Source organism: Mustelus asterias, unplaced genomic scaffold (assembly GCF_964213995.1).
Source record: "Mustelus asterias unplaced genomic scaffold, sMusAst1.hap1.1 HAP1_SCAFFOLD_481, whole genome shotgun sequence".
Classification (NCBI taxonomy): Eukaryota; Metazoa; Chordata; class Chondrichthyes; order Carcharhiniformes; family Triakidae; genus Mustelus; species Mustelus asterias.
In genome coordinates, this window is record NW_027590433.1 from 1 (window position 1) to 61,945 (window position 61,945).

The 61,945-nt window shown below is 45.0% G+C and overlaps 1 gene segment (V, D, J or C); it reads left to right on the forward strand.

Moving 5' to 3' along the window:
* Positions 1 to 1,008: 1,008 nt before the first annotated feature.
* Positions 1,009 to 27,199, forward strand: LOC144486835 (T cell receptor delta constant-like; the record flags this gene model as incomplete). The annotated part of the segment is given in 5 exon segments: positions 1,009 to 1,181; positions 22,441 to 22,752; positions 25,473 to 25,535; positions 25,978 to 26,088; positions 26,668 to 27,199. Coding segments are annotated over 4 exon segments (658 nt in total), but the record flags the coding sequence as incomplete, so codon positions are not given.
* Positions 27,200 to 61,945: the final 34,746 nt, after the last annotated feature.

Consider the following 61,945-nt stretch of genomic DNA (forward strand, 5'->3'; position numbering starts at 1 on the left):
CCACACAGACAATGACCCGAGGCCAGAATTGAACCTGGGTCCCTGCCGCTGTGAGGCAGCATTGGCAACCACTCTGCCACCGTGCCACCCCCTAGGGCGGCACGGTAGCACAGTGGTTAGCACTGCTGCTTCACAGCTCCAGGGACCCGGGTTCGATTCCCGGCTTGGGTCACTGTCTGTGTGGAGTTTGCACATTCTCCTCGTGTCTGCGTGGGTTTCCTCCGGGTGCTCCGGTTTCCTCCCACAGTCCAAAGATGTGTGGGTTAGGTTGATTGGCTGTGCTAAAAATTGCCCTTAGTGTCCTGAGATGTGTAGGTTAGAGGGATTAGTGGGTAAATGTGTAGGGATATGGGGGTAGGGCCTGGGTGGGATTGTGGTCGGTGCAGACTCGATGGGCCGAATGGCCTCTTTCTGTACTGTAGGGTTTCTATGATTCTATGATTCTAATTAAATTAAACAAATTGCCACAACAGACAGGTATTCATCCGATTGACAAGTTTTCCCGGGTAAACAGTGGCTCAACAAACAATTCATTTTATTTCTACACTGCAGATTCCAGCTCAGCTGTGTCACCAAGTTCCCTTCTACAAACCTCTGCTGCCGGTGACCGGTTATTTGAAGCTGCGAATATTCAGGTCTCTGTCAGTACACAGTACACGTACCCTCAGACCCCAGGACAGGCTCAGAAATACCTGCTTCAGACACACATTTCTGGAGAGGAGAATAAATCAAACAGTGTCGCGGGGAGGATTTCTGCTTCTATCGATTCTTCCGTCAAAATCAGCCGGTTAAAGATCTCCAAACTTTAACTGAGCGACTCCGCTGTTTATTACTGTGAACTGAGTTGGCGCACCGGGGATATACGGTGGAGCCACAGTAGCTGAATCTCCCTTAACGCCCGTACAATAACCTCCCAGCCTCACAGGAGTGCACCAACCTCTCTCAATAGCACCCCTCTCAGCCCACTCCCAGCCGCTGACCCCCATCCCCACCGTGATGTTGACCGAGTTTATCATATTACTGGTCTGACCCAACCCTAATCAAATCAGTCGGACACACGACAGAGAGAAAGGGTGGTGAACGGGACCGCAATAGATCTTCTTATTGGATCAAACCCTGTGCAACATATGAAAAGGCTAAGCTCATCTTTGGCAACGGGACCAGGCTGATTGTGGAACCCAGTAAGTAACTAATCCTGGATAATGATCTCTCAACATGTTATTTTATCCCCTGTGACTTAATTGAGACATACAATTATTTTAATGATCACTGTTGTTTTATGGATGAGCAGGGATCTTTGGGAATTGGAAGCGTAGCTTGACTGGGCACTTAGATTTTCCGAAGTATTTCCTTTAAACATTTAACTGGCCTCTATCATGACAACACAAGTGCGCTGCCAACAGGGAGATATGTCAATGATCTGGCTGTATGTAGTGCAATTAAGTGACACCTCGATAAATAGCTGGAAGAGACTCACCCAGATAGAGTCATAGGGTCATAGAAGGAGACAGCACTGGAAAAAGCCCTTCAGCGTAATGAGTGGCATAGATAGAGAAGACAGGAATATACTTTTCCCGTTACTTGAGAGAGCAGAGAGCAGCCAGGGACATAGATTTAAGGTAGGGGCAGGAGATTTAGCGGGGATGTGAAGAAAACGTTTTGACCCAAAGGGTGATGGGCGTCTGGGACTCACTGCCTGAAATGGTGATGGAGGCCGAGACCCTCTCAACATTTAAGAAGTATTTAGATATACATTTGTGATGTCATATCATACACGGCAATGGGCCAAGTGCTGGAAAATGGGATTAGAATAGTTATTTGGTTTGTCTTTGACCGGCGGAGACATGATAGGCCCAAGGGCGTTTTCTGTGCAGTGGACTTCTCTGACTTTATGAATCTTTGCCTCAGACTATGAATAAAGAATATTTCAAATATCACTTCAGTGTGCAAATGAATCCATTATTGTGTATGAATTCTAGTGGTAGGGAACCTGTCTGAAATGCAAAGTCATGTTTGTGTTACCTATTTCAATGGAACCCAGAATTAGGACTGCAATCATCTATGCAGCCTTCTGGCATCAAAATCACAGTTCTGAGTTACACTTATAAAGGTGGGGTGAGTTGGGATTGGGGGGAGGGGGTGGGTTGGGGCTCAATGGTGTAGATTTCCTTTAGTTCCAATTCTGAACGAAATCCCAAAAGCAGCATTTTTGTATGGATTTGAAAATTCCGTTCGAAAGTGAGCCAGGGAATTCTCTGCACGTGTTACCTCGCTTGGATGTGTACATTGAGAACTCCCAGCCAGTCACGCTCTGACTTATTTTCCTGGGAAATTAAGAGATGGATGACTTGGAAGATTGTAAAGGTTTCTGACTAACTTTTGATCCAAACAAACTGCAGGAAATAGTATTCTGTAGCGAGACCTGCTTAACTGCCCTGAGCAATGACTAAAGCCCTTTTTGAATTTTGGCATGCATGCTCCATGTCTTTAGGTTCTGACATGGAGAGTAATCGCAGTGTACGCTCGTGCTTCTTACAGACCATTAATATGCGGTGGTGGAACCAAATTGAGCGTGGAGCCAAGTGAGTAGAATCTATTGGCATCAATTACGGGTGGCACGGTGGCACAGTGGTTAGCACTGCTGCCTCACAGCTCCAGCAATCCAGGTTCGAATCCAGGCTTGGGTTACTGTCTGTGTGGAGGTTGCACGTTCTCCCCGTGTCTGCGTGGGTTTCCGCCAGATTCTCTGGTTCCTCTCACAGTCCAAAGATGTGCGGGCTATGTTTATTGGTCATGCTGAATTGCCCATTAGTGTCAGGGAATGTGTAGGTTAGAGGGATTAGTGGGGTAAATTTGTGGGAATAGGTCCTGGGGTGGGATTGTTGTCGGTGCAGACTCGATGGGCCGAATGGCCTCCTTCTACACTGTAGGGATTCTATGATCTATGAATTTGAGAAGATTCATTTTGCACTCAGAAGTTTTTGGCCTCATTGCAAAAGTGGGGAGAAAATTTGCCATTGTGACAAACGAACCTGATGAATTATACAATGATGAAGGAATGTGTCCTTTTCCACTTGCACATAAAGAAGTTCCTCACACAACTAAGTATCTCACACGTACCAACTATTGATACCACAATACTTCAAAGAATAGTGATCCAACTTTTTTTTTAAAAAGAAAACAATATTTCCTAATGCCAGACTGATTCCGGGATAGCAGGATTATTAGCTTTGTTTCTCTCTCTACACGTGCTGCCAGACGTACACAGTTTATCCAGAATTGTCTCTTTCTAATTTGCTATTTAATCGGTCGCACCTGTTTTGAGGGCAGATCGGTCATAAAATTATGCTAAGAGCATGTACTCCCCAGGGTTTTGAAATAGCTGAAGTCTCTGTGGCCTGCCCCAGTGGAAGCTTTCTGCTTGGGCAATAGTCACTGTGTGTATATTGCTGATAATGAAAAACTGATATTCGGCAGCGGCACCCGACTGCAGGTTGTGCCAAGTAAGTGCGAGTCCACCTTCATTTCCTCCCATTAGATACAGATTTCTGCTGAATGGTGTCGGGTGAAAGGCCGGTAAAGAGCCAAGGCAGTGCTTGGAATGAAGGAGAAGCCATTGCACCAATCAATTAAGCTATTAGGCACCGAGTATCGAGGTCAGCTCACTGTTCATTAAGCCGTGTCATCAACACCAGTTGAAACATTAGGCATCAGTGATGTGACATCGAACTGAAATTGGGTTACTAATAGGATAGAAAATGCCCATTTAGCAGGTTGAGTCAAATGCCCACTGATTTGAGTAATTATCTACATATATTTCATTTTCAAGCTTGTCTTTGTTAAAACTAATAATCTTGCTAAAACTATACAAGGTACGATTTAGACCACATCTGGAACACTGTCCCCTTACATTAGGAAACCTATACTGGCATTGGAGGCAGTTCAGGGAAGGCCACTACTTTGATCCCAGGTATGGATATGTTTTTTCGGAGAGTTTGAGTATGTTGGGCCTCTACTTAGTGGAGTTTAGAAGCATGCGATGTGACCTTATTGAGACTTATTGGATTCTCAGGGGACATGACAAGGTTAGATGCTGAGACGTTATTACCTCTTGGAGGACCAGAGGTCATAATCCCAAAGTATGGGGTTGCCCATTTATATGATGAAGATTTTCTTCTTTCAAGCCAGCAGTGAATCTGTGGAATCATTTACCGCAGAGAGCTGTACAGGTTGAATGTTCAGATTTTTAACCCACAGGGCAATCGAGGGTTACGAGGATACAACGGGAAAGAGGTATTCAGAATTATCACATCAGCTAATTCATGATCTCATTGAATGACCGATGGGCCAAATGGCATCCTTCTGCCCCGTCGTCCTATGGTCTCCGGTCTTTGTTAAACTGCTGACACGAATGCATGCTTGAAATAAGGCTTCAAAGTGAAATGTTGGTCAACGATTATCAACAACAGGTTGATGTTTTGAACCAGGTGTTATAGTTCAAATTAAAGGGTCACTCCTTTAAAGACAGATATGAGGAGACTTTTTTCTCTCTTAAAGAGTAGTGAGTCTCGTCATCTCTCTTCTTCAAACATCAAGGGGAACAGGGCCTTTGATTATTTTAAACACAGCTAGATAGATTCTTGATTAACAATGGATAAACGGTGATCGGGAGTAGGCAGGAATGTGGGGATGAGGTTACAATCAGATCAGTCATGATCTTACTGAATAGCGGTTAGGCTGGAGTGGCCAGTGCCTTACTCCGACTCCCACTTTGCATGTTCGTATGTGTTGATGTCAAACTTTTTTCCCAGGATTTGTGTCTCCTGGGTGTTCAGGGAGAAGTACCGGTGAAGATGGAAATTGTGAAACACAGTCAATTCATTATCCAAATATTGTTCCCTGATATAGTCAAAAAAACAGTGGGAGCTAAGTGTGAGGGAGAGGGAGGGAACGGTTATATTTGGTTCAGGAGAGAAGCTAATTAAAAGAAGTGACATGATACAAACTGAATGTGAGCTAGCCCTGTGTTCATATGGCTGGGTCGATATTTTGTTGTAGCTGTTACTACCGAACTGAGAAGCTTGTCTTTGGCAAAGGGACCAAACTCACTGTGGAGCCCAGTAAGTCCTCAACTATCTTCCATCATGATCTGCTTACATTAGGATGACAATCAATATTTACAGTTCCAAACATATCACCAAGTCGTGTTTTAAAAAAAAATCAGTACACGCTTAAAGGGAGGAGATGCAATATAATGGCCATTCATAACTTGGGGAGGTCTTGTGGTGCAATGGGCTAGAATCCCTACCTCTGAGCTAGAAACGCCGGGTCCGAGTCCCTACCCTTGGACTTGATGAACAAGAAAGGTGAGAAAGCAACGCTGCCAAAGATTGGGAGTGAGAGGGAGACTCCTGCTCAGCCACGCTTGATGTGTAGTATGGCTCTCTCAAGCTCTAAACCCTTCGCAAAAGCCGAGCGACGTGTTGCAGCAATAGCTATCACTGAAGGCAGAAGAATTCTGCCTAAATGCACCACTCGGTGCGGAGAGGCAACTTGGCTTTAAATTTGGCCTTGGATGTGCTTAGCTTTGTAGAATGTTATCAGATGTATTGTTCATCTCTTGGCGATAGATAATTTTTAAGGTTTACCATTCGCAGTTGTTGAGGCTCCCACTGACATCAGTGAATATGCCAGTGTCCTTGCTGTGTATACTGGATGGAATCTGAATGAGCTGATGCACTGGTAGCTTTCTGCTGGTAACTAGTCACGGTGCTCATTACTATGACGGTACTTATAAACTCGTCTTTGGCTACGGGAAACAACTGAATGTTGTGCCAAATAAGTGCCAGGTGATTTCTCTTTACCCTTCGATGGATATTTCTGCAGAATCCATGTCTGGCGAATGGTGACAAAGAGGGAAAGTAACGCTTAAAATTAAAAACAAGCTGTTAGATGGATTTATGTATCATTAGATAATTAATTAGAACGATAGAGATCCAGAGGATATAATCAGTAAATTCGTAGATGATACACAAATTGGTGGTGTGGTAAATAGCGAGGAGGAAAGCCTTACATGACAGGTCGATATTGAAGGACTGGTCAAATGGGCAGAGCAGTGGAAAATTGAAATTTAACTCTAAAAAGTGTAAGCTGATGTATTTTGGGAGGACTAACAGGGCCAGGGAATATACAGAAGTTAATTGAAACTGCATGGAAGGAAAGTTAAACTGCTAGCTATGTCTTGTACTTTTTGAAATAGAGTACAGCAAATAAAGCAAAAGGGTTAAATGGGGATGGATTTCAGGGAGAGGAATAGTTCTATTTTTGCTTTGGAGATCACCTGGCATTACAATTTGAATCCCAATCTATGGTCAAATCACCAGGTCAAGCAGGTCAAAAACAACCTCTTGCAATACTGTCAGCACGGGAGTTACGGATTTGTGTAGCATCTTCCATGATTGGCCAGAACATTGAATACAGGAGTTGGGACGTTTTGTTGAAGTTGTACAAGACATTGGTAAGGCCACATTTGGAATACTGTGTACAATTCTGGTCACCCGATTATAGAAAGTATATTATTAAACTAGAAAGAGTGCAGAAAAGATTTACTAGGATGCGACCGGGACTTGATGGTTTGAGGCTGGATAGACTGGGACTTTTTTATCTGGAGTGTAGAAGATTGAGGTGTGATCTTTAGCGGTTAATAAAATAATGAGGGGTATAGATCAGCTCGATAGTCAGTTTCTTTCCCCAAAGGTAGGGACGTCTAAAACTAGAGGGCATAGGTTTATGGTGAGAGGGGCGAGATACAAATGTGTCCAGAGCGGCAATTATTTCACGCAGAGGGTGGTGAATGTCTGGAACAAGCTGCCAGAGGTAGTAGTAGAGGCGGGTACAATTTTGTCTTTTAGAAAGCATTTAGACAGTTATATTGGTAAGATGGGTACAGAGGAATATGGGCCAAATGCAGGCAATTGGGATTAGCTTAGGGGTTTAAAAAAAGGCTTCATAGACAAGTTAGGCCGAAGGGCCTGTTTCCATGCTGTAAACCTCTATGAATCTCTGACTCTATGATTGTATCATCCCCAAATCTGAAAGGCCGATCCTTGGTACTTGAACAAAACTCACTGTGGAACCTCGCATGCATCCTCACAAAGTGCAATGGTCTCACCCAGCATTTACAGAAAATCTGAACCATATTTGCTGAGATTGTAAAGTGGATAGAAATATATGACATATGGAGCTAACAGGCAAGGAGTGGGAATTAAATGTAAATTGGTGGATGGGGCGAACATATTTATTTCAGGATATAACCTGCCCTGGCTATTGAAGTCAGCAGAATCTGAAATTGAACTCAAAACTCAAACTCAGGATAAATAAAATATAAATGAATCTTATATTTCTGCTCAGGTGTTTGTACTTTTTGCCGCATTATGTACACATGTACTAGCACCAGAACTTTGAATCTTATCTTTGGCAGAGGAAACAAATTCACTGCGCAATCCAATAAGTGGTTTTAAATTTTCAGTTTGGACCTGGTTAGAGTATGAGTAACTGAAGTTACCTAGTTTTTTTGTTGCGTAGGAAATGGGCATTGCTGGCTAGGCCAGCACTTACATAGCCTGTCCCTCAATGTGGAAGGCAGTGGTGAGCTGCCTTCTTGAACCTGCTGCACTCGTCCATGTGTTGTGTGTATCATTCCATTCCTGCCTACAAAACATTTCCATTCTGTACAGAGATTGTGGGGAGTGTGGTGGCCAATGGCTACTTGAAGTTAGCAAGTGCATTAAGTTTCTGACCATTCTTTCCCTCAAAGTTCCTTTTTGCACGATGCAAGTAAATAATTTATTGACCTATTACGTTCAAATGGTTGGGAAGTGAGGGGGGAGACATTTATATTTTTCGCTGGATATAACCTGCCCTGGCTATTGAAGTCAGCAAAATCTGAAATTGAATTCAAACTCAAACTTAGGAGACATATAATATAAATAAATCATTCTTCTGCTCATGTGGTTGGGTTTAGTTTTTTGTCCCATTGTGTACAGATGTGCTGGCACCAGAACTTTGTACCTTGTCTTTGGCAGAGGCAACAAATTCACTTTGCGACCCAATAAGACATTTGAAAACGTCAGTTTGGATCTGGTTGGAACATAAGTAATTGACCTTTCCTTAAAGGTTCTCAAGGGCTCACCCTCATGTGAACTTTGTATATTCCCCTGCCTCCGAATTAATGAGTATGCTTCATCATTACTAAAGGACATCTGCAACTTCACTCCAATGGAAGGTCTATGTCTGTGCCCTTTATACTATACATTATGACTATACTGTGAAGCTGCGGCACCCAGTTGACAGTTGTGCCAAGTGAGTACGATTGGAAGTTACTCTCATTCTGTTTCATGTCGATTATTTTTTCGCTATATTGTGTCTGACAAATAGCAACCAGGGCAACGATACAAAGTATTACATGAAATACAAGTGAAGGCATTCTGTCCGTAAAATGAACTTCAGAAAGATAGAACATGGAACATTACATCGCAGTACAGGCCCTTCGGCCTTCGATGTTGCGCCGACCAGTGAAACCAATCTAAAGCCCATCTATCCTCCACTATTCCAAAATCATCCATATGTTTATCCAATGACCATTTAAATGCCCTTAATGTTGGCGAGTCCACTACTGCTGCAGGCAGGGCATTCCATGCCCTCACTAATCTCTGAGTGAAGAACCTACCTCTGACATCTGTCCTAAATCTATCACCCCTCAATTTAAAGCTATGTGCCCTCGTGCTAGCTATCACCATCCGAGGAAAAAGGCTCTCACTATCCACCCTATCTAATCCTCTGATCATTTTGTATGCCTCTATTAAGTCACCTCTTAACCTTCTTCTCTCTAACGAATACAACCTCAAGTCCCTCAGCCTTTCCTCATAAGACCTTCCCACCATACCAGGCAACATCCTAGTAAATCTCCTCTGCACCCTTTCCAATGCTTCCACATCCCTCCTACAATGCGGCGACCAGAACTGTACGCAATACTCCAAGTGCGGACGCACCAGAGTTTTGTACAGCTGCAACATGACCTCCTGGCTACGAAACTCAATCCCTCTACCAATAAAAGCGAACACTCTGTACACCTCCTTAACAACCCTATCAACCTGGGTGCCAACTTTCAGGGATCTATGCACATGCACACCGAGATTTCTCTGCTCATCCACACTACCAAGTATTTACCATTAGCCCAGTACTCTGTATTCCTGTTACTCCTTCCAAAGTGAATCACCTCACACTTTTCCGCATTGACCTCCATTTGCCACCTCTCAGCCCAGCACTGCAGCTTATCTATGTCCCTCTGTAACCTGCAACAACCTTCTGCACTGTCCACAACTCCACTGACTTTAGTGTCATCCGCAAATTTACTAACCCATCCTTCTTCGCCCTCATCCAGGTCATTTATAAAAATGACAAACAGCAGTGGCCCCAAAACAGATCCTTGCGGTACACCACTAGTAACTGAACTCCAGGATAAACATTTCCCATCAACGACCACCCTCTGTCTTCTTACAACTCGCCAATTCCTGATCCAAACTGCTAAATCACCCTCAATCCCATGCCTCCGTATCTTCTGCAATAGCTTACCGTGGGGAAACTTATCAAACGCTTTACTGAAATCCATATACACCACATCAATTGCTTAACCCTCATCCACCTCTTTGGTCACCTTCTCAAAGAACTCAGCAAGGTTTGTGAGGCACGACCTACCCTTCATAAAACCGTGTTGACTATCCCTAATCAAATTATTCCTTTCTAGATTATTATAAATCCTATCTCTTATAATCCTTTCCAAAACTTTGCCCACAACAGAAGTAAGGCTCACTGGTCTATAATTACCAGGGTTGCCTCTACTCCCCTTCTTGTTGTGGTGTATATGGATTTCAGCAAAGCGTTTGATAAGGTTCCCCGTAGTAAGCTTTTGCAGAAAATACGGACACATGGGATTGAGGGTGATTGAGTGGTTTGGATCAGGAATTGGCTAGCTGTAAGAAAACAGAGGGTGGTGGTTGATGGGAAATATTCATCCTGGAGTTCAGTTACTAGTGGTGTACCGCAAGGATCTGTTTTGGGGCCACTGCTGTTTGTCATTTTTATTAATGACTTGGATGAGGGCGTGGAAGGATGGATTAGTAAATTTGCGGATGACACTAAAGTCGGTGGAGTTGTAGACAGTGCGGAGGGAAGTGACAGGTGACAGAGGGATATAGATAAGCTGCAGAGCTGGGCTGAGAGGTGGCAAATGGAGTTTAATGCGGAAAGGTGTGAGGTGATTCACTTTGGAAGGAGTAACAGGAATACAGAGTACTGGGCTAATGGTAAGATACTTGGTAGTGTGGATGAACAGAGGGATCTGGGTGTCCATGTGCATAGATCCCTGAAAGTTGGCACCCAGGTTGATAGGGTTGTTAAGAAGGCGTATGGTGTGTTAGCTTTTATTGGTAGAGGGATTGAGTTTCTGAGCCAGGAGCTCATGCTGCAACTGTACAAATCTCTGGTGCGGCCGCATTTGGAGTATTGCGTACAGTTCTGGTCGCCATATTATAGGAAAGATGTGGAAGTGTTGGAAAGGGTGCAGAGGAGATTTACCAGGATGTTGCCTGGTATGGTGGGAAAATCGTATGAGGAAAGGCTGAGGGGCTTGAGGTTGTTTTCGTTAGAGAGAAGAAGGTTAAGAGGTGACTTAATAGAGGCATGCAAGATGATCAGAGGATTAGATAGGGTGGATAGTGAGAGCCTTTTTCTTCGGATGGTGTTGGCTAGCACGAGGGGACATAGCTTTAAATTGAGGGGTGAGAGATATAGGACAGATGTTAGAGGTAGGTTCTTTACTCAGAGAGTAGTAAGGGCGTGGAATGCCCTGCCTGCAGCAGTGGTGGACTCGTCAACTTTGAGAGCGTTCAAGTGGTTAGTGGATAAACATATGGATGGTATTGGAATAGTGTAGATTAGAGGGGCTTTAGATTGGTACCACTGGTCGGCGCAACATCGAGGGCCGAAGGGCCTGTACTGCACTGTAATGTTCTATGTTCTATATTCTTGAACAAGGGGACAACATTTGCTATCCTCCAGTCTTCTGGCACTATTCCTGTAGTCAATGACGACATAAAGGTCAAAGCCAAAGGCTCTGCAATCTCCTCCCTAGCCTCCCAGAGAATCCTGGGATAAATCCTATCCGGCCCAGGGGACTTATCTATTTTCACACTGCCCAGAATTGCTAACGCCTCCTCCTTATTAACCTCAATCCCGTCTAGTCCAATAGCCTGTATCTCAGTATTCTCCTCGACAACATTGTCTTTTTCCTGCGTGAATACTGACGAAAAATATTCATTTAGCGCCTCTCCTATCTCTTCAGGCTCCACGCACAACTTCCCATTACTGTCCTTGACTGGCCCTAATCTTACCCTTGTCATTCCCTAGTCATTACCCTCGATAGATGGATAGCGAGCTCAGATCTCAATGCTTAGTTAGACATGCCGCAGGTGGCAGACCAATCTCTGGGCCTCAGCAATGTGACAGACATGGATGTGCGACTCACTGGGTGACCTTGCATCCTGGTGAAGTTATGTAACTGGAGGGAAGCGATGTCCTGCTCGTATAACCGCAAAATTATTAACTCCGAAACTCAGCGAATATGTGAGGGACCTGGGTTCGAATCCCGTCATGGCAGATAGTGGAATTTGAATTCAATAATCTGGAATTAAGAATCTACTGGTGACCAGGAAAACCATTGTCGATTGTCGGAAAAACCCATCTGGTTCATTAATTTCCTCTCGGGAAGGAAACATAGGAACATTGAAAATGGGAGCAGGAAGGGGCGTTTGGCCTTTCAAGCATGATCTGCCATTTATTATGATCATGGTTGATCATCCACTCAATAGCCTAATCCTGCTTTCTCCCCATTAACCTTTGATCCCATTCGCTTCAAGTGCTATATCCAGCCGCTTCTTGAATACATTCAATCTTTTGGCAACAACTACTTCCTGTGGTAATAAATTTCACAGGCTCACCACTCTTTGGGTTAAGAAATGTCTCCTCACCTCCGTCCTAAATGGTCTACCCGGAATCCTCAGACCCCTGGTTCTGGACTCCCGCACCATCGGGAATATCCTCTCTTCATCTACTATGCCTTGTCCTGTTCGAATTTTATAAGTCTCTATGAGATCCATTGTCATCCCTTTAAGTAAGTCTCCCTAATCTATGAAGGCCAAATCACGCCTCATATCTTCATAGTCTCCTTGATTAAGATTCAGCACAGTAGTCTCCGAGTCAACTACTTCACTCTCCACCTTGATAAAAAATTCTCTCATGTTTTGTTCACTCATCCCCAAGGGGTCTTGCACAGCTCGATTGGCAATTATTACCTTCTCACGACACAGGACCCAGTCTAAGGTGACCTGCTCCCTCGTTGGTTCCTTCACATATTGGTCAGGGAAACTATCCCGTATCCGGTCCAGGAAATCCTTCTCTACAGCATTGTGGCTAATTTGATTTACTCAATCAACGTGCGGATTAAAATCACCCTTGATCACATGTATTTCTAATTTCGTGTTTAATGCCATTTCCAACATCACCACTGCAGTTTCGCGGTCTGTATATGACACCCACTGATGTTTTCTGCCCCTTGGTATCTCTCAACTCTACCCATATAGACTCCACATTATCAGAGCTAATATCGGTTCTCACCAGTTTGTTAATTTCCTCTTTAACCAGCAGTGCCGCTCCACCACCTTTTCCTTTATGCCTGTCCTTCCTAAATACTGAATACCCTGGGACATTCAGTTCCCATTCTTGGGAACCCTGCAGCCGTGTCTCCATAATTCCAATTATAGCATGCCCATTTATATCTATCTGCAAGATTAGTTCATTCACTCTATTGCCAATGCTCCGCGCATTAAGGCACAGAGCCTTTCAGCTTGTCTTTTTAACATTAATTGTCTCGTTTTTGAATTTTGTCCTTGGTTTCTCTGTATATCATTTTTCGTATTCCCTTTTCCACCTCTTGATTTTATCCTTGTTCCCTCCTTCTCTGACTCCTTACATAATTTCCCAAGCACCTGGCATATTAGTTTCATTGGGTGACCTTGCAGTATTGTGAGGTGGTGAAACTGGGGGTAGACGATAGCCTAGTGGCGTTATCGCTAGATTATTAATCCAGGAAATCAACTAGTGTTCTGGGGACCCTGCATTCAAATCCCTCCACGGCAGATGGTGGAATTTGAATTCAATAATCTGGAATTAAGAATCTACTGTTGACGATGCAAACCACTGTTGGAAAAACCCATCTCGTTGAGTAATGTCCTTTAGAGAAAGAAATCTGCCATTCTTATTAGATCTGGCCAACATGTGCAATTTGATTGACACTCAAGGGCAATTGGGAATGGATAATAAACTCTGGCCAGCCAACGGTGCCCATGTCCCACGAATGGACAAAAAATATCTCTCTTTTGGAAAATGAGCCCGAGTAACTGTTGATTCAAGTAAACATAAACGCATCTTTCAGACTCAACATGTCTGTTTACCTCTTCGAAATATAACAGGATTATGACAATAAGAACAGATAATGCTGGGAAAAACCACAGCAGATCAGGCAGCATCTGTAAGGAGAGAAAGCTTAGCTAACAAATTAAAGACTATCCGTTGAATTGTATTTCTTTTCTGCCAGGTTTTGAGGCGTCACTGGCAAAGCCATGTTGCAAATTTCTGTTAAGCCATTTCAGAGATTGGCAGAGCAGGCGCAAAGGGCTGAATAGCCTTCCCTTGTTCCTATGTTAACTCGCAAAGTTTCAGAGTCAAAATATATTTGTTGTTATATTTGACCAGTGGCTACCTTGGCTCAGAAATTCTTCACTTTGATAGAATCTGAGAGCATCCAAGGAGGCTCTTCGGCCCATTTAGCCTGTGATGGTGGGGAAGGGGCAGATATGCAATGTCTGTTACCTGCAGCGAATCAGTGACTGTTCCAGCTTTTTCTTTGCCGTGAATTGTCTGAAATCTGAAACAGCTATCTCAATAGAAGGTTTCTGTCTGAGCAATTGTTACTGTGCTACGCAAAGCTAACGTTCGGCAGCGGCACCCAGGTGACAGTTGTACCAAGTGAGTGTGAAGTCAGTGTGTTTCTATTCTTTCACTCCACATCTCCTCTGTGATCTAGTTTTCTGTTGTTAGTAGGCTAGTCAAGTTGGACAGAGTGCCAATATAATATGTGGCATGCAGGCGAAGAGATTGCACAGTTTTGAGTCAGTTTTGATCCAGCTCAGCTTACCCAGTCATTAGAGGTACATGGGACAGGAGTTGGGACTGCACGCCTCAGTAATATGGTATTGAACTGAGAAGCAGATTTGTGTACTGTTAGTGGGATAGGAAGATTCCATCCAGAGAGTTGATCGAAAAGAAAGAGGGGAGACGAATAAGTACCATTGTTCTGTTTAAACCTTTGTAATTGTGAATGACACAGGCTTTTCATTTTCTTGTTGAAAAATAAATTCTCCTCATATCAGTCCCATATTCTTTGACTATGAACCCCGGTTCTGGACCCTGCTGCCATCCTGCATTTACCGTGTCTAATCCTGCATTATGGGCTTTAATGAGATCTCCTGCTCCTGCCTCCCTTCTTCTGAACCCCAGACAATAAAATCCTAGCCGACTCAATCTCCCCTCATATGTCAGTCCTGCCACTCCATTATCTGTCCGGTGAACCTTTGGTGCACTCCCTCTTTAGCCAGAACATCCTTTCTTGGATATTGTTTTGCATTTTTTTCTGGACGAAATAATGAACCAGCTGTGGAAGCAAATCGAATCTCAAAAACCTTAGCATGAAAAGCAATCCTTACATTGCTATTCATGTGGGTTATGTCGATTTTGTACCATCTGGAATCACTGTGCAAACTATGCAACCAGAAAGCTTATCTTTGGCAGTGGAACCAAACTCACTGTAGAACCCAGTAAGTGAAACTATTCTCTGCATTTTGTGTCTGGTTATAGTTTACGAAAGTAATGTCCGATTCTCATACACCTGTAAAGAATCTTTATCCTGTAATTGCTGCTGTTGAGTTGATTAGGAGGAGCAGGAGGCGAGAGGGTGGAGTGAAAAATTAAAACGTCCTCTGACAACTCTGTGTTAGAATTTACAAACAGCAAATTATTAGACTCCTGCAACGATGGAGGAGACCATTAAGCCCATCGCTCTTGCTTTGGGGACAGTAAAATCATCGTCATTGAATTTTACAGAACAGGAAGAGGTCCTGCGGCCCATTGTGCCTGCTCCAGCCATTATAACCATATATATTCCAATCGCATTTTTCAGCACTTGGTTGTAGCCTTGAATGCTACAGCATAAATGATCTTTGGACTTGCATGCCAAGGTCCCTCTGGTCCTCTGCACTTTCTCGCGTCCTGCAGTTCATGGCGTATTCCCTTGCCTTCTTACCCCTCGCAAAATGCATCACCTCACACTTTTCAGGTTTAAATTCCGTTTGGCACTGCTCTACCTGTCTGACCAGCTCGCCCATATCGTCCTGTAATCTTTGCAAGTCAGTGACACTTAACCTCACACGAAAAACATGTGTGCATCCTTGGCTTGACTTTGTGTGAAATTTGTATACAGCGCTCCCGAAATAATGCAAATTAAATGTCTTTCTTCTGTCCTCTGTGAGGTAAATATGACTCAGCTGCTGCAATGCGAAGTTTCTGTCTTGGAAATTCTTCCTGCATATTTACTAATCACAGTGAGACACCCACATTCAGCAGTGAAATATGTGACCAGTAAGGATAAGCTTACTTAATGTCATTATCTGCTGTGTGACAGACAGGGAGCCAGCATCATGTGGGAAGGTAATTGAGGACATTGCACTGATATAATGAATTTGCGCAGCTGAATATCCACCTCAGCTCGTCCTAAATTGCAGTGTCCAGTCTTTTTTTAGCTCCAGTCCTTAGTAATGTCATATTGAACTAAAAATATCATAATTTTACTTTTACTTCTTGGATGTGGGCATTAAATCAAATCAAATCAAATCAAATCCGAATTGCCCTCTGGGCAATTTCAGGTTCCATGACATCGCTTCTTGGATCCAAACCACTGGACGACATATTTCCTTCTCCAAAGGACATTGTTGATCTAAATGGGCATTTACAACCTATGGCAGGAGTCCTGTTTTCATTCGCAAACTTGGCAATAATAAATTCACTTCCCTCGTCCAAGTCATTATGTATATTGTAAATAATTGTGGCCCGAGCATTGATCGCTGAGGCACTCCACTTGTAACAGATTGTCATCCTGAAAATGCTCCTCTTATCCCAACTCTCTGTATCCTATCGATTGGCCAATCCTCTGTCCATGCGAATATATTACCCCAAAAAGCATGAACTCTGAATTAGCCCTTTGTCCGAGATCTTATTCAAAGCTTTCTCCTGCAAAGATAAAATGCCAACCATTGAACGGCAATGCTTTTTTACGGCAATCGTCGATAGTTCCCGTAGTTTTTACTAGAGGCTACACTTAGATCAATTTATTTGAAATTACTCCGAGTGCTGGGGTGGGAATTGAACCCATTTCTTCAGAGAAATTAGCCCGGGGCTCTGCGCTGCTAATCCAATGACATTGCCATTTCACTTCAACCATCCCACAATGTTGCATGAAGAATGTTTAGTGATAGTTTCAATCAAAAGTTTGTTACAGAGTCAGATATCACTGTGATTAATTTCGTCTTGTGAGCTTTATGAAAGAATTAATATTCAGCGCTATCACCCATGGACTTCATGGACATATATAATATAGAGAAAGATAGAAAATAGGAGCACGAGTAGGCCATTCGACACTTAGACCCTGCTCTGCCATTCGACACGACCGTGGCTGACCCTGTAACTCAATACCATACTAGCCCTCTCCTCATAATTCTTGACACCTTGAGAGTATAGAAATATATATCCTTTTAAAATATATTCACTGATTTCGCATCCACAAACTTCTGTGGTAGAGAATTACAGTTTTACCAGCCTCTGAGTCAAGACAAAATGTCCTCATCTCAGAATTAAATGTCCAACCCTGAACACTGAAACTTTGCTCCCTTTTTCTGGACCCCACCCCGCCAAAGGAAACAACATCCCTGCATCCAGTCTGCTCATCCCTGCTAAAATTCTGTATATTTCAAGGACATCGCCTCTCATGTTCTAAACTCCAAGTGAATACAGATGCAGTCGCCTCTCCTGAAACGACAATCCTGCCATCCTAATAATCAGTCTGGTGTACTTTTTCTGCACTCTTTCTCTTGCAAGTGTATTTTTTCTTCGAAAGGAGACCAAAACTGCACACAATATTAGATTTCATCAAAAAAGGATTGGATTTAGGAAATGTCTTAATGGAGGAAAGTGAGGTATTAAGTTGAAAAATGTTTCCTGATTTCGCTCCTGAAAGTCTTAAACATTAAACATCGTCTAAAATCCAATTTGCTTGAATCTTGAACTCCCCAACCAGCAGCAAATGTTCCTGTTTATCAACCCTCTCCGTTTGGGAATGATTAAGTCACTCCTTAACTAAATTCCAGCGTTTTAGAGTTAAACATCATCTACACTGTTAATCGGGTACTCTGAACATACATACAGCTTACAGAGTAAAATTTCTTCTCCTCCTGCTCTGTTCAAGGAATTCTTAAATGCTGATTTTTAATTTTATGAAAACCAGAACAAAAATGTTGCCGGTTCTGATTGCGGACTCTTCTTTATTTCAATCCTGATCTCAGATCTTTACATTCAAACATGAATATTAAGCTCTGAATATATTTTTCGGTCTCTCAGTGTTTATGCATTCTGTCTTCTATACCTGTCTGAAGAATTTGAATAAAGACATTCGTTGATCAATGCTTAGTCGTAGCATATGGACAATTATAAACAACATGGTTCATTGATTTTTAATTCTAAGGTGCGTTAACTTACATTTCCCTGCACTGAAAACATCCATTAGTTTTATCCATTCACAAAATATTAATATTTCTTTGCAATTTGATGTTTCCAGCTACGCTGCTTACAATGCTGTTTATTGTGTCATTTGCATATTCAGCATTCTATCACATTTTATCACATTGTCTTAATAAACACGACTACACTGCATATCATTCTGTATAGATATATATGTGCGTGCGTATTTGTGCGTGCGCGCGTGCGTGTGTGTGTGTGTGTTTATGTGTGAGTGTGTTTGTACGTCTGTATGTCCATACCTGTCTGTGTGAGTGTCTGCGGCGTGTGTATGTATTCAAATCTCGAATCAACATAGGAGCAGGTATAGGCCATTTGGCCCATCAATACTGATCGAACATTCAAACTGATCATGGCACATTCACACACGTTCACAGACGTGCACACACGCACCCACCCATACAAAAGCACACACAGAAACACTCACACAGATGCACACAAACACACACACAAGCTACACGCACACTCACAGAATTTTGTGACACAGAAACGTAGCATTTGCCTTCCTCATTGTTTGCTGTACATGAATGCTAGCTTTTAGTGAACAGGTCTCTCTGGAAGTCAACTCTTTTCAACCACGCACCATGTAGGACATATTCTGTATTTCTGTTCTTTTTCCCCCCAACCAGAGTGGATAACTTCATACTTAGTTACTTTTTATTCCATCTGCTATGTCTTTGCGCATTCACTCAGCCTGTCCAAATGTCCTTGAAGCCCCCATTGCATCCTCCTCTCCATTATGTCTGTGCCATCAGCAAGGTTTTACCTATTTTATTTGGTCCCCACATCAAGTTTCTGGGTGTGTTCCAGTCACTGTGTTTGTTTCTGGGCATGTCTGTCTCTCAATACCTCCGTCTGATTGTCTCTCGATCTGTGCGTGTGTGTGTTTGTATGTGTGTGTGTGGGTGTGTGTACGCCTGTGTGCCTGTACGTCCATGCTTGCCTGTGTGTGTCTGCGGCGTGCAAAAGTATTTCAGTCTCAAAGGAACACAAGAGCAGGAGTAGGCCATTTGGCCCAAAAATAATGCTCCAACTTTCAAACAGATCATGGTACACGCACACACACACACACACACACACACGCTCTCGCGCTCCTATTTGATTCCACAAATATGTAGCATTTGCCTTCCACATGTCTTGCTGTGCCGACATGCTAATTTTTACTGACCCATGAACAAGGACATCCAGCTCTCTCTGGCAACAACCCTGTCCAATCTCGCACTGTTTAGGAAATACTCTGCTTTTCTGATGTCTTTTCTTTCTGCCAGAATGGATAACTTCACACATATTCAGTTTTATTTCATCTACCATGTTCTTGCCCATTTACTCAGCCTGTCCCAATTCCCTTCAAGTCCTCCTTGTATCCTCCTCACCATTAGTTGTGCTCATCAGCAAGACTGGAAATATTTTATTTGGTCCCCAAATCCAGTCTCTCTGTGTTTGTGTGTGGTGCTGGGTGTGTGTGTCTCTCAATGTCTCAGTGTGTGTCTGTGTGTGGGGGGGGGGGGGGGGGGGGGGGGGGGGGGGGGAGGGAGGGGGAGGGGGGCGGGGCGGGGGTATACATGCTTCCAGATGCATGTGTGTGTCATAGTGTCATAGAATCATAGAGGTTTACAACTTGGAAACAGGCCCTTTGGCCCAACTTTTTCATGGCGCCTTTTTCATAAACCCTAAGCCAGCCCCAAATGCCTGCATTTGGCCCATATCCCTCTAAACCCATCGTACCCATGTAACTGTCCAAATGCCTTTTAAAAGACAAAATTGTACCTGCCTCTACTACTACCTCTGGCAGCTTGTTCCACACTCACCACCCTCTGTGTGAAAGAAATGCCCCTGTGGACACTTTTGTATCTCTCCCTCTCACCTTAAACCTATGCCCTCTAGTTGCAGACTCCCCTACCTTTGACTATCTGACTGATCTATGCCCCTCATTATTTTATAGACCTCTATGAGATCACCTCTCAGCCCCCTCAGAGAAAAAAGTCCCAGTCTATCCAGCTTCTCCTTATAACTCAAACCATCAAGTCCCAGTAGCATCCTGGAAAATCTTTTCTGCACTCTTTCTAGTTTAATCATATCATTTCTATAATAGGGTGATCAGAACTGTACACAGTATTCAAAGTGTGGCCTTAACAATGTCTTGTACAACTTCAACAAGACGTCCCAACTCCGATATTCAATGTTCTGACCAATGAAACCAAGCATGCTGAATGCCGTCTTCACCAATCTGTCCACCTGTGACGCCACTTTCAAGGAGCAATGAACGTGCACCCCTAGATCTCTTTGTTCTGTATGTCTCCCCAACGCCCTACCATTAACTGAGTGAGTCCTGCCCTGGTTCAATCTACCAAAATGCCTCACCTCGCATTTGTCTAAATTAAACTCTGTCTGCCACTCGTCAGCCCACTGGCTCAATTGATCAAGATCCCGTTGCAATCCGAAATAACCTTCCGCACTGTCCACTATGCCACATATCTTGGTGTCACCTGCAAACTTACCAACCATGCCTCCTATATTTTCATCCAAATCATTAATATAGATGACAAATAACATTGGACCCAACACTGATCCCTGAGGCACTCCGCTGGTCACAGGCCTCCAGTTTGAAAAACAACGTCTACAACCACCCTCTGGCTTCTGTGATCAAGCCAATTTTGTATCCATTTGGCTTCCTCACGCTGGATCCTGTGAGATTTAACCTTACAATCAACCTACCATGAGGAAACTTGTCAAAGGCCTTGCCAACTTCCATGTAGACAACATCAACTGCCTTCTTGGCTATCCCTTCAAAAACTCAAACTCACAAGGCCATGCTGACTGTCCCGAATCAGTCCTTGCATTTCTAAATGCCTGTAGATCCTGTCTCTCAAAATACGTTCCAACAACTTACCCACCACAGATGTGAGACTCACTGGCCTGCAGTTCCCAGGCTTTTCCCTGCAGCCCTTTTTAAACAAAGGCACAACATTTGCCACCCTCCAATCTTCAGGCATCTCACCTATGACTAACAATGATTTAAATATCTCTGCTCGGGAACCCGCAAATTCCTCCCTAGCCTCCCACAATATCCTGGGATACACTTCATCAGTTCTCGGGGATTTATCTACCTCAATGCGCTTTAAGACTTCCAGCACCTCTTTCTCTGTTATATGTACACTCCTTAAGACATCACTATTTATTTCCCCAAGTTCCCTAACAACCATGCTTTTCTCAACAGTAAAGACTGATGAGAAATATTCATTTAGGATCTCACCTGATAAATGTGAGGTGATTCATTTTGGTAGGACTAATTTAAATGTGGATTACGGGGTCAAAGGTACGGTTCTGAAGACTGTGGAGGAACAGAGAGATCTTGGGGTCCATATCCACAGATCTCTAAAGGTTGCCACTCAAGTGGATAGAGCTGTGAAGAAGGCCTATAGTGTGTGGAGTTTAAGAGCCGTGGGGTTATGCTGCAACTGTACAGGACCTTGGTGAGACCACATTTGGAATATTGTGTGCAGTTCTGGTCACCTCACTATAAGAAGGATGTGGAAGCGCTGGAAAGAGTGCAGAGGAGATTTACCAGGATGCTACCTGGTTTGGAGGGTAGGTCTTATGAGGAAAGGTTGAGGGCGCTCGGGCTCTTCTCTCTGGAGCGGAGGAGGCTGAGGGGAGACTTAATAGAGGTTTATAAAATGATGAAGGGGATAGATAGAGTGAACGTTCAAAGACTATTTCCTCGGGTGGATGGAGCTATTACAAGGGGGCATAACTATAGGGTTCGTGGTGGGAGATATAGGAAGGATATCAGAGGTAGATTCTTTACGCAGAGAGTGGTTGGGGTGTGGAATGGACTGCCTGCAGTGATCGTGGAGTCAGACACTTGAGGAACATTTAAGCGGTTATTGGATAGGCACATGGAGCACACCAGGATGATAGGGAGTGGGATAGCTTGATCTTGGTTTCAGATAAAGCTCGGCACAACATCGCGGGCCGAAGGGCCTGTTCTGTGCTGTACTGTTCTATGTTTCTATTTTCACCCGTGTGTGTGTGTATGTATATGTGTGCGCGCGCGTGTGTGTGTATGTGTGTGTGTGTTTGTGTGCATATGTGTCTATGCATGTCCGTCTATCTGCTTATATGCCTGGGCATGTGTGCGTGTGCATGTGAGTGTGTGAATGTGTGTGTGTGTGTGTGTGTGTGTGTGAGAGAGAGAGAGAGAGAGAGAGGGAGAGAGAAAGAGAGGCGTCACTCCTCAGCCTTCTCTGTGCCAAGCGAAAAAGCCCTAATTATCCAGTCTCAGCATTCGGTAAATTAATGGAGAAAATCACATAGGGTTAAGACATAGAAAAAATGCGGGTCTAATCGAATGGCTCAGCAGGTTGGAGGAGGTCACTCTGTTGGATTCTGATTATTTCCTTTTATTTATTAAATTTTCAGAGGCGAAAGGCCCGGTAGAACCAAAATTGAGCGTCTTTTACCCGCCAGTGCCACGGGGAGCCACCGGCACCGACACAGCTGCAGTATGCTTGGCCTCGGACTTCTCGCCCAACGCAATCCAGCTCTCCCTGTACACGGGATCCGGCCAGGAGGCCAATGTGACAAGATCCAGTGTCCTATTGGAGAGCGGGAATTACAGGAGCTCGGGTTTTCTCTCTTTCCCCCAATCCGAGGAATCGCCAAACATCACGTGCAAGGCATTTCACGATAATCGAAATTACTCAGTAAACATCCCGCCCACAGCTGAAATTGGTAAGTTTATTTTATTTTCGTTCACGTGATGTGGGTGTCCTTGGCTTGGCCAACATTTATTGCCCGTCCTAAATTGCCCTTCAGCAGAGGACATTTAAGAGTCACTTGCCGGCCAGACCATGTAAGGACGGCAGATTTCGTTCGCTAAAGGAAGTTAGTGAACCAGATGAGTTTTAATGATAATCGACAATGGTTTCAGGGTCATCATGAAACTTTTAATTCCAATTTTTAAAAAAATGTTCAAATTTCGCAGCTGCCATCCCCAGGTCAGCATTCTGGGTCGTTGGATTACCAGTCCAGTGACAATGCCACTGCGCCACTGCGTCCTCTCAGAATGTTTTATGACAGGAAGAACTTGCTCTAAATATTATCCATCCTCTTAACGACCTAAGGACTCTCGGTGTCATCGTCACTCAAAGTGTAGTCTTTTTGAAAGGTTAGCTGACTAATGATTGACGGTCAATTATCCTAGTCTGGGGACTTCACTGCAGGAGTTCCTCAGTGTGTCAGGCCTAACCAGCTTCAGTTGCTTCATCAATCACCTTCAATCCATTATAAGGTCAGAAGTTGGGATGTTCGCTGATGACTGAACAATTTTCAGCACCATTCGTGACACCTCAGATCTTGAAGTAGTGCATTACAAATGCAGCAATAGCTGGACAATACCTAGGCTTTGACTGACAAGCTACAAGTAACATTTGCGCCACACATGTTCCAGGCAATGACCAACTCCAACAGGAAAGAAGCTAACAACCGGCTCTTGACATTTAATGGCATTACCATGACTGAAACAAAGAACAAAGAAAATTACAGCACAGGAACAGGCCCTTCGGCCCTCCAAGCCTGCACCGACTATGCTGCCCGACTTAACTAAAACCCCTTTCCCTTCCGGGGACCATATCGCTCTATTCCCATCTTATTCATGTATTTGTCCAGATGTCCCTTAAAACTCACTATCGTATCTCCTTCCACTACCTCCCCCGGCAACGAGTTCCAGACACCCACCACCTTCTGTGTAAAAACTCTGCCTCGTACGTCTCCTTTAAACCTTGCCCCTCGCACCTTAAACCTATGCCCCCGAGTAATTGACTCTTCCACCCTGGGAAAAAGCTTCTAACTATCCACTCTGTCCATGCCTCTCATAATCCTGTAGACTTCTATCAGGTCAACCCCCACTATCAACATCCTGAGGGTTAACGTTGCTCAGAAACTGGACTGGACTATCCATATAAGTGCTGTAGCTGCAAGAGAATGTCGGAGGTTGGGAATCCTGTGGTGAGTAACGTATCTCCTCATCCCCCAAATCCTCTGCCCCATCCACAAGACATAATCATGACTGTGGTAGTGTATTCGCCACTTGCCTCGATGAATGCAGCTCCAACAACACTCAGACATTTGACACGACCCAGGACAAAGCAGCTCCGCTTGATTAACAGTGTGTTTATGAGTGTCACAAGTCGGCTTACATTAAAACTTCAATGAATTTATTGTGACAATCCCATAGTCGCCACACTCTGTGCCTGTTCGGGTTACACTGAGGGAGAATTTAGCATGGCCAATGCATCTAATCAGCACGTCTTTCGGACTGTGGGAGGAAACCGGAGCGCCCGGATCAAACCCACGCTGACACGAGGAAAACGTGCAGACTCTGCACAGACAGTCACCCAAGCTGGGAATCGAACACAGGTCCCTGACACTGTGGGCGGGGGGGAGTGGCGGGGGGGGGGGGGGGCGGAGGGGAGTGGCGGGGCGTTGGGGGGGGGGTGGCGGTGCAGCAGTACTAACCACTGTGCCACTGTGCGGCTCAAGCATTAAGTACTCTATTCACAAACATCCACTTCTTCCACCACCGAAGCACAATGGCAGCAGTGTGTGCCATCCACAAGATACACAGCAGTAACTCTCCAAGTCTCCTTCCGCTGAATCTTCCAAACTCACGACCGTTATCATCTCGGAGGACAAGGGCAGCAGATACCTGGGAACACCATCATCTGGACGTTACCCTCCATGTCACTCAGCATCCTGACTTGGAAATGTTTCGGCAGTTCCTTCACTGTCGCAGAGTCAAAATGGTGGAACTTCTTCCCTAACAGCACTGTGTGTGTACGTACCCCTGACAGACTGCAGAGGTTCAAGCAGGAGACTCACAACCATCTTCTGAAGGGGGCAATTAGGGATTGGCAATAAATGCTGACCTGCCAGTGATGTCCACATTCCGTAAATGAATAAAAATAATAAGAGCTAACTATTATAATTCAGGGCAGTGTGCAGGACCCGTAACTGCTGGTACATCACCGAATTTAGGAACGTATTAAATACTAACCAGGGTACTGGAGAATCCCGTTCCTCTGGAGAAATGCCCTGATATCATTTAATCCACTGCAGAGCTGAAATCAGGCCTCGGTTTCACGACGTTTTCGGAAGACAGTGAAATACTGCACTGATGGAACGGCTCTGGATCCTGGGTTTTAATCCCTGATGGGGAATCTACCCTGCACTCTTTGAACTCAGAATTGGGACGAACTAAATGGCAGAGCTACCAATGTTTCTCCGTTGTGAATAATCAAGTGAACAAGTCCAATCGTGCTGTTTGATTCTTACTTTCTTCGTGGCTTTTGGTTATGACAACAACATTATTCAAAGTGATATTGAGAACAAACATGGTTACAGTAATGTCACTTGCTCACTTAATAAGTCAAATGTCATTTTTGCCCTTCCAGATAAACCTAAATGCCCTACAGGTCGAAGTGATTCCTTGACAGAATCAAGTGACACGGAAAACGGTATGTGCTTTATTCAACATTTATCAAAGTAAAATACTTGCAAATAGACGGATTGATAAGTGGACAAATAGGCACGGATACAGACCCGGAGATTGAATGATAAACATATAGTGAGATGGGGAAAAAGATAGATTGTCACACAGAGTGAGGGAGAGAGATATATCAATCGAGTGGGATAGCGAGAGAGGAGGAGAGGCGGGGAGAGAGAGAGAAACTCAGAGTGAAAGAGAGATGAAGATAGATAAACAGGCAAGCAGACGGTCGGACGGACGGACTGACAGAGATGGACAGACGGACGGACGGACAGGGATGGACAGACGGACGAAAGTCAAGCTGTTAGATAATGGAAAAAATATCACATTAGAGGTATACAGTTGTTTTTCAATACCAAATCATATATCCATTAAACCAGATCTATCATTTGTTTCTCTTATTTTGGCAGATCGACTGAGGGTGAACTTTTTGTCTTTGACGGTGATGGGGCTAAGAATTTTGTTTTTCAAGAGCATTGTCTTCAATGTCATGATGACGGCCAGGGTGTGGCTATTTTGAGGTAAGGTCGGTCACCTGAATGCGTGCCAAGAAAGACAAACTGTGATGAACAATGACCATTGACGGGATCTCGCGAGGCCACTGTTCAGGCAGACGCTGAAACTAACCCGTGGAGTGAGCATTAACTTGGATGCATTTAGACAAACGAACTCTTACTCCAGTGCCCCATCTCATCGCTTTTCATCCCTCCCTTGCCACCGCACCACCGCCCCCCCCCCCCCGCCCCCGCCGCCCCCCCCCCCCCCCCGCCCCCCCCCGCCCCCGCCCGCCAACCCCCGCTCCCAATCGCAGCCTTGACTTCTTAAACCTCTCCAGATTTTTGTTTAATTATGGGTGTCACTGACTAGCCTAACTTTTTCCGCCCATCCCTTGGTCTTGAGCTGCGTGGCTCTTTCGGAGAGTCGGTGCAGACTCTATGGGCCAAATCGCATCCTTCTGCACTGTCGGGGTTCTTGTGCAATTGCAGTGGCTTCTGAGAATATTATTGGAGAATGTTAATGGAGACCCTAAAGATACAAGGTGTTCTTTGCTTGCTGACTCTTTGATGTGCTACTACTGTTGTTCCTTCCATTCCAAACAGAACTGCATTGGACGATGAAATGGATTCAGGTGTGAACTCATTGACTGGGGCATCAAAATCCAGAGGCTTCCTGATCAGAAGTTCCGCTTCAAGCAATTCAATCTCGCTTGTTTTAAATGGCGACTTAACTTTAAAAGACCCTCATTTCGGTAACTTTTTTCCACTGTTATTTTGATTTGAAACTCGCGGTTCTGCGTGAATTCTACTGCTTATGCTACATAAACATTTCAATTATGCATTTCAGCAACAGCGTGGAGCTAACATTTATATGGTTTCTGCCTGCATTAGTGTCGGAGACATTTTTGAAAACAGCATTTTCAATTTTAGGACGTATAGAACTTCGATTTTTATATTCTTTGCTTAGAATAGTAGAATCCTATTCCAGAGAAAGCAGCCAATCAGCCCATAGTGACAATGGCAGCCCTTTTACAGGGCAATCTAGGTAATGGCACGTCACATGTTCCTTTTGGTTGTTTTACTCTGGTAGTTATTTTAAACATTGCATTTTAATGCATGCAATTTAAGAGCGTAAGATACATTAAACCAGCAAGGATCTGACTGGATTTTCATCAAACTTTTAGATTGTTGCCAAGGTGATATTCTTTCTCCTGTACTTAATCTTGGACTCCAGATTTTCCTCCCAGTGCCACGGAGGCACCAAACCCCAGCCTGTACATCTGGACCCTTAGAGATAATCGAGCAACCACTTGCCACCGTGCAGAGCTTTATCATGACACGGCATTTCACAAGTAAGATGAACAAGAGTTTTTGAACATCTCGCCATGAGCTTAGCCTAAAATCAGGTTATTGCTCTCAAGTTATTTTACAGATGGGACATTCGTACACATTTAAGATCATCCGGTTAGTCAGGGGAAGCGAGAGTTATGGGGCTAAGGTGGTAAAGTGGAGTTGAGGATAATATCAAACCAACCATGATTTCATTGAAAGGCGAAGCAGCTCCTGTGGGCCGAATGGTCTACTTCTACTCCTCCGTCTTATGCTCTTCTGGTTCGTTAATCACACCTTTGTGCATATCTGTCACCTTGTTATTTTTTCATATGCATCGCTTATAATATTGAATAAATTTGCAGTCTTTAATGAAGGGTGTCTTCTGCTTCTTTGTTAAAGCGATGGCAAGACATGCATTTGGTTTGGTTGACAGAGAGCTCTTGTAGTCGCGCAGCACAAATGGAGGCCACTGAGCCCATCATGAGGATACCAACTCCCCATGGCAGATCCCGCCAATTGGAGCCAATTTATTTTTTAAAGTCTCTCATAGCAGGAAAGGCTTGGCTCTTAGTGAGCAATTAATGGAGGGGTCACCTGTGGTTGTCCCCCTCCAAAACAAGTATATTGCTTTGGATAGTGTGGAGGAGGATGACTCTCCAGGAGTAAGCCACAGTGACCAGGTCACTGGCACAGAATCAGGTTCTGTGGCCCGGAAAGGAAAGAGAGGAATTCGGAGAGCAATAGTGGTGGGGGATGCGTCGGTTCGAGGCATGGACAGGCGATTCTGTGGGTGCGAACGGGACTCCAGGATGGTAGTCTGCCTACCTGGTGTTGGGGTACTGGATGTCTCCGAGCGGATAGGAGGCATATTAAAAGGGGAAGATAAAGAAACGGATGTCGTTGTACACATTGGTGCAAATGACGTAGATAGGAAGAGCAGGGGGATCGTACGAGAGCAATTCAGGGAGTTGGGAAATAGGCGAAAAGGTAGGGCCTCCAGGGTGGCAATAGCTGGGCTGCTCCCAATGTCTCGTGCCAGTGAGGCTAGGAATAGGGAGTTAATACAATTGAACGCTTGGCTAAAGGACTGGTCCAGGAGGGAGGGCTTCATTTTCCTGGATCATTGGGAAGTTTTCAAGAGAGGATGGCACCTGTACAAGAAGGATGGGTCACAATTAAATTGGAAGGGCACGAATATCCTGGCTGGGAGTTTTGCTCGTGCAGTTCGGGTGGGTTTAAACTAATATGGCAGGGGGGTGGGGACCAAAAAATTAGGTCTACAAGTGTAGAGGCTGGGGACGAGCTTGGGGCCAGGACAAGGCTGGCAAAGAAGAAGAGCACTCTGGGGGAGGATGAATTCACTGGGCCTGGAGGTCTGGAGTGCATCTACTTCAAAGCAAGGAGCGTAGCAGGTAAGACAGACGAACTTAGGGCCTTAATGCTTACGAAGAATTTGGATGTAGTTGCGGTGACAGAGACTTGGTTGAAAGAGAGACAGGACTGGCAGCTGAATATTCCGGGGTACAAGTGTTTTAGGCGAGACAGAGGAGGGGCCAAAAGAGGTGGGGGAGTAGCAGTATTAGTTAGAGAACATATTACAGCGGTGCAGAGGGAGGACAATTCAGAGGGGTCGTGTAACGAGTCACTGTCGGTGGAGCTCAGAAACAGGAAGGGCGCAGTCACTATGTTGGGGATATACTACAGGCCCCCCAACAGCCCAAGGGAAGTGGAAGAACGGATATGTCAGAGGATACTGGATAGGTGCAGGAAAAAATAGGGTTGTTGCAGTGGGAGACTTCAATTTCCCTGGTATAGAATGGAAATCGCTTAGAGCTGGGACTCTGAATGGGGAGGAATTTGTAAAATGCGTACTGGAAGGTTCTTTGGAACAATATGTAGATAGCCCGACTAGAGAGGGGGCTATACTGGACCTAGTACTGGGGAATGAGCCCGGTCAGGTCTTCAAAGTTTCAGTAGGGGAACATGTGGCAAATAGTGACCACAATTCTGTTAGCTTTAGGATAGCGATGGAAAAGGATGAGTGGTGTCCCAAGGGTAAGGTGTTGAATTGGGGGAAGGCTAACTTTAGTGGGATTAGGCAGAAATTGGCAGTTGTTGATTGGGAGAGGCTGTTTGAGGGTAAATCCACAACTGGCATGTGGGAGTCTTTTAAGGAACAGTTGTTAGGGCTGCAGGACAGGCATGTGCCTGTAAAAAAGAAGGATAGGAAGGGTAGGATTCGAGAACCATGGATAAACAGGGAAATTGAGGGACTGGTCAAAAAGAAAAGGGAGGCGTACGTTAGGTCCAGGCAGTTAAAAACGGAGGGAGCTCTGGAGGAATACAAAGAAAGTCGGAAAGAACTCAAAAGAGGAATTAGAAGGGCAAAAAGGGGTCACAAAATTTTCTTGGCAGACAGGATTAAGGAGAATCCCAAGGCATTTTATTCATACGTTAGGAACAAACGGGGTGTCAGGGAAAAAATCAGACCTCTCAGGGACAAAAGTGGGGAATTATGCTCAGAGCCCAAGGAAGTAGGGGAGATCCTAAATGAATACTTTGCGTTGGTATTCACAAAGGAGAGGGATGTGTTGACTGGGAGTGTCTCGGAGGGGAGTGTTGAACCATTGGAGAAAATCTCCATTACAAGGGAGGAAGTGTTAGGTTTGTTAGAGAATATAAAGACTGACAAGTCCCCAGGGCCTGATGGAATCTATCCAAGGCTGCTCAGGGAGACGAGAGATGAAATCGCTGGGCCTCTGACGCAAATCTTTATCTCATCACTGGACACAGGTGAGGTCCCAGAGGATTGGAGGATAGCTAATGTGGTCCCGTTATTTAAGAAGGGTAGGAAAGATAACCCGGGTAATTATAGGTCGGTGAGCTTGACGTCCATGGTAGGGAAGTTGTTGGAGAGAATTCTTAGAGATAGGATGTATGCACATTTAGAAAGGAATAAACTCATTAACGATAGTCAGCATGGTTTTGTGAGAGGGAGGTCATGCCTCACTAACCTGGTGGAGTTTTTTGAAGAAGTGACTAGAATGGTTGACGAGGGAAGGGCCGTGGATGTCGTCTCTATGGACTTTAGTAAAGCGTTTGACAAAGTCCCTCATGGTAGGCTGGTGCAAAAGGTTGGATCTCATGGGATAAAGGGGGAGGTGGCTAGATGGGTGAGGAACTGGCTTGGTCACAGAAGACAGAGGGTGGGAGTGGAAGGGTCTTTTACCGGCTGGAGGCCTGTGACGAGTGGTGTTCCGCAGGGCTCTGTATTGGGACCTCTGCTGTTTGTGATTTACATAAACGATCTGGAAGAAGATGTAACTGGGGTGATCAGTAAGTTTGCGGACGACACGAAATTGGCTGGAACTGGCGATAGTGAGGAACATTGTCAGAGACTACAGATGGATATAGATCGGCTGGAAATTTGGGCAAAGAAATGGCAGATGGAGTTCAAACCAGATCAATGCGAAGTGATGCATTTTGGTAGAGCTAATGTAGGGGGGAGCAATGCGATAAATGGCAGAACCATAAAGGGTGTAGATACGCAGAGGGACCTGGGTGTGCAATTCCACAGATCCTTGAAGGTGACGTCACAGGTGGAGAAGGTGGTGAAAAGGGCATATGGCATGCTAGCCTTTATAGGACGGGGTATAGAGTATAAAGGTTGGGATCTGATGTTGCAGATGCATAGAACGTTGGTTCGGCCGCATTTGGAATACTGCATCCAGTTCTGGTCGCCACACTACCAGAAGGACTTGGAGGCTTTAGAGAGAGTGCAGAGGAGGTTTACCAGGATGTTGCCTGGTTTGGAGGGGCTTAGTTATGAGGAGAGATTGAGTAAACTGGGGTTGTTCTCACTGGAAAGACGGAGGATGAGGGGAGACCTAATAGAGGTGTATAAAATTATGAAAGACATAGATAGGGTGAACGGTGGGAAGCTTTTTCCCAGGCCGGTGGTGACGTTCACGAGGGGTCATAGGTTCAAGGTGAGAGGCGGGGGGGAGGTTTAACATGGATATCAGAAGGACATATTTTACACAGAGGGTGGTGGGGGCCTGGAATGCGCTGCCAGGCAAGGTGGTGGAGGTGGGCACACTGGGAACGTTGAAGACTTATCTCGATAGCCACATGAACGGAGTGGGTATGGAGGGATACAAAAGAATGGTCTAGTTTGGACCAGGGAGCGGTGCGGGCTTGGAGGGCCGAAGGGCCTCTTCCTGTACTGTATTGTTCTTTGTTCTTTGTTGAAAAAAGCTTCTGACTACCCACTCTGTCAATGGCCCTCATAATCTTGCACATTTTTATCAGGTCACCCCTCAACCTCCGTCGTTCCAGTGAGAACAGCGCAAGTTTCTCCAACCTCCCCTCATAACTAATGCCCTCCATACCAGGCACCATCCCGGTAAATCTTTTATGTACCCTCTCCAAAGCCTCCACATCTTTCTGGTAGTGTAGCGACCAGAATTGAACACTATATTCCAAGTGCGGCCTAACTAAGGTTCTATAAGCTGCAACATGACTTGCCAATTTTTAAATTCAATGCCCCGGCTGATGAAGGCAAGCATGCCGTATGCCTTCTTGACTACCTTTTCCACCTGGGTTGCCACTTTCAATGACCTTTACACCTGATCCCTCTGCTATCAATACTCTTCAGGGTTCTGCCCTTTACTGTATATTTCCTATCTGCATTATACCTTCCAAAATGCATTACCTCACATTTGTCCGGATTGAGCTCCATCTGCCATCTCTCCGCCCAAGCCTGTAACCGAACTATATCCTGCTGCATCCTCAGATGGTCCTCATCGCTATCTGCAGGTCTACCAATCCGCAAATCTACCAACCTTTGTTTCGTCTGCAAACTTACTAATCAATCCAGTTACATTTTCTTCCAAATCATTTATATATATTACAAACAGCAAAATCCCAGCACTGATCCCTGAGGAACGCCACTTGTCACAGCCCTCCATTCAGAAACGCTTTTATTTTGGTGGTCTAACCATTATAATGCCGTCCCCCCACTCACATCCTCCCCCACCCCCACCCGCCCCACCCCCCTCCCCAACCCGCCGAAAAATATAACAACGAAAAACAATGCAAGTTAAGGTAATTCCTGATCGGAATAACGAATTGAAGAGCTAACTGGTCACCTGGAAGCGAGAAGAACCCAAAAATGTTCCCAATACCCAAAGCGAAACGCTGCTCCTGTGCCTGGTTTGACTACATTGGCTGCAGCAGTGATTAGGGCCATTTGGAATGGGCTATAAACGTTAGCCAGGCCAGCGACTCCCACACACAATGTATTTGTTGCTTCACCCAGCGGTACGTGCATTTCCGGCAGGGCCAGAATGTATTTCCCATCCCGAATCACCATTGAACCGCGTGGCTTGCATTGACCATGGTGTTGTACTTGAAGTCTCATGCAGTGAACCAGATGGGTTTTAACAACAATTGACTCATGGTTCGATTGTTGAATTCCAGGTTGCTTTTATTGAATTCAGATTTCTCCAACTGCCATGGCAGGAATGCAATCCTCATGTGTGTCCAAAGCTTTAGCCCTGGCTTTCTGGATTCATCGTCATGCCGTTACAACACCCCTGAAGGGGGAGGGAGGAACAATTGATCATGATGGGTTTTGTGCCCGTGTTCACCATAGAATATAATAATAGAATCGTAAAAACCATACACTGCAGAAAGTGGCCGTTCGCCCATCGAGTCTGCACTGATTCTCCGAAAGAGAAATCAACCCAGACCCTCCCCTCTGCCCACGGTCAATCCACCTAACCTGCACATCTGTGGGCACAAAGGTGCATTTTGCCATGGCCAATCTACCCAATCTGCACATCCTTGGACTGAGGGAGACCAGAGCACCCGGATGAAACCCACGCAGACACGGCGAGAACGTGCAAACTCAACACAGGCAGCCACCCAAGGCTGGAATCGAACCCGTACCTCTGGCACTGCAGAGCTAACCACTGTGCCGAGGACTCTGGATGACTTGCCCAGAGACCGCTCCCCCGAGCAACAAACCCATAAAACTTTCGTGTGACTTCTCAACCTGTACTTGATATTTTAAGAGGAATGATCCAGCTCTCTAACAGGAATGGCACAAATTACACTTCTCAGTCTCGAAGTCCATGCTCTGAATTTCCTATCAGGTGTTGATTTTCTTTTGCTTCTCGGCAGTAGGGGGGTTAATCGACTTTGGCTTGCTTATTTTGATAGAAACTGTTGAGATAAAATGATACATGCGTTCACTGCTGATTGGGGGAACCAGGGTCTGGTTGACAAGGCGACCAACGGCAGCAGGAAGTGGGCCGAGTGTGCGGTTTCAGTCAAGAGGTCGCTGAGCCTCTCAGTTTACTCAAAGACCAGAACGTGTGGTTTAATCACCCGGGACTGGAAACTCCAGCAGCGAGGTGGCAGTTAGGCAGTGCGGGGGGAGGGGTGAGAGGCCAGATGTTGCCAACTGTCGACAAGCATGAATCTTTTCAGAGACTTTCCCAGCGACTGAAGCTGCAGTAGATTTCTGCAGACGACAGTTCCAAAGGCATACAGGCATCTGAGAGAAGAAACAATTATTTTCTTCGCCCTCTTTCCTATCTGTCCCGCAAAGGTTAAACATTCCGTCAGCTTCCACCCTCACACCGCTGGCCCCATTACCCCTCCGAACCCCCACCTCCCCACAACAACCGCCCCCCCCCCCCGCCCAAAAAAGATCATATGTGTTTCAAAAAATCATCACTCAATCTTCTGCACTCCAATGGACTCTGTCCGATCTTTCCTCGTATAACCCCATTCCAACTCCCCAATTCAGTCGAGCTTCCCCGCCTTAAGAAAGAAAATCTGCGGTCTTTACGCCGTCTGGCTTTCATGAGACTCCTGACACGCAGTATTGTTTATTCATTCATGGAACATGGGCGTTTATTGCCCATCTCCAGTTGCCCTTGGAGGGCAGGTGACAGTCAACCACATTGATGTGGCTCTAGACTCACGTGTTGGCCAAACCAGGTAAGCACGGCAGATTTCCTTCCCCAAAGGACATAGTGACCCAACTGTTTTTTCTGACAATTGGCAATGATTTTACTGTCATCAGTAGATTCGAAATTTCAGATAATTTTATTGGATTGTGTTTCAAACACGGGACCCCAGAACATTAGCTGAGGTTTTGGATTGATACTCCAGCGATAATATCACTCGCCATTCCCTCCCCTGGTTGACTGTGAACTATCATCTGAGATGGCCATTAGCAAACTGTACTGTTCAAGGGCAATTAGCAAGAGCAACACAAAACCAGAAAATACTGGAAAAGCTCTGCAGCTCTGACATCATCTGTGAAGAGAGAATAGTGTTAGCGTTTCGAGTCCGGATGGCCCTGACGAATCGTCATCGAGACTCGAAACTTCGGCTCTATTCTCTCTCCGCAGATGCTGTCACACCCACTGAGATATTCCAGAATGTTTTGTTTTTGTTTTGGATTATAGAATCCGCAGTAATTTGCGTTTCGGACTCGCAACAATTTTTGGCCTTGCGAATAATACTCATCGCCCAATGAATGAAAATTATTGAGAAAGAATCCAAGAATTAACAAGTATCTGTTTAACCGATTCTTCAGGCAGCAACTATTAGTGAATCAAATGAAAGTGTTGCACTCCAGTCAATCATGTCACTCATCCGGTTCATACATTAAAGAACGAGGCAATTCGGCCTAACGAGCGCATGCTTGCTATCTCAATGAGCTAAAAAAAAACCCACTGCATTTGCCGTTGGCACATGTCCCTCGACATGTTATACTTTGGATTTTGTAATCATTCTCTTTTGAAAATCACCACGGAAAATGTTTACTCTGGTCTTTGAGACAATGAATCCCAAACCCTAACAATTGGCAATGTAAACCCGACTTGCTCATCTTCGATTCCAGGAACAGTTCTTGCTACGTCTCTTACACGTGCACCTTACCAAGCCACCGCGAAATTTTAATATGTATACAGTAACATACAGGCTACTGAGAAGTAGGAGTTGGTCACTTCCGGCCTGCTCTGCAGTAAATAAGATTATGGCTGATCTTATTATAAGCTTCTGCCAACACTGATCACCTTTCACCCTCCTTGTTTACTAAGAATCTAGCTCCTTCTGCCTTTAAAAATATTGAAAGACTGCTTCCACTGCCTTCTGAGGAAGGGACTTCCAGCGACACATGACCCTCTGAGACGAAAACCTCCCCACTCTTCCTCTCCTAAACGTGCGACCCCTTATTTTTAAAGAGTGCCCTTGGGGCTTCACTGGAGCATTGCAGCAGGCTAAGGAGGGACTCGTAGGCAGGAAGAGTGAAGATGAAAACAGGCTGCGCGTTGGAATTCTCGAAATGAGCCACACATTTCTTTTCAGCGAAGAAACCAGCGTGAACGTAAGAGGCCAAAGTGCAGCATTTCAGACAAAAACAGGAAACGCTGCTTGCATCATGCCAGCCAGTAACTGTGCAAGTGAGAAACCGAGTTAAGGTTTCAGATTGATGTCTTTGCCTGAGGGCTGGAAGATGTAAGAGATGACGAGTTATTTTTATTCTTCCGCCCTATGTGGTTGCTGCAGCCTCTCGCCTCTTGTCTCACTAAACATTTCAGAAGATAGCTAAATGTCGGCCACATTTCTCTAGGTCTTGTCTCACACATAGTCCAGGTTGTAGGCAGATTTCCTTTCTGAAAGAACATAAAAACTAGAAGCAGGAATAGGCCATCTGGCCCTCCGAGCCTGATCCGCCATTCAATAAGATCATGGCTGATTTTTTCATGGGCTCAGCTCCGCTTACCCGCCCGCTCACCATAACCCTGAATTCCTTTACTGCTCAAAAATCTATCTTTACCTTAAAAACGCTTAACGATGTAGCCTCAACTGCTTCACTGGGCAGGAATTTATACACATTCACCCATTTAGGTGAAGAGGTTCCTCCTCAACACAGTCCAAAATCTCCTCATCTTTATTTTGAGGTCTTGTCCCTTAGTTCTAATTTCATTTGCCATGGAAACAACCTCCTTGCTTCTATCTTATCTATTCCTTTCATAATTGTATGCGTTTCTATAAGAACCCCCATTTTCTTCCAAACTCCAATGGGCATTGGTACAACATTGGTGCGCAGAATGTGCTTCTGCAACAACGGATGGCAGTTTTCTTAAGTTCTCTATTATTCAGCCGAATTTTCAATTCTACATTTTTATTAATTAATTTTAAATTCCACCTGTTACCGTTGGTGGGATTTGAACTCGTGTTTCCAGAGCACCAGACAATACTTCCACGAGCCACAGCCATTACCGCGATAAAATCACAAGGGCAGCAGATACCTGAGGACACCATCAAAAGGAAATTCAGCCTCCAAGTCACTCACCATCCCGACTTGGAAATATATCGGCAGTTCCTTCAGTACTGCTGGGTCATAATCCTGGAATTGTCAGAATTTTATATCTTTCAATGAGATCTCCCATTCTTAAGAACATAAGAACATAAGAAATAGGAGCAGGAGTAGGCCATCTAGCCCCTCGAGCCTGCCCCGCCATTCAATAAGATCATGGCTGATCTGACGTGGATCAATACCACTTACCCGCCTGATCCCCATAACCCTTAATTCCCTTACCGATCAGGAATCCATCCATCCGCGCTTTAAACATATTCAGTGAGGTAGCCTCCACCACCTCAGTGGGCAGAGAATTCCAGAGATTCACCACCCTCTGGGAGAAGAAGTTCCTCCTCAACTCTGTCTTAAACCGACCCCCTTTATTTTGAGGCTGTGTCCTCTAGTTTTAACTTCCTTACTAAGTGGAAAGAATCTCTCCGCCTCCACCCTATCCAGCCCCCGCATTATCTTATAAGTCTCCATAAGATCCCCCCTCATCCTTCTAAACTCCAACGAGTACAAACCCAATCTCCTCAGCCTCTCCTCATAATCCAAACCCCTCATCTCCGGTATCAACCTGGTGAACCTTCTCTGCACTCCCTCCAATGCCAATATATCCTTCCTCATATAAGGGGACCAATACTGCACACAGTATTCCAGCTGCGGCCTCACCAATGCCCTGTACAGGTGCATCAAGACATCCCTGCTTTTATATTCTATCCCCCTCTTCAGAATTTAATTGAATGCACACCTCAATCTCTCCTCAAAGGACAATGCTTACATCCCAAGTATCAGTCTGGTGAACTTTTGGTGCACCCCATCTATAACAAGTATGTTCTTTCTCGCCTTCCTATCTAAACCCAGATTGGCGGGACATTGACATAGTGGTTAACACTGCTGCATCATAGCACCAGGGACCCGGGTTCGATTCCTGGCTTGGGTCACTGTCTGTGCGGAATGTGCATGTTGTCCCCGTGTCTGCTTAGGTTTTCTCCGGGTGCTCCGGTTTCCTCCCACAGTCTGAAAGATGTACTGGTTAGGTGCATTGACCAAGCTAAATTCTACATCAATGTACTGGAACAGGCACCGGACTGTGACGACTAGAGGATTTTCACAGTGACATTATTGCAGTATTAATGTAAGCCTACCTGTGACACAAATAAATAAACTTAAAAGTTATTGTTGAATGCAAAAATTCAAATTGCATTCGGTGCACTGAGGGTGCTGGGTGGGGAATTGGATTGAATCCGTGTGCCCAGAATATTAGTCTGGGACTCTCCAGTGACATGGTCATTGTCCTACGATCTGCACCTTCCAAATATGTTATTCAGATTTGAATTAATTATTGAGCAACCTATATGAATGCATGAACATTTCTGTTTCAGTGTCCAGATGCGCCCTACGTCCGCCCCCTGCTGACTGTCCATTGCACAGCGGGAACAGGCGGATGCCACGATTCTCTCTGTCTTTCCTCTGGATGACCAGAGGTGCAGAAAATAATACAACTCAAACATTAGGCTGCAAACGGCAAGAACCAAAAGTACAACTGCAGAGTCCAAAAGCAGAAAGAAAGGCACATTCTGGGCTGTTTCGACGCTTTCAGGGCATGGAAATCAATCTGTTCTTATGTGTGCTGTAGATTTGAACCTAACGGCTCAGCGCTGAAAGAGTAAATCGAAAAGTGAGCATGCGATGAGCAGGAGCTACTGTAAGTGCTTCAGTGCAAGGGAGCCCCATCAGTAAGACCAGAACCTTGCAGTCATGGAGTATAGTGAGGAATCTCACTCTCTCTCTCTCTCTCTCACTCTCTCTCACGCACACATACTCTCACACACGCACATACACACACGCAAATAAACACGCACACAGGAAAACGCACACTCAGACATGCACACACACTCAGGTAAACGCGCACACACACTCAGACAATCAGAAACAAACACACATACAAACACGCACCCAAACGCTCAGACAAATACACGCACACAAACACACACCCATAGGCATACACACACACTCAGACAGAAATGCAAACTCTCTGAGACAACAGCTGACACACACACAATCACAGACGTAGACAAAGACACACAGATTACCTCAGGCAAAATAACACACACATATACACACGCACACACACAGATACATACATGCACACAAGCACACGCATAGATGCACACACTGTCAGATAAACACACACACAGGCACGCACACACACATTGACAAGCAAACACAAACACACTCTCAGACAGCACAAATATACACACACTCAAACAAGCACAAAGAAACACACACACTCTCAGAGAGCAGACACAAATGCTCAGACAATCTCAGACACACATACACACACGCTGCCTCTCAGCTAAATACACACACTCAGACAAACACAGACACACACAAACAGAATCTCAGAAATCATACGCACGGATACACCCACACAGAGCCCCAGACAGACACACACATGCAGTATCAAAAGAACATGCAGAGAAAGATATACACTGTTGCTCAGGGAAAACAAAAAACATACACAGACCCACACACACAGAAACAGAAAAAAAAGAAACCGGAAAAGACCTTTCGGCCTTTCGAGCCTTCTTCGCCACTCGTTATGATCATGGATGATCATCAAATTGAATGTCCTGATCGTGCCTTCCCTCCAAATCCCTTGATCCCTTTAGCCCCAAGAGCTATGTCTAATTTCTAATGTTTGTCTGGAGCTCTGCATGACAACGTTCCGATGAGACAGGGGGGTGTTGGTAGGGTACGGGAACCGTGGTGCACGAAGGTTGTGATGAACCTGGTGAATAAGTAGAGAGAGGCGTACAGAAGGTTCAGAGAGCTAGGAGGTGTTAAGGATTTAGAGGAGTATACGGGATGTAGGAAGGAGCTTAAGAAGGAAATTAGGAGAGCGAGAAGGGGTCATGAGAAGGCCTTGGCGGGTAAGATTAAGGAGAATCCCAAGGCTTTCTACAAATATGTCAAGAGTAAAAGGATGAGATGTGAAGGCATAGGACCCTTAAAAGGTGAAGGGGGAAAAGTTTGTGCGGAACCGTTAGAAATGGCGGAGCTGCTTAATGAATACTTTACCTCGGTATTCACGGTGGAAAGGGATCTGGGTGGTTGTACTGCTGGTTTGCGGTGGACAGAAAGGATCGAGCATGTGGACATAAAGGAAGAGGATGTGTTGGAACTATTGAACGGCATCAAGGTTGGTAAGTCGCCGGGACCGGATGGGATGTACCCCAGGTTACTGTGGGAGGTGAGGGAGGAGATTGCGGAGCCTTTGGCGATGATCTTTGCATCGTCGATGGAGACGGGAGAGGTTCCGGAGGATTGGAGGATTGCAGATGTGGTCCCTATATTCAAGAAAGGGAACAGGGACAGCCCGGGAAATTACCGACCGGTGAGTCTAACCTCAGTGGTTGGTAAGTTGATGGAGAGGATCCTGAGAGACAGGATTTATGATCATCTAGAGAAGTTTAGTATGATCAAAAGTAGTCAGCACGGCTTTGTCAAGGGCAGGTCGTGCCTTACGAGCCTGGTTGAGTTCTTTGAAAATGTGACCAAACACATTGACGAAGGAAGAGCGGTGGATGTGGTCTATATGGACTTCAGCAAGGCGTTCGATAAGGTCCCCCATGCAAGACTTCTTGAGAAAGTGAGAGGGCATGGGATCCAAGGGGCTGTTGCCTTGTGGATCCAGAACTGGCTTGCCTGCAGAAGGCAGAGAGTGGCTGTGGAGGGGTCTTTCTCTGCATGGAGGTCAGTGACCAGTGGAGTGCCCCAGGGATCTGTTCTGGGACCCTTGCTGTTTGTCATTTTCATAAATGACCTGGATGAGGAAGTGGAGGGATGGGTTGGTAAGTTTGCTGACGACACCAAGGTAGGTGGTGTTGTGGATAGTTTGGAGGGATGTCAGAAGTTGCAGCGAGACATAGATAGAATGCAAGACTGGGCGGAGAAGTGGCAGATGGACTTCAACCCGGATAAGTGTGTGGTGATCCATTTTGGCAGATCCAATGGGATGAAGCAGCAGTATAATATGAAGGGTACCATTCTTAGCAGTGTAGAGGATCAGAAGGACCTTGGGGTCCGGGTCCATAGGACTCTTAAATCGGCCTCGCAGGTGGAGGATGCGGTCAAGAAGGCGTACGGCGTACTGGCCTTCATTAATCGAGGGATTGAGTTTAGGAGTCGGGAGATAATGCTGCAGCTTTATAGGACCCTGGTTAGACCCCACTTGGAGTACTGCGCGCAGTTCTGGTCACCTCATTACAGGAAAGATGTTGAAGCCATTGAAAGGGTGCAGAGGAGATTTACAAGGATGTTGCCTGGATTGGGGGGCATGCCTTATGAGGATAGGTTGAGGGAGCTTGGTCTCTTCTCCCTGGAGAGACGAAGGATGAGAGGTGACCTGATAGAGGTTTACAAGATGTTGAGAGGTCTGGATAGGGTAGACTCTCAGAGGCTATTTCCAAGGGCTGAAATGGTTGCTACGAGAGGACACAGGTTTAAGGTGCTGGGGGGTAGGTACAGAGGAGATGTCAGGGGTAAGTTTTTCACTCAGAGGGTGGTGCGTGAGTGGAATCGGCTGACGTCGGTGGTGGTGGAGGCAAACTCGTTGGGGTCTTTTAAGAGACTTCTGGATGAGTACATGGGATTTAATGGGATTGAGGGCTATAGATAGGCCTAGAGGTGGGGATGTGATCGGCGCAACTTGTGGGCCGAAGGGCCTGTTTGTGCTGTGGCTTTCTATGTTCTATGTTCTATGTTCTATTTCTTCTTGAAATCCCGCAACGTTTTGGTCATAATCACTTCCTGTGGTAGTGAATTCCACAGATTCACCGCTGTCTGGGTGATGAAGTTTCTCTTCACCTCAGTTCGAAAGGTTTTACCCCTTATCCTCAAACTATGACCCCCATAGTTCTCGACTCCCCAGCCGTCTGGGATATTCTTTCTGAATTTACCCTGTCTAATACATTTAGAATTTTATCAGTCTCTATGAGATTCCCTCTCACTCTTCTAAACTCCAAATAATATAATCCTAACTGACTTCGTCTCTCCTCACACGACAGACCAGGAATCAGTCTGGTAAATCTTCACTGCCCTCGCTCTGCAGTAAGGACATCCTTCCTCAGATAAGGACACCAACACTGCACACAATACTCCAGTTGTGGGCTCACCAACGCCCTATAAAATTGCAGTAAAATATACCTATCCTTATACTCAAATGCTGTCGTTATGAAGGCCAGCATACCACTTGCCTTCTTTACCGCCTGCTGAACCTGTGGTGCTTTCTTTCAGCGCCAATACACGTGGATGCCAAGCTGTCGCTGAATATTCACCTCTCAGTTTATTCAAATAATAATCTGCCGTCCTATTGTTGCCACCGAAGTGGATGATCTCGCATTTGCCCACATTATACTGCATCTTCTATGCATATGCCCATCCACTCTGCCTGTTTAAATCACGCTGAAGCATCGCTGCATCCTTCTCAGAGCTCAGCCTCTCACCTAACTTTGCGTCACCTGCAAATTGGAGAAAACACATTTAGTTCCCTCTTTGAAATCAATTATGCATAACATGAACAGTTGGGCACCTAGCATGGATCCCTGCGGTACCCCACTGGTCACTACCAGCCAATTGGAAAAACACTCATTTCTGCCAACTCTTTGCTTCCTACCTGCTAAGCAGCTTTCTATCCAGCTCAAGACACTATCCAGGCCACTTTTATGGTCGTACGCTCTATGAGACCTTGCCGAAAGCCCTTTAAAGTCTAAATAACCCATGCCCACCAGTTTTCCTTGGTCACCTCTACTAGTTACATTCTCACACAATTCCAATAGATTTGCCAAGCATGATTTCCCCTTTGCAAATCCATGTTGACTTTGTCTGATTTTACCACTGCCTTCCAAATGCTGAGTTATGAAATCCTTAATAATTGATTCGAGCAATTTCCTAGTTCTAATGTTCGGCTCTTTGCCTTATGGTTCACCCTATTTCTCTCTACCTCCCTTTTTGAATGACGGGCGTATATTAGCAACCCTCCAATCTGTAGGGACCAGTTTAGAGTCTAAATATTTTTTCGAAAATGCCCACAAATGGATCAGCTATTTGTTATGTTTCCCGCCTTCTTACTTTCATACTCTATTTTTTCCCTTCCTAATCAATTCCTGGGTCCTTTTGTGCTGAATTGAAACTGCTCCAATTTCTCAGGTCTATGTATTTATTTGCCAATTTGTATGTTTCTTCTTCCCTTGTAAGCGATGGCTTGGCCACAGTTCCCTTACCAGTCTTCCACATCCTCTGTGCTAATATCTTTCTTCAATATCACATACGATCCCTACAGTGCAGAAGGAGGCCATTCGGATTATTGAGTCTGCACCGGCCACAATCCCAGACCCTATTTCCGGAACCCAAATTATTTACCCTCAATCCCCTGACACGAGGGTCAATTTCGCATGGCCAATCAAGCTAACCCACACATCTTTGGACTGTGGGAGGAAACCGAGGCACCCGGAGGAAACCCAAGCAGACACGGGGAGAATGTGCCAACTCCACACAGTGATCCGAGGTCGGAATTGTACCCGGGACCCTGTCATTGAGGCAGCAGTGCTAACCACACTGCCACCGTGACGCCCCGCTTTAAGAAACAATGTACTCCATTTTTTTTGCTTTCTGTCTGTCCTTCCTCAACATCGAATGGCCCTCAATGTTTAGTTCCCATCCTTGCTAACCTTGGAGCCATGTCACCATAATGCCAAGTATATCATACATTTTGATATATTTCTGCGCAACAACATCATCCTTTTTTTCAAATGTTCACACACACACACACACATTCCGAGACCAACACACATGCACAACACACACACACATTCAGAAAAACACACAAGATCTGAGACAAGCAGACACAAGCAAACTCGCAAACGCATACACACAGACACACGCACCTCTGAAAAACACACACACACAAACAGACAAATGGGCGGCACGGTAGCGCAGTGGTTAGCATTGCTGCTTCACAGCTCCAGGGACCTGGGTTCGATTCCCGGCTTGGGTCACTGTCTGTGTGGAGTTTGCACATTCTCCACGTGTCTGCGTGGGTTTCCTCCGGGTGCTCCAGTTTCCTCCCACAGTCCAAAGATATGCGGGTTAGGTTAATTGGCCATGCTAAAAATTGCCCCTTAGTGTCCTGAGATGCGTCGGTTAGAGGGATTAGTGGGTAAATATGTAGGGATGTGGGGGTAGGGCCTGGGTGGGATTGTGATCGGTGCAGACTCGATGGGCCGAATGGCCTCTTTCTGTACTGAAGGGTTTCTATGATTTCTATGAAACAGTCACGAGCACGCACACACAGAAACACACACACAGGATCTCACAAAAACCGATACAGGCAAATTCGCACACACAGGCCCATACACGGATATACACGCTCAGACAAACACACGCACGCACACGCACACACATACTTTCTCTCTCTTTCAGACACGCAGACACGCTGTCAGACAAATACATGCACACACACACAGACAACCACACAGACACAAACACACACACGCATTTAGACAAGTACAGAAAACATACACGCAAACACACAGGCAAATGCAGGCTCACGTATTTCTTAGACGGACAGACACAGGACAACTCGCAAACACAGAGACACTCTCAGAAAAACACAGGCACACAGTCACAGACAAAGATACAATCACAAGAACACACTCAGACAAACACACACAAGCAAACGCTTGCACACAGAAATATATAGAGAAAAACTCAGACAAACAGACAAAGAAAACATACACTCTCAGACATGCATGCACACACACAGACACACTCGCTGGCAAATATACACACACAGACCCACACACAGCTGTACTATCAAACGAACACACAGGCACACACATACAAATTCACTCTGATGCAAACACACAGATACACACAATCTCTCACACAAAACACACACACTTAGAGACAAACACATAAGCACTCAGTCAGCACTCAGGCATGCATACAATCACAGAAAAGCACATAGGCACCAACACACACACACAAACACCCAGGCAAACACAGTCACGTACACAGAAACACACGCACACAGTCCAACATAGGCACACATATGATCTCAGTCAAGCAACATAGGCAAGGTTGTAAACTCACAGACCCACACTTTCAGCATAATACACACACATACACACACATGAACAGACAAGCAAACAGACACAAGCACACGCATACACAGACTCAGGAAACAACAGTCACGATCTCAGAGAAATAGACACAAGCAAAGTCGCACATACGGACACATACTAATAAATACTCAGACAAAAGCAAACACACACACACTCTCAGATAAACACAGAGACAAACCAAAAAAAATCAAGATGGCGTCGGACCATAGCGACTTATTGCATGCTGTGCCCCGCATCTCTCTAATGCTATCTTTTACTCTCGGTCTTTGCTTCTAAAACTCTATTCTAATTCTTTTGAAATCGATAACAATGTTTTAATTAAATTGACCTTTCTCTACCCCCTAGCTATGACTGTAACATTACATTCTGCAATCTCTCCTTTCCTTCTCTATGTGCGTGTAATGCCGTGTTTTTGAAACCTACTTTTCCACTCACGTAATGAAGGAGCAGCGCTCCGAAAGCTCGTGATTCCAAATAAACCTTAACCTGGCGTTTTGAGCCTTCTTACTGTTCTCTATGTGCGGTATGGGTTTTTTGTATAGCGCGCAAGAAACAATACTTTTCACTGGATACTAATACACATGACAATAATAAATCAAATACAACAAAATCAAAAACATATACTCTCAGAAGAACACACAGAGACACACACACACAGACATACACACTATTACGGACAGTCTCACAAACACAGAGACAGACAGAGACCATAAAGTGTTGATGTCAATTTCAGTTTACTCAACCTGCTGGGTAACGGAAGCAAACTTAAAACCGGTGTGTGGGTTTTATTGTGTGATGAGATAATGTATAAATGTATCACCATAGCCCAGGGTGGGGTTGTAGTTGATCATTTATCTGCTGTCTGTACTCCTGAACAAATGTCAAATTGGAGAGGTTATCAAGTTTGTATTATAATGTAATGATGTGAAACATGTGGGAGAAGAATTGGAGTGATAAAGGGTGGAAAACAAACTTGGGGAATGAGACTGAAGCTGCTGTGCAGACTGAATAGTTCTTGTTGTGTGAATGGAGGGACACATGGAGGGACGGATGGAGGGAGGAAGGGATGGACGGATCGAGGGACCGATCGAGGGAGGGAGCAATGGATGGAGGGATGGATGGGGGTGACCTGGGGGAAGTCATTGGGCAGAGACTGTGCTTGCTGCTGTTTCCCCTCCTGGCGCCAGGGGTCACTGGGACACTCCCTGCAGCTGCTGCTGCTGCTCCTCACAATGTCACATCTTGGCCGTACCCTGGACCAGCTGCAGCTCTTTGGCGGAACATCAGGAGCCAGTGGTGGGGAAGGACTGGCCGTCCTATTCCAGTGACGTCACCACCAGCCCCGACACCCGCCGTTTATTTTAAGAAAGAAAAAAAACGACTATTCAGAAATGGAGAAAGTGACTGAAATTCTGAACCAGACAGGCCACCGGGAGGTGATTTATATGTAAATAAAAATACAATTATTAATTTAATATGGAAGATGCCGCGACCAAAGCCATCCTAGACCTTAGGACGGTCGTGCTCGGCCCCGAAACTGCACGCAAACTTGAGACGGCGCAGGCGTGCGGTGGGATCCCGCCCGAGCGTTCCCCTGTTCGGGCGGAATTCCACATTGGCCCAAAGCCTCAGCCCCCTCCCCTGGGTGAGGTGCCCCACAGCCTGAGCCGCCTCGCGGAAATGCCCTCCGTGCCTTTTTCTACCGCGCGGAGGCGTTTCCTGTGCGGGCTGCTGCTGCACACCCTCCACTACCGCCTCCTCGCCTGTCGCCCGGATACACCTTGGCGGGCCTTGTTGCCGCCGGGCGGCGGAGGTCCCCGCTGGAGGTCCCTCTACGGAGGGATCTCCCCCAGTTACGTCGGGGACCTGGGGTGGAGGGTGATGCATGCAGCAGTTCCGCACAACCGTAGGATTCACTGGTTCACGGCCTCCGAAGACTGCCCTTTCTGCGGCCTTGTGGAGTCCGTGGACCATGTCTATGTTGAGTGTCTTAGGCTGCACTCCCTTTATGTTTTCCTGAAGAACCTTTTATTGATGTTCTGTTTGCACTTCAGTCCCACGCTCCTGATCTACGGACACCCGGTGCGGAGAGGGGAGGGTCGGGATGGCGACCTCCTCGTGAACCTGCTCCTGGGCCTGGCGAAACGCGCCATTTACCGGTCCAGGCAGCGGGCGATCGAGGGGGCCGTCCATCCTGACTGTCTTCCCCTCTACCGCGGCTACGTTCGCGGCCAGGTGTCCCTGGAGAGGGAGCATGCGGTGTCCACGGGCGAGGTTGACGCTTTCCGCGCCCGCTGGGCACCGCAGGGGTTGGGGTGCATTATTGACCCTAATAATCACATTTTAATTTGATGTTTTTAAGTTTCCTTTGTATTTTGATTTCCGTTCGGGCTGTTCCCCCTCCTTTTTTGGGGAGCTGCCCCTTTTACTTTGTCCTGATTTAATCTGAGTTTGTTTACTTGGTTTGACCTAAAAAGAGGTCGGGCGGAATTCCACATTGGCCCAAAGCCTCAGCCCCCTCCCCTGGGTGAGGTGCCCCACAGCCTGAGCCGCCTCGCGGAAATGCCCTCCGTGCCTTTTTCTACCGCGCGGAGGCGTTTCCTGTGCGGGCTGCTGCTGCACACCTTCCACTACTGCCTCCTCGCCTGTCGCCCGGATACACCTTGGCGGGCCTTGTTGCCGCCGGGTGGCGGAGGTCCCCGCTGGAGGTCCCTCTACGGAGGGATCTCCCCCAATTACGTCGGGGACCTGGGGTGGAGGGTGATGCATGCAGCAGTTCCGCACAACCGTAGGATTCACTGGTTCACGGGCTCCGAAGACTGCCCTTTCTGCAGCCTTGTGGAGTCCGTGGACCATGTCTATGTTGAGTGTCTTAGGCTGCACTCCCTTTATGTTTTCCTGAAGAACCTTTTGTTGATGTTTTATCTGCACTTCAGTCCCACGCTCCTGATCTACGGACACCCGGTGCGGAGAGGGGAGGGTCGGGATGGCGACCTCCTCGTGAACCTGCTCCTGGGCCTGGCGAAACCCACCATTTACCGGTCCAGGCTGCGGGCGATCGAGGGGGCCGTCCATCCTGACTGTCTTCCCCTCTACCGCGGCTACGTTCGCGGCCAGGTGTCCCTGGAGAGGGAGCATGCGGTGTCCACGGGCGAGGTTGACGCTTTCCGCGCCCGCTGGGCACGGCAGGGGTTGGGTGCATTATTGACCCCAATAATCACATTTTAATTTGATGTTTTTAAGTTTCCTTTGTACTTTGATTTCTGTTCGGGCTGTTCCCCCTCCTTTTTGGGGAGCTGCCCCTTTTACTTTGTCCTGATTTAATCTGAGTTTGTTTATTTGGTTTGGTTTGACCTAAAAAAAAGAGGACAGAGGGTAGCGGTAGAGGGGTGATTTTCTGACTGGAAGACTGTGACTAGCCATGATCCACAGGGATCAGTTCCGGAACCTTTGCTGTTCGTAGTATATGTAAATGATTTGGAGGAAAATGTAGCTGGTATAATTGTAAGTTCACGGACGACACAAAAATTTGTGGAGTTGCGCAGAGTGAAGAGGATTGTCAGAGGATACAGCGACAGCAAAAGATAAACCGGTTGGAGACTGGGGCGGAAAAATGACAGATGGAGTTTAATCTGGACAAGTGTGAGATAATGCATTTTGGAAGGTCCAATGCATGTCGGGATTATATCGGAAAGGTAGAACCCTTAGGCGTATTGATAAGCAGAGAGATCTCGACGTACATATCCACCGATCACTGATAACATCAAGGACAGTGGCTGAATGACAGACTCTCCAAGGTTCAAACCCGAAAAAAAAGAAATAAGACGGTAGTGGGTTTAAATTTGTGATTCAAACCATGCTTGCGAACAGAGAGAAAATGTGCGACATGTTTTGTCCACAATTCCCAGTCTGGTGAGGTGACTGCGAGTAAATGGAAGAACACTGAACTGGGATATAATTAATGTCCTTATCGGGGCAAGGTGTCCTTTGGTGATATTCACATCAGAAGAAAATCCTGATCTAGTTATGGTAAGGCAGAGATTCTGGTCCGTAAAAGGTGTCAGGAAACAACAAAGCTCGAAAATTACGCCCGAAATGACAGTGGCATTGTGGGGAAATTCAGTAATATTCGCAAAAAAGCATTCTGATCACACACTCGCTGTGTACCGACTGTGATCAAATGGACCGAGAAACGGAAAGGGGAGATGGGAAAGGGCTGGCCAATAATTGATACAGACTAGGAAATAACACCAAAGACAAAATGTCAGCTGACGCACCACTAACTCACTTTGGTGAGTGCCTTCGCTCGGAATTATAATACATTTCTGTTACTCTCACTGTTTTTCGGGTGAGCGCGCCCTCTGCTGATCACGAACTGGAACTATCAGTGCGGTGCTTTTGTCCGGGATCCGCTCTATCTCTGCAGCAGAAACACAAGGCGGTATCGGAGAGAAGCGTCCTGGTGACATTTGAGGAACAGTGTTCCTTTGTACAAAGTAGGCAATATTTTTCCACATCCTCCGGGCTATAAATCCTCATTAAATATCTCGGAGTTTCGCTGGGATACAGGAACAGAGTAGGGAGAGTAGCTGTCGAGTATTTACAATCCAGCATTATGCTCTGTGTTTGGAGAACGCTTAATTCAGATTGATCATTGGACACAGAATCATCACTATTTCTGCAACAAAACACAGAATGTATCAAATATCTGCGAGTGAAAATAACACTTGGAACAAATATTCCCCATTTTTTAGTTCGTATATGTCTGTTTTGCTGCAGCTGTTTCTCTGATTGTATCTTCCTCTAAATCTATTCCTCATTCATTCATTTATATCACCGGTTCTTGCTCTGCTTAACTCCAGGTCTCGCCTCCAATTCCAATTATTCAATCCCTCTTGTTTTCTTCCCATATCTCCACCTACATTTCTCCCTTGTCTCTCCCTTACAGGTTTCAATAACAGATATCCCGCATAATGGACCATCAGCTGGTGCTCAGGTCCATCGTAATATTTTGATACTTTGAAAAAATTCCAGTAGTCATTTTACATTCCACTCCATGGAAGTACTCCAGAATGTGATGCATGTTGCTGTTATTAGGAGTGAGATTAATCAACAACTTGCAGCCAATGCACATAGTACAAATCATGTATATCCAACGCCCAACATATCGACAGACATATCAAACACTCCCGCATTAATATCAAATATTAATTTCCACACCAAATGCCGTTATTAGTCATTTCCTTGGATATAATGAAACACAGGAGGAATTGCAACCGACAGGAATGTTCTCGGTGCCAATATGAAATAATGCATGTCTATGTGTACATATGATAGGGGAGATCTGAAATAAAAACAGAAAATTGCTGGAAAGACTCTGTGGAGAGAGAAACTGAGCTAAACATTTGCGACTTTGAAACTCCGAGTTGGCTGAGCAAAGGAGATAATTCTGCCTTTTACTGTCAAGGATATATGAAAATTCTGTCCCAAGGCAACTAATCGAAAACCATACATCAGTGTTGCATTTCTACTTTGTCTTCGGTGACGATATGAAAGATATTTACCATGGAAGTAATATATATGATTACGTATTCCATTAAACCTCCATTGACGTAATTCTCCTTTAATATTCTGGATCGAGAGAATGCCGAAACCAGGAAACGGCAATTAGTGGAATTGCAGCTTCCCGTTTTGATTTTAAGTGAGCAATTTTTGAAGGAGAGTGTTGACCATAAAAAACAACTTTCTTTTGCATGGACAATTATCGGTGGAGTGTCTGCGATCTCTCAATCACAGCAGATATTAACACAAAAGAGACAATCGATTGAAATCCAATGAAATACAATCACCTGATGCCCTGAGAGCATCCGCTCGTTCAGCATGCAACAGAACCGTGGCCTGAAATTTGTCATTTCATCTGTTAGCAGAAACACCACAGACTCTTCAAACTCTTCATTCACTCAACAAGACCTTTGACCAGTCCTAATGGAGATAGCACATCGGTATCAGGCGCTGGGGTGTGTTACTGTGTCAGTGAGTCACTGAGACACAAAACCCGCACGTAGCAGATAAACTATCCAGTTATATCCCGAGGTGATGAGAAGCTTTTTTTATTGGTCGTGGTTCATCTTAAGCAACTCCGTGACGAAGGACTCTGTGCTCTACGGGCTGTTCCCAGGGACAAACCGAGACAAGCACCAATTGCTGTTGGAGAATTTTCAACTGGGTAAAATACACCATTTGCCTTCCCGAAACCAGTTGATCTTCATGTGCAAAGAATTGTCCTCGATCGAGTGTTGCAGACAACACATTCCAGGGCACAGGGCTACCGATTGAGGAACGCACTAAACCTTGGGGCTGTTGCTGCAAAGGCGCAATGAGGAAAACTGCGACCTTTCGGCCATTGTGATCTGAGGGGAGCAGAACTCTATATGAACGCCCCGTGCTGTTGGACTCACATTGAATGAATGCAGTGAATATTACACGTCTCGCAATTCTACTGAAGCACCTGAGAGTGTAACTTGTTCAATGTAGACAACCTAAATAACATCGCCCCTCCTGTATTGACGATCTTGAAATATGTATTATGTTCCATTGATTGCACTGAAGCTCTTCAATGTGCAACATTATCTTTGCAGAAAACTTCAGTATCACTGCACTTTCTGAAATGACCATTTTGCAACGTTCTGTAATGTTTCATTGAATGCGTTGAAGCGCGTCAGAGTGCAAAATTATCTGTGTCCGAAACCTAAACGTTATTGCACTTTCTGTAAAAACCGTTCTGAAAAATTCTGTAATGTTCCTTTAATTATACACAGAGTGCAACAGCTTCATTGTCGAAACCTTGAATGTTATTGCACTTGCTGTTATGGCCATTTTGAAGTATTTTGTAATGTTCTTTCAGATACTTTATGAATAAGTTTTCTTTTGGAAAAAAGCACAACGTCCCAGTTTGCGAGTTCACAATCCTCACAGCTGTCACTGCTCCCTTCAGTAAGTTGACTACATTGTGAACTACTGGTGAATACAAAGAGCTTCTACAAATACATAAAAGGCAAAAGAGTAACAAGGAAGAGAGTAGGGTCTGTTAAGGATCAACTAGGTCATCGATGTGCGGATCCACAACAGCTGGGTCAGATCCTAAATGAATATTTCTTATAAGTATTTATTGTTGAGAAAAGCATAGATGTTCGGGGCCTTGGGGAAATAAATAGTGATGTCTTGAGGAGTGTACATATTACTGAGAAGGAGGTGTTGGAAGTCTTAAAGCGCATCAAGGTGGATAAATCCCCGGGATCTGATTAAATGTATCCCAGGACATTGTAGGAGGCTAGGGAGGAAATTGCGAGTCCCCCAGCAGAGATATTTGAATCATCGACAGTCACAGGTGAGGTGCCTGAAGATTTGAGGGAGGCAAATGTTGTGCCTTTGTTTTAAAAGGGCTGCAGGGAAAAGCCTGGGAACTCAGGCCAGTAAGCCTCATACCTGTGGTGGGTAAGTTGTAAGGTATTTTGAGAGGCAAGATCTGCAGGAATTTAGAGACGCAGGAATTGATTAGGGACATTCAGCATGGCTTTGTGAGTGGAAAATCATGTCTCACAAACTTGATTGAGCTTTTTGAAGGGGTAACCAAGAAGGTAGATGAGGGCAGTGCAGGTGATGTTGTCTACATGGACTTTAGCAAGGCTTTTCACAAGGTACCGCATGGCAGGTTGTTGCATAAGGTTAAATATCATGGGATCCAGGGCGACGTAGCTAAATGGATACAAAATTGGGTTGATGACACAAGCCAGAGGGTAATTGCCGAGGGTTGTTTTTCAAACTGGAGGCCTGTGACCAGAGGTTTGCCTTCGGGATCAGGACTGGGTCCGCTGTTATTTGTCATTTATATTAATGATTTGGATGAGAATATAGGAGGCATGGTTAGTAAGTTTCCAGATGACACCAAGATTGGTGGCATAGTGGACAGTGAAGAAGGTTTTCTCGGATTGCAACGGGATCTTGATCAATTGAGCAGTGGGCTGACGAATGGCAGATGGAATTTAGTTTAGATAAATGCGAGGTGATGCATTTTGGTAGATTGAACCAGGGCAGGACTTACTCAGTTAATGGTAGGGCGTTGGGGAGAGTTACAGAACAAAGACATCTAAGGGTACATGTTCATCGCTCCTTGAAAGTAGAGTCACGGGTGGATAGAGTGGTGAAGACGGCATTCAGAATGCTTGTTTTCTTTGGTTAGAGCACTGAATACAGTAGTTGGGATGTCTTTTTGAAGTTGTACAAGACATTGGTAAGGCCACACTTGGAATACTATGTACAGTTCTGGTCACCCTATTATAGAAAGGATATCATTAAACTAGAAAGGTTGGAGACAATGTTTGCTAGGATGCTACCGGGACTTGATGGTTTGAGTTATAAGGAGAGGCTGGATAGACTGGGACTTTTTTTCTCTAGAGTGTAGAAGGCTGAGGGGGGATCTAAACTAAATTCCATCTGCCATTCGTCTATAAAATAATGAGGGGCATAGATCAGCTAGATAGTCAATATATTTTCCCAATGGTGGGGGAGTCTAAAGCTAGAGGCATAGGTTTAAGGTGAGAGGGAGACGTACAAAAGTGTCCTGAGGGGCAATTCTTTCACACAGAGGGTGGTGAGTTTCTGGAACAAGCTGCCAGAGGTATTAGTAGACGCGGGTACAATTTTGTCTTTTGAAAAGCATTTAGAAAGTTACATGGGTCTGATGGGTATAGAGGGATATGAGCCAAATGCGGGCAATTGGGACTAGCTTCAGGGTTTGAAAAAAAGGGCAGCATGGACAAGTTGGGTCAAAGGGCCTGTTTCCATGTTGTAAACCTCTATGACTCTATCACTCTATGGTGCTATCCATTCCTCAGGAAAATGGTTACTCGGGTCGGCTGAAGCATGTTAGCATTTTACTGCTCTTTATTTCTATGCATTTTGTTAACCTTGAGCTCTTGACTGTTGTGCGGGAAAGGTTAATCCAAATTAATATCATCACCGCGATATTGAGCCTGGTCTGCACCGACAGCAGTTATTAGTTCAGTCACTTCAGTTGCAGACGGAGATCTGTACACCGTACAGACAAGGAGGAGTCTGTTGACCTATTGTGCCTGTGCCAGGACTTCGCATGGGCTATCCAAATAAGTCCACATCCCTGCTCTTTACAAAGAGTCCTGAAGGAAACTTGGTCCATCACGCAAACCAGCCTCCCATCCATTGACTCTGTCTACACTTCCCGCTGCCTCAGAAAAGCGCCCGGCATAATCAAGGACCCCACGCACGCCGGGCATACGCTTCTCCACCTTATTCCGTTGGGAAAAAGAAACGGATGTCTGAGGTCACGTACCAACCGACTCAAGGACAGTTCCTTCCCTGCTACCATCGGACTTTTAAATAGATCTACCATACATTAAGCTGTTATTTCTCTACACCCTGGTTTTATTTGTAACACTGCATCCTGCACCCTCACCTGTCCTTCTCCCCTATGTTCTCTATGTATGGTAAGCTTTGTCTGTATAGCATCCAAGAAACAATACTTTCCACTGCATACCAGTGTATGTGAAAATGCTAAATCAAATTTATACAAACCCAAGACAATTCCTCCTTTACATCTTTTGAAACAATATTCAGTTATTTCATTCAGAAAAACAATGAGAGAAATAAAACCTGAAATAGAGGCATGCATTCTAATGAGCATTTTCTAAAATTTTATACTGTTGACGGATTGCTGAAAATTTATTGTACTGAGCTGGTGCTCCCAGTTTGTCTGATTCTAGGAGCAGCGCTCCGGAAGCTTGTGCTACCAAATAAACCTGTTGGACTTTAACCTGGTGTTGTGAGAGTTCTTACTGTCATGAATTAGAGCAGAAAGGAGCTCTCAGCTAATTGGATGAATCCAGAGCAAAGAGCCCAGGAGCTTATTGGATATCAGCTGATGACGCTGCCAGGAATAAACCAATTTGTAGATTGTGGTATCCAATCAGCTCTTTATTCTCTAATCAGTGATCTCCACTCTTCCGACCATAGGTTCTGTAGGGTGTGACGTCAGATCAGCCACAGCCAATGCTCTCAGCTTTATCTTGTTCAACCTTCTGCAGCTGTCGGAGAAACAAGTCCCTGGAATCCAGGAGCAGCAGCAATGCGGCTCCCCGTTTTCACTCTGATCTGGGTGACATTCATTGTTGGTAAGGTTAACACTTTAAAAATGAGTTATTTTCTGGAGGAATAAAGTTGAAAAGCAGGACATTCGTGTTATACAGGTATTGGACATGCCGTAGAACACAAATGAATTCCTGCGAGTGGTTTTAGTCTTTTGAAAATAGATTTGAAAAGCACACTGAAAAGGCGATTTCGAGAAATGGTACTCGGATTGGGAGGTGAGAGCTATCAGAATGCAAGATTATGATTACTTTCTCGACTGACCAAAGAAACTAACGCAAACCTGACTGATCTATTTATAATGATAACGAGGATTGGTGTGGTGGACGGGGAGAGGATGATTCCACTTGTGGGAGAATTCCAAATATATGTCCCACAATTCCAATGAAACAAAGAGATCAACTGGGAATCGGAGAGAAACAGCTTTAGAAAGAGTTGGATAGAATGTGACTCATGTTAACACAATGAACACTTGAGGAGAGGAGCAAAGACTAATTTAAAGGTAAACTAAACTAAACAGCTGAGGAAGAAAGGGACAACTGCATTGAGAAGAGGCGAGAGGGAGAAATCTCCAGGGGATTGTAAACGGGAACATAGATCAGTTGGAGAGAATGTGGTATGATTCAATACATTCAATACATATTTTTACGTTACACTGTCAGTGAATTTTCTCCCTTAGTTCAATTGAACTTTTAATCAATGTTTTCTTCCTTTCTTTAACCGTGTGTTTCAGATCTGAGCGATGGAGATTCTGTTACTCAGCGGGAATCCTCACTCACACGGACAGAGGGAGAAGATGTCACTTTAAACTGCACCTTTACCGACGATGCTTATTATTTATTTTGGTATCGTCAATACCCAGGCAGACAGCCCGAGTTTGTAGTCCGGAGAGACAAGAACGGCGGTTTTGAATTAAAGGCGGATTTCGCTCGGACCCGGTTTTCTGATTCAGTCCAGCAGTCAGACAATTTGTACCGAGTGACTATTTCGGAGTTGCGGCTGTCTGACACTGCGGTCTATTACTGTGCACAGAGACTCACAGTGATGAGAACGAGTGAAATCCTCGTACAAAAACTGCCGCAGGTTTCTGAGTCACAGCTGCTGTCTGTCGAGTGCTGTTTCTAACAGAGGGTTATACACTAACGCGTCAATACATTCCTGTGAACGCAAACCAGACCACAATTCACACAAACATCATCTAAAATCGTTCACAGATTCTGTCTGATTATTACATTCACTGTGCAAGGGAAGAATTAGCTGTTGTTTATTTGGAATCACCGGGAAATCGGCACGAACATTGAGAATTCAAAATGCTGCAGGTAGCCTTGAACTAGTTGTACCCTTGTTCTGATGTTTCAAAGAACACTCGGGGCAAAGAAACCAATACTGTTCGGTTTGATATGTCAGTCAATAGTGTAAACTGATGCCCGCCTGCTGAGGCAAATCCTCATAATCACAACAGCCTGATTAAACATCTCTCAATGTTACAGTAATGAAATAAAAATATCAACTGGGAATCGAAGAGAAACTTCATTGGAAAGAGTTCGGAAGAATGTGACTCATATTAACACAATGAACACTTGACACATATTAAAACTAAGAATTCTTAACAGTAAAGGTACAAAAGTTTATTTCAATACATGCTTAGAATCCAATGAACAATGATTAATATCTCTATTAATAATCTCTAAGAACAGGTTTGGTGTACTCTAGAGACTGGAACATTTGGTAAGAAAATCGACTGAATGCAAAAATCTAATTGAGAAGAGCGTCAGAAAGTTCCTGAAGGACAACTAGGGATGGGCAATAAATAGCGGCCGAGCCCGCGATGCCCACATGCCCGAAAGTCTTTCTTTAAAAGTCTGCTGTAATCACCAGAAGTGCTATGGGAAATCGAATCCGCGGGATAAGTCTTTATGCTCAGACAAATATTTTGTTGGGATATGGGCCAAATGCGGGCAATTGGGACTTGCATAGTGGTTAGAAAAGGGTAGCATGGACAAGTTGGGCAGAAGGGTCTGTTTCCATGCTGTAAACCTCTATGACTCTGTGACTACTTCCATATCCGTTATTTCCCTGAATATCCACAAATCTATCAACTGCCTTCAAGAAATCAAACGACTGTACAATCATTGCTCTCTTTGACACATAGAGTGCATTAAAGCGAATGTATGGTTTTTGACTGAGATGATTTTTGAGATATGACTCTGATGAGTTTTATTTCATGTTGTAATAACAGCACCAGAGTCTCCTATTCAGAGTTGCTCGTAAACGACAGAAACTACTATAAAGAGGGATTTTACATACACTGACAGACATTCAGCACAAAGAACCTGATCATTCGGTTTAATTGGTTTTAATGAGATGATTTTGTTTCTATTAACTGTTCACAATCCAGCTCAGAGATCGGATTCAGTGAGAGGAGGTGAGAATGCCTTTGCTGGTTTTTGTACGGACTAACTGCGTCTCTGTAACTGCGGTTCAGCGCACACTGTTACAGATACACGGCAGAGTCAGAGACACGGACCCCGGTGATATTTAATGAAGCTGTTTTCTTGTCTCTGTCCAAATTAGCAGAAAACTGGTCCGAAAAATCAGGAGACTTATCCCCCTTCCCCTGGCCGTAACTTTTCAATAAATATCTCGGAGCTTCTCCGGGATACAGGATGTACCAGAATAGAGTTTGGTCAACGTACTTATCTTTATAACTGCAGTTCAAAATTACCGTCTGTACTTCCTGAACCGTTAATTCAGGCGGCTCCTGGGAAACTGAAGTTTGGCCATTGGTTCCTGTAACAACATATAGACTGTGTGAGAAATCTGTGAGTGAATATAACCCATTGAACACACACTGAGGATTTGAGCTCAGACTCACGGGGCAGCATGTCCATTATTATCAGTAGAACACGCAGGGAACATGTGGTTCCTGAATGGACAGTAAACAGCGACACTGTTTAAAATATGTTGTTGCTTCTAGTCTTATATCACGGAGTAAACTCAGATCAGAGGCAGCTTCAATCATTGGCAAATTGGGGGGTTTTCCCAGTGTTGCAATTGGCTGGTCGCCTTGAGATGACGTCAGCTGTGGACCAAACACTGCTAGTGGTGGACTAAACACAGCTGGCTCCCTCCAAACACATTCCATCCCGGGCTGTGTGTGTTTTTCTCACTCTCTTTCTCTCTCCATGAAAGGTGAATAACGTTATCAGTTACACTGTCTCTTTCTCGGTTAACCCTCTTTCGTTCGAACTCAATATCCCCCTTTTTATAGATAGATTTTTCTTTCTAAATAAAGTTAAAAATGAAATAAATAATTTACCCTCATTTACTCTGTAGGTATTAATGAGTGCATCCACTGCATGAACATAATAGTAGTTACTGCTTTATTTATACCGGGGATAAGTAATCACCCAAGTCCACATTGACTTGCGTTTCCACTGGAATTACTCTTATACTGGGAAAGTACTGATTCAATCAGTCATTATTTCTGTCCAGAAACTTCAAAATGTGACAAGTCTCAGTGTGCCTTTAATATTGGATCACATTTAACAGGTTCCCCTGACAGATAGGCATCTGATACAGAAAGATTGGAAGTACTGATTTATTAAGTTATTCACTCGGGACATCTGTGGGTTTTGTGATTGGGATCAGGAAATGATTGGATTTATCCAGGAATAATCTGAGCGCCAAATGTCACATTTCCCCAACAGTGACAATCACTGACGTTAGGGAGGGAAAGCCACTCAGCTGGGGCAGCATTGTCAGGTTCATCATCTGTACATTTTCTCTGAAATTCAATGCAATGTGTTTTGCGGACAAGGAACCATTGATTGAGGACCTGCGCCAGTTTTTGTACGAAGCCCGCGGGATCCTCATTCAGTGTGGGTCTCAGTGCACAGTAATACACGGCGTTATCTGTCATCTTCAAATCTTTCATGGACAAGTGAAAAGTGTTTTGTGTCTCGCTGAGATTCCAGCTGAAATGTTTAAAGCCGGGAGCCGTATCGGTAAATCCATAACTCTCGGCTCTGAGCAGATACTGAGGAGCTCGGTGTGGATACTGGCGATACCAGAACAGGACATAGACTGTCGGTAAACCCTATACAGAGTAACTGCAGGGTATTGCTGAATCTTCACCCTCTGCTGCTTCAACTCTTGGTTCTGACTGGGACACTGAGTCGCCGTTACTCATCTCTGAAAATAGACAACAGACACGCAGCGGTTTAGAAGGAGTAACAACAACGGAATAATCGCCTAGAAATGGAAATGGGCAATTAATATGGTGATTGGCGGATTTCAGTCAAAGGTTCAAAATGACCGTCCTGTGATCAGGACAATAAGAAGTTTAACAACACCAGGTTAAAGTCCAACAGGTTTATTTGGTAGCAAAAGCCACACAAGCTTTCGGAGCTCCAAGCCCCTTCTTCAGGTGAGTGAAGGGGCTTGGAGCTCCGACAGCTTGTGTGGCTTTTGCTACCAAATAAACCTGTTGGACTTTAACCTGGTGTTGTTAAACTTCTTATTGTGTTTACCCCAGTCCAACGCCGGCATCTCCACATCACCAGGACAATAACCAGAGACAGACAGACTTTCACCTCCATAGTTCCAGTCTGAACACCAGAAACAGAGGCAGTGATCACTGTCTGCATAAGACCTGGAAATGGAGAAGTTGAAACAGTCAGTGGAATGGTATGAGGCCGAAAGTCACTTCGTCTCTCCGCCCATTTTTACATCTTCAAACAGACGCTTCCTCTCGAAGGGAATCGTGATTTTTCATAAGTGATCAGAGAGCGCCCTCCCGTGGACAGCAATGCCGCATATTGGAAACAGATACACACACGGTCACCTGTAAAGGCTGATAGATAGATATCTAGATCATAGAATCATAGAATCATAGAATTTGTACAGTACAGAAAAATGCCATTCGGCCCAACGAGTCTGTACCGATCACAAACCTACCCAGGCCCTCTTCCCGTAACCTCATACATTAACCCCGCTAATCCCCCTGACACTAGGGTCAGTTTATCATGGCCAATCAAACTAACCTGTACATCTTTGGACTGTTGGAGGAAACTGGAGCACACGGAAGAAACCCACGCAGACACGGGGAGAGCAGATACACACACGGCCACGTGCAAAGACCAACACGTGTCAGGATATATAAACATATAGATAAAAGCCCAGACACAGACATCAATTCCAATGTCCCTCGTTATAAATCCGGAATTATTCTGTAGATTTCTGACACATTAGTCTGAGTTGCTAACTATGAAAACACACGAATAACTCCAACTCCGTGTTCACTAGAAGCCTCGTGAACCGCACAGAATCAACAAAAGCATAGACACAGGGACAAGTAAACACAGTGATCGATTCTCAAACTGATCGACTCAAACATAGACACACAGACAATCACTAAGGAAGATAAACAAACAGACTAAAACAGCCACTGACACACTCAAGAGAAGTTCACCCATGGACAATGTCAAAAGCGTACTAGCTCCAGAGTAAACTTCCTGAACTGGAATTCCCTGGGGTCGTGTCAGTGCGGCAATATCGTGTTAGATATTCATTGCGATGGAACTGCCCATTTTAACAACAGGAACAGCCAGAAATCTATTTCTCATCAATGGTGATCATTAATTGATGACTCAACAGTGGACACTTTTGGAGAATAAGCAATAATGGATGTATTTATTTTTACAGCCAGACATATTCTGGATGTGTCCATATCATGTTTAAAGTTTATTTATTAATGTCACAGCTGGATTACATTAATACTGCAATGAAGTTACTGTGAAAATCCCCTAGTCGCCACACTTCGCCACCTGTTCGGGTACACGAAGGGAGAAATTTAGCATGGGAATGCACCTAACCAGCACGTCTTTCGGACTGTGGGAGGAAACTGGAGCAAATCCACACAGACACAGGAAGGACGTGCAAACTCCACTCAGACCCAAGCCAGGAATCGAACCCGAGTCCCTGGCGTTGTGAGGCAGCAGTGTGCCACTGTGCTACCGTGCCACCCCGTGTGAGGTCAGTGTAGGTAAGACAGATTCCCCACCCATTCTCGAGGTTGCCAGATCGGATGTTTGGGACACAGGAGGACAACACAAGGAGACTGCTTCAGGTATAGGTGATTAATTCTCCTCTGTTATATTCCACACTCTGGAAAGTTGTGGAGTTAATTAGTTATATTATATATAATTCAGAAATAATGGGGAGATGCTTCATCCGATTAAACTCGTTTTGTAAATTTTGTAAATTTGTAAATATATGTTTACATTGAAAACTATATTGGGAAGCTATATCCAATACTTCATGCCATTGGGTCAGGGAAACGTTGTTACTTAAAGCAAACTGTACATGGATTCCACAGAAACTCCTTCTTCAAATGGGGATTGGACAATGACTTGAAAGGGAGAAAAATCAGCTTCATGGAATGAGAGAAGGAAATTGAAATGAGAACAAAGAACAGTGCAGCACAGGAACAGGCCCTTCGGCCCACCAAGCCCGCACCGATACATCAGTTTGGTAGCTCATCATAATATAACTGGCAGAGGCATTAAGGACCCCATGCACTCTGGACATTCTCTCCTTCACCTTCTTCCTTCGGGAAAAAGATACAAAAGTCTGAGGTCACGTACCAACCGACTCAAGAATAGCTTCTTCCCTGCTGCTGTCAGACTTTTAAATAGATTTACCTTGCATTAAGTTGATCTTTCTCTACACCCTAGCTATGACTGTAACACTGCATTCTGCACACTCTCATTTCCTTCTCTATGAACGGTTTGTT